This window comes from Heterocephalus glaber, unplaced genomic scaffold, assembly GCF_053883595.1.
Source record: "Heterocephalus glaber isolate CG9 unplaced genomic scaffold, H.glaber_assembly_v1.0 deba00001509, whole genome shotgun sequence".
Lineage (NCBI taxonomy): Eukaryota > Metazoa > Chordata > Mammalia > Rodentia > Bathyergidae > Heterocephalus > Heterocephalus glaber.
The window spans coordinates 29,942,221-30,014,309 of NW_028258325.1; the positions used below are offsets into that span (position 1 = coordinate 29,942,221).

General features: G+C 35.4%; 1 long non-coding RNA gene across 3 annotated transcripts; it reads left to right on the forward strand.

The window, feature by feature from the left end:
* The first annotated feature begins 1,401 nt into the window (after positions 1-1,401).
* On the forward strand, positions 1,402-30,744 carry LOC110346287 (uncharacterized). 3 transcript variants are annotated; one of them, XR_015441330.1, is made up of 5 exons: positions 1,402-2,084; positions 10,807-10,993; positions 16,364-16,464; positions 25,476-25,584; positions 25,682-30,744. It is a non-coding gene; the product is annotated as an uncharacterized LOC110346287 (long non-coding RNA). The 3 variants fall into 3 exon arrangements; XR_015441329.1 differs by having other exon boundaries at positions 1,403-2,152; XR_002390224.2 differs by lacking the exons at positions 10,807-10,993; positions 16,364-16,464 and having other exon boundaries at positions 1,421-2,152; positions 25,682-30,743.
* The last annotated feature ends 41,345 nt before the right edge of the window (positions 30,745-72,089 follow it).

The window sequence follows — 72,089 nt, forward strand, 5'->3', positions numbered from 1 at the left end:
ATTCTGTGAGTCAGAAGTCTGGGCAAGGCTTACCTGGATTCTATGCTATAAGGTGAAATGTGAAATTGCAATCAGAGTGTTGGCCAGGGCTGGAAATTCAAGCAGGAAAAAGGCCTCTTGGTCTCTTACATGGATGTTGGGTGCAATCATTTATTGCAGGCACAGCATTCATATCACCTTGCTTTTTCAAAGCAAAAAAAAAAAAATGGGGAAAATGATTTCACCCAAAGAGGCACTACTGTCTTATGTAATTACATAAATTTTAGCATCTACATCCTAATGCCTTTGCCAAATTGAGTTAGTTAGAAGCATGTCACAGGCTCTGCACACACATGAGAAGAGAAGATCAGACAAAGATGTGAATACCAGAATGTAAGACCATGGTGGGCACATCTGTTGTCCATATAGCACCACAAATACTCACTTCTAATGGTTGCAATTATATTCCCAGACACTTCAAATCTGTATATATGACACTGGATCCAACCTATATATATATAAAACACAGTAAAAATGATATCTGTAAATGAGGGGAAATTGTATATAATCTGGAAAGTGAAATTAAAGCTATTATTCAAAAAAAATGTGAAACCCAGATACAGATTTTGAGACCTCTTCAGAAGCTCTGAGAGTTTATGGTCATGACAGCCCTTTAGACTTCTGTGGGAATATTATTTTATCCCTCTGGGCTTCAGTTTTTTATATAGAAAATATGGAAAATATAAACACCTACCTCAATGGGTGGTTATGAGTACTAAATTCATTAAATTATGTGCTCTCTGTAAACCATTTAAAATATTTCCAGTAGTACAGGAAGCACTGTATAAGTATTTGTTAAAATTAAATTTAATATAACTTAGAAAATAATAAACATTTACTTGTATATTAGTAAACTAGGTTAACAGTGCAAAATTCCAAGCCCTGTGGATGGAAAATGAGTGAGAACGGTACCCTTGGGGAGCTCAGGAACTGGTGCAGAAGGAGATATTAACAAAGAATCATAATAAGGTATGATAAGTGGCCAGTGCAGTGGGCTCTGGAGGAGCCTTGGAAATAGCTAATTTTGCCTGAAGAGAACAGGGAAGGACTTTCTGAGGAGATGACATTTGAGATGTTTAGAAGGACATTGCCTGGGGGAGAAAGTGGTATTCCAGTACAGAATTTATATATTCACACACAGGAAAAAACAGTCCACCAAAAGTCATTTTTACTGAGAGAATATGTAAACTTTCAAAGAAGGTATCTGAGCCATAAATGAGGGAAACATCATGTTGAAAGTTAGAAATATACTCGACTGCAATTACCAGAAAATTTCAATTGGCTAGCTTAATCTTTCTCACACCAAAATAAGTATGGAGATAGACAGTTGAGCTCTGGTGTTATGGTTCAGTGACATCAGGAAAGGCATCTGCAAGTGGTCAGACAGACCCTGCACAGTGCAAGGGGCTGCCAGTTACATTGGCAGCAAAGTAACAACAGTCTTACCCTCCATTCCTTGATGCCAGACCTTATTTTTGCATCACCATCATTATTAGCATGCAGGAAAGGATCCTCAGACTATGAGGTGGTTGCTGCATTGCCAGGAAAGAGAGCAAATGGAATAGAAAGGCAAATGCAGTAAAGTGATAGCTCCTAATATCAAAAGGATCTTGTCATTCAAAAGAGATGCCCTTCACTGGGTTTATCCAAACACCTCAGCTATAGCAGAAATTGGGGGGACGTAGGGTGGGGAGACTTAGCATTAGCTTTCCACAAGATAAAAGAGAAGGAGGGAGGAAGTGAGAGGGAGAGGGAGAGATAATGGGTTTGATTGCTGACATCTCTTGCTATACAACACTCTTTACTCATTTGGAAGAAATTGCCTAACATTTTGACTTTGCGATTTCCATTGAACATACTGTTATGAGACAGTGACCTACACCTACTTATTATATTTCCTTCTACTCACTCTGCAGTCTGGGCACCAGTCAAGTTAGACTTCCTTCTGTCTCTCGAACATTTCTGTACTTTTTTACCTCAGCATCTGTGTCTTGCTTTTCCTTCTGCCTGCAAACCTATTTTCTCTTCTTTCTCCCTTCCCTAAGGTAAGTCTTCCCCATTTAGCAGTCTCAATTTAAACATCATATCTTCAGAAGATTCTTACAATGTCCAGGTGAGTATCATTATTCATGTTGCATCTATCTAGATTTTAAGATGTATCTGTGAAGGAATTCTGCACTTTGCTTGCCTGTCAGTATTAGTAATGAAAATTTGACTTTTAGGATTTATTGCATCATTTTCAAATTCAGTATCTTTGTCTAAATGCAATCTTGTATAACCCATTCCAGTCTCTCTAACAATTTATGAATTTATTTTTTGTTCATTAGTCATGCATTACTTTTCTTTGATGTGATATTTATTTTCTGAATGTTTTTACAAATAATATTTCAATGAGGTAAAATCCACATATTAGCCTTAGAATTGCCATATGTCAGTATCTAAATATGAACTTGTCATTTCGGGAGGAAGAAATTAAGCCACTGTAACCTTCAAGAACAAATATCAATAAGTTATTAGCGTTATTATCTAAAATTTTTGTGGCATCTTATTAATTGTATATCTAATACATAATACAAAATAAAGATAAAATTTAAAGCTATTCTTATTATAAAGCTAAGAAAATGAATGGCATATGCTGTCAGTTAAGATCTTTTCTAAGTGCAAATTTTGTCTTTTACTAATTTGCTAGGTTTCATTTTATCATGACTTCCTCTGTCTTTAAAAAATCAAGATGGTTAGAATATTTCATGGAATTTTTTTTCAATGGAGAATTCTGCTCTGTGACTCTGTTCTACTTTTCAGAGATACAAAATACCCTTTATATCTTCATTGCCACAGATGTTAGCTTTGTTGTAATGCAATTAAACATGAAACAATTAAATGATGCATAAAGAACATTAATGTCAGATTAGACTCTCAAACTCATTAGCAGACAGCACAATGATTTGCCCAAGAGAGAATATTTTTGAAGAAGTAAAATAGTCAATGTACTTTCCACATTTTTCCTATCTCATTTTAGAAGCAAACAGGATAATACTTTATTTGCTTCAGTAAACATGTTTCCAGAAATCAAAGCAAAGGAATCTCATCAACACCAAGTTTTGGTCAAACTCATTAACTAATTTTAGAAGAATCTCCAAGCTTATGGTACATCATGCTGTGAAAACTAGTCAAGTGGTAAAGGAAAGCATACAATTAGGCTTGTTTCTCATTGGCCTGTACACTAGGGAATGGAGAGACATAATCACTGGTCTTAAACACCTAGGGATGTACTTGCACAGGTAAACAGCATCTTTGCATTCTATTCAAGATTATATCAAGCTAGGGACAAAAGTCAAAAGAAAAAAGTAAATAAGATTAAGAACAAGGCACTTAGGAATTTAGAATACACAACTTCTTTTAGTAGACAGTTTCTCCTTTGGGATACCCATCTAGTTTCCATTAAAATGTGGACAAAAGAATCAAACTTGAATTTCATCTTAAACTCTGCTACAATAAAATTCTGATTTCCCAAGTACTTACTGAGCCTCATTACTTCTTCTATTGATTAGGATATCTTCCCAAAGACTAACATGAAGTGTGATTGAAAAGTACCATGTGTGTTTAAATTTTAAAAAAATTATTACAATAAAAAAATTACAAAAAGGAACATTGCTATTATTAATCCCTGTGATACATTGCCCCTTGTTTCAAACATGCCTGTCTCGTTGTTCTCACCACTTTCTGAAGCAGTTCTGGAAGTCTTCTTTCATGAATGCTATTAGTTGCACTGTTACGGCTTCCTTGAAGTCTGGAATTGATTCAAAACATTAACGTTTTATAGTCATTTTTATTTTGAGGAAGGAACAGAAGTCACATGGTGCCAGATCTAGTGAATAAGGTGGATAAGGACACATTGTACCATTTTTTAGTAGCCTGCCTTTCCTTGGATGGCTCTCAGTAGCAGCCTTCACCGTATTTTGGATCACACTTCGTAAATATGTTCACACAAAAGGATTTCCATAACTGGTTCAGGAAGTGGCAAAAATGATGAAATAACTGTATTTGAAGTGAGGGAGAGTTTTTTGAGGGATATTGTTTTTTTTATTCTAATAAAGTTATTTAAACATTCACCTTAATTTCCAATCATCCCTTATACACTTTATGATTCTTCACATAATGTAAAAGCTCTTTAACAAACTTTAAAACATGTGTCTTAGTTTTTGATTACTGGTTAGATAGATCATTTTCAATACAATTTTAAATTTACGTGATTCCAGGCAAACTCCCAAATTGTATAAAAATTAGATGAATTTTAAAAATAATGTTTGCCCAATATACAGCATCTGAAATTATGAACTGGGGAGTCCCACTCTCAGCAGTATCTTCTTTGCCTTGTATATAACTATTATATTTGTGTCTCCATTCTGATGATGAGAAAACAATTAAAATTAAGTCAAAAGTGTTGCCTTTTACTTTCTATCTCAGAATTGTATGTAAGTGATTTTTTCCCCATTAAGTCTATTGGTACAATTTAGGTATAAAATACATTTACATCCATTGTTGGGATCTTGTACCATTACCTGAGTATCTTGGTTCTTATTTTTTTCCCCTTCCCCTGCCCTCCCTTCACCCCTCCACCCTTCCCTATTTGCAAAGATTTTATTTCCATCTTTTTCCTTTTCTCTTATTTTTTCTTTTCCCTTCTTTCCTTTCTTCTACCCCTCCCACTTCCCCTGCTCCTTTAGACCTTTACTTCCTATCACATAATATCAATTATACATTTTAAAAATTAAAATATCAAGACCTAGGAGACATTACCACAGATTTTATAGAATTTAAAAGGATATAGAAAGCATATTTCAAAAATCTGTTTTGAAATAAATTTGACAACTTCAAAGAAGTACCTTGGAAGACAAATTAATGATACTAACTCTGGAGGACATATAAAATTTGAATAGCACCTATTAAAGAAAGTATATTCCTAGCATGAAAACCTACCTATATGACAACAACAGGCTCATATACATTTTAACTGATAAATTATATCAAACATTTAAAGCAGAAAAAAAAGGAACATGGGCCGGGGATTTAGCTCAGTGGTTATGCCACCTGCCTTCCAAGTGCAAGGACCCGAGTTCGATCCCTGGTACCAACACAAAAAAAAGGAACACTTCTCCCCTCATTTTAGGAAATCAACATTGTGCTAATCCTAAAACTGGATAAAGATAATAGAAGAAAAAAGTATGAACATAGATAGAAATTTCTTTAACAAAACAAACTATTAGAAGTCAGATCTGGCAGTATATAGAAAGTGGTTTTGTTATAGGGATGGTAGTGTTGGTTCACCATTAGAAGATTCACCCCCATAAGTCATCATTTTAACAGAGGAAAGGAAAAAGCCATATGATCCTGCCACTAGTTGGAGAAAAAGTATTGGACTAAATTCCACAGCTGCTCATGGTAAAATCTATCAGGAGACTAGAAGTAGAACAGAAACTTCTCAACAGATTAAAGACATGTACTCCATACTTCCAGCGAGAACACCTTACATGAATGGAGAAGATACAATGCTTTCTCATTAAGGTGGGGAACAAGGACAGATATGCATACTCTTCATCTGTCCATTAAACTTTGAAACATAGGCCCAAACCAAAATAGTCTGGCAATAAAATGACACTACTACGATAGGATTGGCAAGGCAGAAGCAAAATCTTTATATGGAGATGAAATGATCATCTACAGAGAAAATACTAAGAAATCTCTAGGAGCCCTTAGAACTTGTACTTGAATTTAGCAGGATTAGAAAACACAAGGTAGATATAAAAATTCAGGTCTATGCATACTTGCTATAAATGAAGAATTGGATATTGAAATTTAAAAGTTATGTAGGAGTACAAAGGACCTAGAAAAGTTAAAAAGAAAAAAATAGTGTTGGAAGACCTTTTGTACCTAATTTTAAGACTTCTTCTAAAGCTACAGTAATCTAGGCAGTGTTGGTGTAAGGAAAGACATATAGATCATTGGAATAAAACAGAGAATCTAGAAATAGAACCACACATATATAGTCCACTGAGTTTTGAAAGACTGTTTAACATTAGCATTTTATAGACTATAAACTCAATTCAAGAGCCGAGGAAAAGATAGTGTTTTCAGCAAATGGCACTAGAACACCTGGTATCCATATATAAAAAATTAACCTCAACCCTTTATTTCCATACTTAAAAATAACTTGAAAGGATCTATGAACCTAAATATGAAAGCCTAAAACTATAAAACTTTAAGAAGAAATTATAAGGGAAAATGTTTATGAATTTAGGGTAGGCAAGAACTACCTAGGATACAAAAAACATGATGTATAAAAGAAAAAAATTGATAAATGAGATTCCATCAAAATTTAGAACTTTAAATGATATCATTAAAATGAAAAATAGTCCTTAAACCGACCATATTTACAATGCATATAACCTATGACCAGAATATATAAAGAACTCTTACAGCTAATTAATAGGCAACCCAATTAAAAAGTAGATACAAGAAGATGATAAATAGCCAGTATAGCACAAGGAAAGGTGTGCAACTCTAGAATCAGAAAGATACTAATCAGTACAATAATAAGATTGAATTATACACTCATTAGGGAGATGAAGTTAAAAGTTTTAAAAACCTTGTCGTGACTTTTTCTTTTTGTTGGATTCTCCCCCTTTACATTTATTTTGTCACACCCGATGGATTCATTCTGCTGCGCTTCCTGGGATTGTGATCCTCATTGTCTTTTCCTAGGATATTGTCTAAAATTTTTTGGAGTGCTGGTTTGGTATTCATGAAGTTCCTAAGGTGTTCTTTATCATGAAAGTGTCTTATTTCTCCATCAATCTTGAAAGATAGTTTTGCAGGGTACATCAATCTGGGTTGGAGGCTGTTTTCCTTTAGGGCTTGAAATACATCCCTCCAAGCTCTTCTTGCCTTGAGGGTTTGCATTGAGAAGTCTGCTGGGATTCTGATGGGCTTTCCTTTGTATGTGATTTGTTTCTTTTCTCTCACTGCTTGTAGAATTTTGTTCTTCTGTTGGATTTCTGGAATCCTAGCTATTATATGCCTATGTGTAGATTTTTTTTTGATTAAGGCTAGCTGGGGTCCTATATGCCTCATTTATCTGTATATCAAGTTCTTTTCCCCTCCTTGGGAAGTTTTCTGCCATTATTTCTGTGAAGAGATTTTTTATGTCACCTTCACTCTCTCCTGTTTCTTCATTGAGCCCAATCAGTCTTATGTTATTCTTCTTTGCATCATCTAGCAGCTGCTGGATTGATTTCTCATGTTCCCTTACAATTTTGAAGCATTTTTTTATTTTCCTGGTCACTAATTGCAATCTTATCTTTTATATCTGAAATTCTGTCCTTACATTGGTTCATTCTGCTGCATAGACTTTCGATGGAGTTTTTAATCTCCTTGAAATCTGTTTGCATCTGTTTTATGGATTCCATTTGTTTCCTATGTTGGGATTCCATCATGTTTCTCAGATCCTCTATTTTTTTATCTGTGTCCTCTCTAGATTTATTAATCATGTCTTGCACTATGAGCAAAATCTTTGCTGTTATCGGAGAAATTATTTCTGATTTCATTTTTTCCCAGATCCTCTTTTGTTGGCAGTTCAAGGAGTCCATGTAGTTGCAGATCGTTTCATCTCATTTCCCTTCAGGGATACTGTAGATGATCTGGAAGTCTGTTTTTGAGGCTTGTTGACATGTCTTCTCATTTCCACCGGGGAGTAAGGGGTGCTTCTGGCGCCCACACGGTTCACCATCTCTGTCCTAGGAGCATGGAATGGAGGTGAGGGAGCCCCCTCCCAGTTGCTGGGACTGGCTCACCTTCTCTGCTCCAGGAGCATGGAATGGCAGTGGGGGAGCCTCCTCCCAGGTGCTGGGGCTGGCTTACCTTCTCTGCCCCAGGAGCGTGGGAAAGTTATTAAGATATACTGACAAGGTATCAAATTCATCATGAACCACCATTTGTACCATAGAAATTTTCTGAGATGTCTCCTTTACCCTCACAATTTCTTTTGTTGATTAATCTCTACTATTTGGAGTCTTCCTTGTGCTTATTGATCATGTGGTCTCTTCTGGCTTCGGTTCCTCACTTGAATAACACATCTGTTGGGGCTTGTTTTCTTATGAGAATGATCAAATAGAGAAAAAGAAAAATAAATAGAGGGGGAAAATTTATGGAACAATAAAGTCTTTAACTTTCAAGAAATAATATAAAATTGGAGGGGTTAGCCCTGAATGTGCAATAGTAAAAGTAACTCATAGTAGCAGAGAAGGTGTAGCACATGTGGATATATGCTGGGAAGTGGTAATCTATGGACATACTTTTCCAACTGTTTCTATTTTCTCAATGGAATAGTAAGAAAGTTCATCCATTGACCAGGAAAGTAGTGAAGTTGCTGGAAAGCAGTAGAGAAGTTAGGTTGTAAAAAAGACATTATGAAAGGTGAAAGGAGAAGTAAAATAGTTATCTAAGAGAATAAAAAAGTGAATAAACTACAGATTCCTAAGAACAGTGTTGAATATGTTTTCCAGCCACATTCAGGTTTATGGAAACAGGTATTGAGAGTTAGATTTTACCAATATCAGTGTAGTGAAACATGCACAAGGAAGCAAGAGAAAAGAAAGTTCAAGATCTAAGTAGCTACAAAGCTTAATTGCCTTAATGTGCACATATTATAGAGCTCTTACTATATATTAATTCATATGTGACTTTCTTTAATCTGTCTTCCCCTGCTAGAACTCTTTGAGAACAGGAAACAGATTTTACTCATCTTTGTAACCTTAGTATCGAGCGCAGATTTTTGCAATATATTTCTTGATTGAGTGAATGAATACAATAATCTCCCTTCTCTTTCATTGTATGTTTCTTGGCTAGAAATAAACCCTTATTATTACATTCAAATCTTTATTATCTCATCTCCAAATCACCTTTTAGTTTTTTGTTTATTTTGTAGTGCTGGAGATCAAACCCTATGCTTTGCACATACTGGGTAAACTCATTGCCACTGAGCTACAATCATACGACCAAAATCATATTGTAGTAAAAGAAAGAAAGTATCCAAATCCATCATAAGCATATTTCAGAAAACAGGAGAATTCTCCAGAAGCACATCTCCCAAAGGGCCTAATCAACTTCTGCTTTTATGCCATTGTAAGAATTCGATGACTTGGCTGCTTTGAGCTGCAATGGATGCTAGGAAAACAGTTTTTATATGTAGCTTTGAATATGTAGATCTGTGAGTCAATTCTTAATGCCTGCTTTGTTTTTCGATTCTGTACCCCGTCATCTCAGGTAACTTTATAGTGTGGTAGACATTGCATTTAAAAATTATACAGCCTTCAGGTGATAATATTTTCCTTAAAAGATGATTTATCATTGCTTAAGGGCAGGCTTTTTGCTTAAGAGTAGGCTTTAAAGTGAGTAGATCTTTTCAAATCAAACTGATTTCAAACTTGGGCTTTAGTCTCTGTGAGGTTTAATTTATTTTTGGTTTGTTCTGAATTGTTCAACTTAGCTATTCAGAGTCTCCACTGAAAACTTTGGATGTTTACAAATTTCTATTTTCTTTATTGGATATTTACGTGTAAGTTTTATCTCTCTAACCTTTGTGAGGCTTCAGAAAAACAATCCAGCTTCTCCGCTGCTCAGCTTTGACTCCTTGGGTTGTAGGCTTTTGACCTGTTCTACTTAGAGTCAGAAAATGCCTCACCAGGAAAAGCAATGCCAAATGTGGAGCTCAGTTCTCTTTATGCTTCTTCCATCTAGAATTTTTTTCCCTATACAAGTCCTGGTTGCCTTGTTACTCCTCAACTTCAAATTGATCCCCTTAAGAATGTTGCAAACATTACTAATATACTTAGACCTTTAGTTGCTTCTTTCTCCTTATCCCCTTGGACCAAACACTTAAAAATAGACAAAATTTTTCAGGGGAAATTGTGGCAAAGCATCGAGTTCATGTCAATGCTTGCTCCTTTCTTCTCAAGTCTTAGGTTCTTACATTTTGGGCTAACTAGGTAACATTACCATTCTTTCAGACATTTTTCAAAAAAAATGTATTCAGCTTTTCCAGTTGCTTTGGGCTGATTCAAACTAAAGAAAAATATCAATGAGAATCCATTATTTCACATAAATATTCTATATATAAACATTAAAATGTAGATGATACAATATGTGTATACACGCCATTTTATTCTATCACTTTATTTGCACAATGTGCTATTGCATTTTTATTTTTATTGTTATATGAAAAAAATGACTCGGGTTGACGGTAAATTTTACTAGATGTAAATGAGAGGGCGAATGTAGAACCAGTAATTATTTTCTCCCTAAATATTTGGGGTCAATGATGATAACAACTTGTTTGTAAAAGTAACATTTATTGTTTGCAATAGGTCACATGGCATCCAAGAGTTTTACAATACTTTAAAGTTTCCTGGTAACGCTACAAAACACTCTAATTAAATAGATGCCAAATGAATAGATGTAGAGACAACCATTACTTGTCAAAGTTTAGAGAACAGTTGTGAAGTAACCTTCCCAAATGGGCACAGCAAATTAAAATAATGAAATGTAATCAATGGGGCTTTACCTTTTCTGGAAATATTGTAGGGAACGAAATGAACCCTAAATCCCAGAAAAATGTGTTTCTAAAAGACAGATTTCAAGCCCTGATAAAGAAGCAAAAGTAAATATTTGGTCAAGTTGATATGATAATCCCTAAGTTTTCCCTTTTTCTAGACACAAAGAAATCACTGGGACACATGAAATGAGACGCTGAAATCCCATCCCCAGTGCCCTGGAATCACACTTGGTGTGCCACAGACAGCCACTCGGAAACATGGCGGCTCTTGGACGGGCTACTGCTTGCTCTCATGATTACCCTAACATACTTCCTCTGAAAATAACCTGTGAAACAATGTTTGAGGTAAAATTTCTAACATAAAATGGTAGGGAAAAGGATTAATAATAGGATAGATGGAAGTAAAAGGAAAACATCAGTATTTGTAACCTACAGCACTAAAATTCTAGCACTTAACTATTCTCTCAATTTTCCAAGCTCTGCTTCTATTAACAAGTATATATAGTTCCTTCCTTGAAAGTAAACCACAGCAAAAAAGTAGACAATCAAGTTGTCAATATCAATTACAAATATGATAATTCCTATGTAAAAAACCAACATCCCTAAAGACAATTTCTTAGAACTAACATGAAAGTTCAAGATGGCTAAGTACAATGTTAATGTGTAAAAGTAGTAATTTTCTTATACTCTTGTAATAGCTAATTAGTAATTGTAGCTTTAATATGTTACTAGTGGTAGCAATAAAAATAAAAAATCTGATTAATAACTAATTAGTAATTGTAGCTTTAAATATATTATTAGTGAGAGCAATAAAAATAAAAATATGATTAATAACCTAACAAAAATATGATGAATTAAATAGGAAACTTTCAAGTACATACAAGGTCCTTAGACAAATGAAAAGATACACTGCATTCATTCATGAATCAGAAGATTCAATATTATAAGAGTGGCTATTGCTCCTCAATATCAAATTAAGTTTAATGGAGTACCAGACATTATTCCAGTTATGAACAGAATTTCATGAAGCTATCCTGAATTGCTACTGTAAAGTGCTAAAAATCAGTCAATTTCAAAGAAGAAAAGGCATGTGTTCTCTGAAATATCAAGACACATTTTCAATTTACAATGATTAAACCAGCATGGCATTGCTTCAGGAGATAGTTAAAAATACTAATTTAAACAGAACAGACAGGCCCCAAATGGATCACAATTATTAAAATTGAGTGGTTGACAGAGGTACATTATTGGCAATGAAAATAGGATTCACAGTTCCAACATGATGGTAGAACAACTGGCCATGTGGATGGAAAATGATAAACTGGGAAAAATGGATGCAAACTGGTCACCCCATACACAAAATAATTCCAGAAAAATGAAAGACCTAAAGAGGTAAAGCAAAATTTCAAACGGTCCTGAAGTACACATACTACAATGGAAATTAATTTGTTAAACAATCACACAAATGATTGATAAAGCTAGCTATATTAAAGTTAAAATATTTTTAAATTAATAAGCAATCAAAAATAAACTATGAGGCATAATGAGCTCATATGAGCTCATAAACTATGAGCCATAAAACATTTTTATCATACAGAATCACAAAAAAATTAACATCTAGAACATATAAAGCACTCCTAAAAGTAAACAAAAAACAAAAACAAAACAAAATTCTATAGAACATAACAGGCTAAGAGATGTGAATTGTCATTTCACGTATGTACAAAAGTATTTCAATATACTCAAATTTATTATGGAAAATTCAAATTAAAAATCATAATACCCATTAGATTGGTAGCACATTAAAATAAATTAGATGACATTATATATAAACACATAGATACACATACAAATGTATTTCACCTTTATAAATATACACGTATATGCATACATATACATATATTTAATCTTATGCCTTCTAACAGACTTATTATAAATATACATAAGCTTTGTATGCAATTTAGGAATACCTATTAAAGTAAAATATGTAAAAAATTAAAGAGTTGTAAATATCAATTACATGTGCACTTATATGTGATTAACATATAATTACCTACATGGAAAAGTACTTATATATTCATAGAAAAATATGCAACAAATTCAGAGTATGAAAATTTCTAAACAAAGGGAAATAATTACAAAAATTTAAGTTAATATTTACCTGAATCCACAAGTTTTTTTTATTAATAAAGAGGCTACAAGTAAAAACAAAAAAAAATTTACATATATTAAGCCTGGATAGAATACACAATAGAGTTTTCTCTACTATTCTCTATATTTTACTATTTGCTTGAAATAATTTCATACATGGAAATGTATTAACTAAAACCATGGATTATAGAACACTTTTAACATACTAATGAAACATTGCATTCCTTTATCTAGCAAAAAATAGGAGGAGGAATATGTAAAAATATTAAGGAATTATACAAAAGTGACTATGTTAGGGGATAGAATTTTAAGGTGAGTTCACATCTTATAATTTATATAATATAGTTTTGGTAAATTTCTATTATAGTATATTCAAATAGCATTAACTATTTCATAGCAAAGTTAAAGAAAAAAACTCCCAAACCATAAAAATCCTCTAATGTTTAACATTATACTACTATATGTGATGCAATTAATGTAGAAGTGTAACTATGCCTGGTTGAATTCATGCAGCCAAGAAAATACTCTAAACCTAAGTTTTAGTCAGCAGGGAAGGGTTTATGACAGTCACTAGAAATAATACAGTACATCTTTGGGAGAGAGAGATAGTGGCTCCTCGGCAGTGTAGTTGGCTCTGATTTTATCTCCTGTCTCCTTCCCTTTAAAGCCCACCTTTACTTTTTCTAACAGGAAAGCCAATAAGCCTGCGTTAATTTGCACGGCCTAGGCAGACTCTAATCAATGCCTAACAAACAACATCTGACAGCTTATTAACATAGAAACCGGGAAATTAATTACCATGCTCTAATTCTGGAAATGGCCTTTAACTAATTTGGTCAATACTTTCTATTTATGAAAGAATTAATTGCTTGAAAACTGATTAATGAAGAGATCCAGCAGGTAGTAATTAAAAGCAAAGCAAATAATGATAAATTCTATGAAAATTAGATGGAAAAAAATCCTGGAAATAGCCAACAAACAGCAGCTTTTCTCCAAAGTTAGCATGTGCTGAGCTGGCCTAGTATTCTGTGTTCTACATAATAATTAAAGAAAAATTCAATGTTAGTGACTTGGTTCTGTAAATTATGTCATGACTGCCTAAGTGATAGCTTTTATTTGATTCTTTGCAAATCAAGGTTAGATGTCAATTAATCTATAATTCAACAGCAGATTTTTTAAGCACCTACAAATCATTAATGTTCTTTGGAAATAAGCCATCATCAGACATTAATTATTACAAAGCATAATTTATTGACAAACTTGGGAAAAGATTCTTACATTAGTCAATTTATTTGATCAAAGATAATTAAATTTATCACTGACCCAGCAACTTAGTTGGTCAAAATGTTAATGACTATCATAGGCTGATCATTCTATTAACTTATTTATAAGTATTCTCACACTTTTGCTGAATTTGGAAATACTCATAATGTAATAAATATGACCTTAGTCAGCAATAGGATATCTGGAATTTCTACCTCTGAGGGGTGGGGGAGCTGAAATTCCTTTGGGAATAGAGGCTAGAATATTTGCCTTAAGGTATTATTTGTATAAGAATTACATAATGCTTTTACAAGGATGATATATCTAGTGAAGTAGCTTGATTGAGGCTGACAGAAATTACAAAGCAGATTAATCATTTCCACTCCTTCCTCCAGTTGCCTTATATGTTGGTCTGTGATTCCACAAAATTAGATTCAAAATATTATTTTCCTTTAGGAACTAAAAATATAGTCAGTCCTGGAGGAAGCCAGTCCTAGAGGAAGACAGACTAGCTGGCCAATCATGACAAGCTTCAAGGACTTGCTGATTCTCTAGTCTGAGAATTCTCCTTTTACTACCCATTTACATAGAGTGCCAAGTTAAAAATAAAATATTCCTATGAGGCAAGTTGAGTCACTTTTGATCATGAGAACCTTTGGATTCAATTTTTAATCTGATGCTTTATTAAAACCAATAAAATGCATATGTCATCAGAAATTACTTCAACTTTAATGTATTTTAAAAATTTGTTATTTAACAAGTGGTGTGGAATGATAGAAAGCACATACTTCAGCAATATCTCCTTCAAAGAAATCAGGTTCATGAGAGAGGCATGACATATCAGTGTCAGACAATTAACTCATAATTCTGTACAGCATATGAATAAATGCCCAAATGAATAGTATTAGACTAGAATTCCACAGACTGTTCCAAGAGATATTGAAAAGGAGTTTATTTTTTAGATGTTCTGATAGTAGATATACTATAAAATTTCTCCTATTCTTAAATATTTTTTCAAATTGTTTTGTCATCTTTAATATTATCAATTATCTACTGCACTAGACAATATGCTAAGATCTTTAGATTCAGTCTGCCATTTTATTCTACAAATGATTTCATGAAATAAGCATTAGTATTATCCTAATTTTATTAGTTGAGAAGGACGAGATTTAAAGAACTAGGATCATGACTGTAGAAGATACTTAGTGCTAGGTATGTAACCAAACTGCTAGACCCCATATCATGGGCTTTAACATGAAAAGCAGGCCAGGATTCTGAAATTCCTAAATATTTTATGCAAAGTAGGCATACTTCCTATTTTTATACCACCAACATGGTTTCCTTCTGTAAAGAAATTTTCATTCTACAATTTGCATTTATTTATTTATTTATTTACTCACTTGTTTTCTATCTATCTTTCTGAACTGTGTCCTTCACAGAGTAACAACCTTTTTCTTTTTTACATATCCAGTGTTGTTCTAAGTTTTGGCGCTCAATGAATAGTTAATGGAAAAAGGAAGGAAGGGAGGGAAAGAAAGGAAGGAAGGAAGGAAGGAAGGAAGGAAGGAAGGAAGGAAGGAAGGAAGGAAAGAAGGAAGGGAGGAAAGAGGAGGGAAGGAAGGGTAGGTGAAAGGGAAGGGGGCAAGAAGGAAAGGAGAGGAAAAAAAGAACTGTAAAGCAAAATTGCACCAGACAGTAAAACAGGTGAGGAAGACTTTAATCAAGGCTATTGCAGTAGGGGAGAAAGGCCAGAATTCACCATGAGTTCAGTTCCACTGTAATAAAATAAAGAGCTAGAGAGGATTTAAAAGCTAGGGTGGGGGAAACATAGGTCATGTCTTCTCAAATTGGCTTTATTGAAAGTAAAAGTAAACTTTATCGTCATGACCTGGATAATTTGACAACTTGGATCAAGGTACCCACTAAAATTGGGCTTCTACCACCTCTATGAGACTGAAAGGTAGGAACATTACCTTCCTTGATAATCACATTTCAAAGAATGTTTCCCAGGTCTCAAGGAAAGACATTCTTGGAGTTTAAAAATGGAAAACACTCTTTAAATAGCTAATATCTGCAAGGGACAGAGAAGGAATTTGCAATTAAAAGTGTTCTACAGAAAATACAATAAGAAAAGGAAAGTCCAGAGCCTAGAATCAGGAAGAAGCATGTCTGAAGTTTAATCAAGCTAAAGGGAACTGACTTTTTTTGAGGTCAGAAAGAAGAAGGACAAAGCAGGAAACGAGGTAGGGGAGAAAGAGAGTGTGGTGCTCAGGAAGTTTTGCTCTTCTCATCTCCTTTCAGAGAACCTGCTGCAGTGAGGATGGCTGGATGTCAACCTCCAACTGGGTTGGGCCGGCAGCATTGTTCCTACACAGAGGCCAGCCCTTCTGCTGTGCCCAACAGTAAGTGAGCAGGTGGGGACATGAGCACTGGGCTATTAGGGAAAAAGCCCCCAAAAGATTTTGATCTTGGTGAGCACAAAAAGGTGCAGGTTAGCATAGGTGGCTACTCAAGTAGACTAAGTTACTCAGGGCTTTGCTTTAAAAAGAATGAGAAATCTGAATAAAGTATTGAGGAGAACAAAAGCAAAAGACACATTAATCTTCAAGAGGCAAATGCCCTCGCAGCTGTCTGACCCATTCCTACAATGAGTGATCAAAGACAATGTGAAAGGGAACAGAGAAAAAATAAAAGAATTTTCTTCAAAAAGAGGTCCTACCTCCTGGCTAACTTCCCAACAAATATAACCAGATTGTGGGGATTATTGTTTTCCAGGTTCTTGGTATACTGAACAAAGAGTTTTATTAGACAGAGGGAAAAGGTAGCAGGGATGTACATGTATGGGAGCTATGAAAGAAGTAGGCTCTACAGGACAAGAGCAGGCTGGTGAACAGACAGCAGCCTGGAGGATAAGGGAAAGGAGATTTTTGTAACCAGAATTTCTGGATTGACTTCTCCCTCATGCAAATAAAACACAAGGATAGATGTCTGATCAAAACCTCACTAAGCCTGGCACCAGATTTAAATCTCTGTGGAAAGACTTACTTGGCCTCCTGCCAGATGTAAATGAAGAACTGAAAATAGCACTTTTCTAATTGGTTCAGTGTATAATGCTCAGGAGCCAGAGTGAGTCTGGATCTTGTGCTCTTCTCGTGTCTCCTGGGTCTCCATGAATTTGACACATTCTGCTCAGTTGCATGACTGGTCTGCCCCCGTCCTAATCTCCTGCCTCACTGCTACCAGTTGCTGCTCTTCCTGACTAAGTCAAAGGCCCTCCCTCCCACCCTCTCCTTCTCCTTCTCCATTATATTCTTCACAGTTTTCTCCTAAAGGAATTTCTTACACACCAAATTTTATCTCCTTAGAATATAAAAACTGGCACAGAAAAAAAATGAATAGGGTCACAAAGAAGGGGAAGGAAAAGGAAACAATGGAAGGAGAAAAGGGAAAAGAAGCAGCAAGAAATGGAAAATGAGAAAATGAGCAACAGTAAGAAAAAGTGAAGAAATGGTATGAAAGCATGTGAGGCCCTGTATTCTACAGGCAGAGTTGGTTGCAGTTTTGGATTCGAAGGTCAGAATTTTGCATTGGCCTCAACTGTTCTTACTATCAGAGACAGTGGAGATACTTTTAAGAGAGAAACACCAAATACACCAATTATAGGTGAACTTTTTGCTTTCTCAGAAATGGGCCTCCATATGTCTGTCTCCAGCAGCCTTGGGAATAACTGAAGCTCAACTCAGTTCCACATAAAAAGACTTGCAAGGCATTTCTCTATGGCAGAGACCTGGTCTCGCAACTCTGTTTTGGACTCTGAGATAGAATTAAAGTTCACCACTTCCAGTTCACCTCACAGTTCAACCTGGTATTTGGCAATGGAAACAAACACTTCTTTTATGGGAACCCCTCCTTTGCACACAGGTGTGTTCTGACTTTCCTGAACCAAGCCAGTGCATCCTAAGAGTACCCTGATGGGAGGAAGGATGGTTTATTCAACTTGATATAAGCACATGGTCAGGACACTTGCATCACAGACCAGAGAGTCTAGGTATTTATTTCACAATTTTTCTACACTAAGAGATACAACAAAAAAAAGTATCTGGCAATACATCCTTCCTAAACACCCATAGCCATACAATTATTTGTGAGGAAGCCACTGAATACAAAATATATCCCTCTCCAAACTACTAAGAAGTATTTTCTGGAAGAATTTAGTTAAAATCAATATTTAGAAGAATATTTTATCTATTGCTACAAATATATAGGTCTATGAAAGTGTCATCCAATTTGTGTTACAAGACACTTGTCTCATTGTTCTTGGTCATAGTCTCATAATATTCTTCAAATTTAACAAATGAATTTTTTTAAGTTTTGAAATTTCAGGAAATTTTAATTAATATTTTCAATGAAAAATTACCTAATCTAATGATTAAGTCTTCTTTTTTTAACTCTGGAGTCAAAAACACTGCAACTGAAATAAGATTTTTTCAAATTTCAGAAGTCCTATTTTAAATCTCGTTTACAAAGAGAGGTCAGAATGCAGTCCCATAATTTTTAATTTTTAAAAATTTGCAAGGTCTAAAGCACACATAAACTCAGGCAGAACAAAATAAACCAGGGTATATAGCTAAGGAGAAGCAGCAACATCATTAGTAACTGTGGAGGTTGGCAAAGCCTTAGGAGGTCTTTGCAGGCTGAGAACATGAACTACAAAGTAACACCAAAGCAGTTAAAGCAAAACACTTTGCAAGAAAAAAGAAAATGAGATGGGAGTGGTGGTGTGCACCTGTGATTCCAGTACTCTGAGAGGCTGAGGCAGAAGGATTGGAAATTTAAGGCTCCAGGGACTTAGCAAGACCTTGCCTTGAAATTAAAAGTTAAAAACAAAATTGAGGGTGTAGCTTAGGATGAAAGCCTTGGATTCAGAAGACAATAGAAGGAAGAACATGAGATGAAGAACAGAGCACATAATTTAACACAAGTACTACAGACATAAAAGTAGAAACTGGAATGTATTTGCCTTTCAGAAATACTTATTAAGAGCCTGCAGTGTTGCAGGGGCTGCTCTAAGCACTTGGCATGCACCTGCAGACAAAAGGTAACAGTGAATCCCACACTGAGTAGTTTTACATGGGGAGGGTGAAACAGGGAGACAAATATTTTTTAAAAAAGAAAAAAGAACAAAGCAAGGAGGCTTCAGTCAAGGTAAAGGACTTGTGACCAGCATGCATGGTAAGTTCATGGTCAACACTTGTAGAGAAGAAATTAGGGAAATTTTTCCAAAACACTAAGGACTGTGGTTTCCAAACTGCAATACCTTGTGGTTTTAAAATGCACCACAATTCCTACATAATGAAATATTTGAATTATCCTTAAAGAGTTGTTTTAAAAAATATTTATCTAATTCATCACCCTCTGGAGTAGGATAAGTGAAATTTAGCAAACAAATATTTAATTAATAAGCATTGTAAAATAGAAAAAGTATTATGTTTATCATTGTGTCTAGGCGGAATACAACTCATTCTCTCCAAACTCTCTTACCATCGTAAAGTCCTGAGACTAATCTTCCTCTAAGTATTGAGGCATCATTAGCATTTGATAGCCACACTGGATACCTTGATTATTATATTCAAGATTTGTGGCTTCATATCACATATATACACATGCAGAAAAAGTCCATTTTGCAAACTCTTAGCAAGATTATTTCTGCTTGGGTTTTGTATCTTACATTTCCAGTTTCATTTCCTTCGCTCTATTTGTAGATTAATGTGTAAGGATCTTTTCCCAGATCATAGCCCATCACTCAAAACAGGGAAATAACAAAGCTGTGATACTTCTAATTTTGGGTCACCTCAGAAGGTAATTAAGTTAGTTTGCAATAATTGTTTAAAGAAGTGAAAATCTGCCACAAATCTCTTCAACAGATAACAGTAACATAGGCTCTGAGTTGGATATTACCTGGACTCATATGTCAGTCACTGTGATCCTAGTCAAGGAAAACTTTAAGAGAGGATTGTTTGTGGAGGCGCAGGGAGAGAGGATATCCTGCCTGCACTTTATAACTTCTGTACCCTTAGTGCTGCCAGTTCCTGGTTCTCCTATATGTTTGTTTTCTTTTAACCTTTCTTCCAATCTTTTTTATTACTTTTTGAATTTTTATTAGTACATATTTGCAGTACATGATTACATTTCTCATGGGAGTTGATACATAAATTTTAAGGATTAAATTTCATCCACATAGACCAATCTGAGAACTAATTCCAACAACATGATTTATTAGCTGTATTTTGGGAGACCCAGTAATATTTCCTTTCCCAGCATCATTTCTCTCATCTGTAAAATGGGCATAATGATACTGGATAATATGGTTATTGTTTTGCTTTATTTTGTACAAATTAACGGATGAAATTAGTTATAATGCATCCACTCTGCTACTCATTCAATAATGATTTATTTCATTTGACCATATTCAGCATTGAATGAACATTTAATAAATCATAGTAATAACTTTTATTACTATTGTTCTAATAGAAAATCATGTTTTAATGTATACCAAGAGCTCAAAGAGCTATGCTAGGAGTAAAAAGGAACCAAAAAATTAGCAGAAGAATATCTTTATTTCAAAAGAAGTAGCCATGCTGATTCATATCTATATCAAAAACAGCGTCCCTTCTTTATGAAGAAACTAAGGCAGGAAGAAGTTGAATGAAATCCCCATGTTCCTACAGAAAATAGAAGAGGTTTTCCTGAAAGCCAGTTCAGTGATTTTTGGGAGGGGAGGTGGCAGGGATATGAAGCAAATACAAGGAAATTATAGACAATTCTAAAAAGAATTACTCAAATGACTTTAAAAATCACACCAGCATATGTGAGAGATAAAAGCCAAAGGAGAACATGTCAATCTGAAATACAGACATGTCTTCTGTACTCCAATAAACTGTTCTCATTATAAACCTAAAGAGCACCCAGCAAATTTAGGTCATTCCAAATAAGAGAAATAAGAGGGATTATTAATAATGTCTGATCAGCTATCGGATTCTGCTCTGCAATCATGCTTGATTTTGTAACCAGAAATTAGTTTACAAAAAGAACCTACCCTATTTTTCTTACTAGAGGAAAGTTTTGCTAAACTTTATCATCTATGTGACTTTATTATAATCTACATCCATAAAAATTATGATAAAATCATTCTGTGTGCATTTTCAAGGAATTACATTATTTCTGTTATCCTTTTTCCAAAAAATGTTGTCTTTCTTATAGAAAAAAATTTCACCTCCTTATCTCTTTCACAAAATGGTCATGGTGAGTCACTAATTCAATGCATCTGTAGTACATCACAGAAATGAAATTTAATCTGAAAAGGTCAGTGAAATCTCTTGTGATGAAAACTTGTCAAAAAGCTATGGATTTGTTTCTGAGACAAAAAACAGACAGCATGGATTTTGCCACTGTGTTAGATGGGTGTTGTGCGTATGATGAGAGGTTGTAAGCTAAGATTTGAGGAGAGACTTCACAGAAAGAGAACAAGATAATTATGTAGAAAATAGGTAGAAGGGGTCAATAATAAAAATATGCAACAATAATATTGAATGCTACCATTTATTGTGAGCTCCCTCATTTCTAAGAACTATATATTATGATTAATGAGTCCAAACCCCATATTGTTAACCACGCTTCTGTAAATCTTGTCACTAATTTTGAACATTAATTATGATATATCAGGTTGGCTGGATTTAGAGACTCCTGGCAGTCCAACAAATCATGGTTCTGAGGGTTTCTATAGGGGTTTCCAGAAATGATTGCCATGTTGGGTAGCAAACTCTAGTGGGGAGATCCACCCTGATTGTGGGTGGCACCATCCAATATGCTTGTAACCCTAATGGAATGAAAGGAAGATATCTGCCTGGGTTTGAAAAGCTCCATCTTACTTCAGCAAGTGAGTGTTTTGTTATTGCCATAGTCTTCTTATATCAGACTTCAGTTTCTTCAGACTTTGAATATGCAGCCACACCAGTGAGATTCCAGTGAGATTCCAGGCTCTCAGTCTCTGATTGGCACTGCAACCTTCATCCTTCTTATTCCATGGCTTCCAGATTCTTCTTTTTCTCCTTCCACTCCTTCTCCTCCTCCACCTCCTTCTTTCTCTCTTTCTCCTCCTTCTCATCTCCCTTCTCTTCCTTTTCCTCATTTTTTTTCTTCCTTCTTTTTAAGGTACTGAAGATTAAACCCAGAGTCTTTGCACTGAGCTACATTCTCAGCTTTTTATTTTTTATTTTGAAATGGGTGCTCATGGGTCATTAAGTTGCCCAGGCTGGGTTTGAGCTAGTGATCATCTGCCTAAGCCTCCTAGAGTGCTGGGATTAAAGTGTATAACACCACACCTGGCTAGATTCTAGCTTTTGGATGGAGAAGTCACTGGATGCTCTGCCTCTCAAGTGCACAAACAGCTGTTGTGGACGCACAGCTCTGATCCTGTTACCCTACCTAATAAATCCCCTTGCATAGATGTGAAGCTAATTTTTCTCCTGAAATCTGTTTTCCACATAGTTTAGACATTCAATAGCCTGGAGATCCACAGGCCAAATAGGAATAGAGTGAGCAGCAGAGATGTTCTGAGAAAGCAGATTAATAGCAGAGACCTGAGGCACTGAATCCACTCCATCTACACAGTCCATTGCTTTGAAGAAACTATATCCAAAACAGCATGGATTTAGCTTAAATTCCCACTAGCTAATTAAATACATATTTAGCAGAAGAGATAAAATTCAACTAAATAAGAACTTGCTTCAGAAAATTTTTCCTATCTTTTCTTTGTTCAAGAACCTCTGTTTCTAAAATGACTTTACCAAGTATCTGAAATCAACTAATATTTATGATAATTCCTTTCATTAAATAATTTCTAGGCCTTATGTTCACCAGCTTTGTGATACTTCTTTTTTCTCCACCCAGACAACTTTCTAGGTTGCTTGTTCCTTGAAAATAACTCTACAGAGATTACAAATAGCTAATTGAACTTTATTATCTTCTGCCTTGGAGTGTGAAAAAAATGCAGTTTATCTGTGATTCAAGGCAATTTTAACCCAACCCAACATATACTTCATTCTATTGGCAGGAAAAGAAAGGACACTCTATAAACTACATTTTTAAAAATTCATTTATCTTTAAATGAAAGACTGTACATTTCTAAAAGTAAAATAATATGCATCTGGGTATTAGCACCAAGTAGAATTTATTTCACTCACCTCACTAATCAAATTTATCACCCATCTCCGGAGGGGAGAACCCCTGATGAAGGGCCTGGAATATTTCTCCACTGTGCTCTCTGCTGGAAATAGAATGGAAGCAGTCTCCCTCTAGAAATGGATGCAACACAATAACCTGTCCTCCCTAACAAGAAGTCCTGGAGTAGGGTGTTTATGTTGTCAAGCAGGCTGTTTGCCATTTCCTGCATGAGATGTTTTCATTTGTATTTCTAATAATCTTTTGCAAATACCATTGCTTGATTAGAATCCTTCCCTCTTTCACCAAAACAAATTTCCCTGTGTCTCTATTTACTCAGAGGGATTTTCATTATTTGGCTCATCAAATGTTGAACCATTGAAATATTACTAATTTAAATTTGTTGGGAAGGCAGATACACAAATTCAAATAGCTGCTGCCCTAGAGATGGAATAGAACCCTTAAGCAGCCAGGTGATCAAAGTCACCATGTCTTCATTCTACAGACAGATTTCAAGGCAATCATAATAACTTATTCAGTCTCCCAGGAAAAAAAAATTATACTCCACCAAAACACCAATGCAGGTATTTTTTTTATAGTTTCTCATTTGTTTTATTCTTTGTTTTTAGAAAAAAATGCAGGTAGATGGATTACTTTAAATTTTTCAGTAATAAAATTCTTGGTTGATGTGTGTAATCAATTATGCTGAAATTTTAAAAAGTGAGGCTTTAAAATAGTTTAATTCCAGGGTTTAATTTTATAAACAGTGCTTTGAAAATTGAATATTTCCTTAGCTGTGGACCAGGAGTGATTCTATTTATATCCCGCTTCATATGAATAATGCTGCAATAAACGTGAGAGTGTGGCTATCTTTATGAGATGTTTACCTCATTTCCTTTGGGCATATGCTCAACAGTAGTGTTGCTGCATAAAACAATATTTCTATTTTTAAGGATCATCTACACTATTTTTCATAGTGGCTGTAAAAATTTGCATTTCCACCAAGAGTGTACAAGATTTCTCTTTTCCCTTTTCTCCTCTCTAACACTTACTATGTATTGTTTTTGACCCTGATTTTTGATGATTGAGTCATTTCCACAGGTGAGAAATGACACTTTATTATGCTTTTAATTTGTATTTCCCTGATGATTAATAACATTATAGACTATTTTCTTATGCTTCTTGGCCATGTGAATGCTTTCTTTTGAAAAATGTCTGTTCAATCCCTTTGTACATTATTAGTCAACTATATGTTTTCATAATGCATTATATCCTTGAAAATTGCTGAAAGTAGATCTCACATGTCCTCATATAAAAACATGGTAAGTATGTGGGGTGGTAGATATGTAATTATATTGGTTCTGTCATCTCACAATATGTACATGTATTAAAACATCACTTTGAAAATAATAAATATATGCAACTTTTATTTATCCTCTCTACCTCAATAGAGTTGAAAAAGTTGTAGACCAACTGTCAGCAAACCCTTTTCTTGAGGGACCAGATAGTAAATATTGCAGACTTTGAGTATCATTAGTCCCCAGTGGGGCTGCTCACCTCTGCTCTGCTGTTTGAGTGACAAAGTAAATACTGACGATGTAATTTTTATATTGCATCTCCTTTAATTTTTGGTTTCCCAAACTTCCCTCTTTAATATATTTCAGTATTTCTATTATTAATAAGAACTCTTTTCAACTTCTGAAGGTTTCATATCACTTACGCAAGCAAAAAGTTTAGTTTTCCACAAAGTAAACTTTTTCTTTCCCCTTGATCATTAGTTAATCATGATTATTTTCAATCTATTTAACATAAAATATATGAACCAAATTTTACTTCATAAAGACATCATACAGATTTAAACAATCAACAGAATATTAGATTTTGCATTAGGATATATTAAATAAAATTTGTTTGGTGAGTTAGGAAGAACCTGAAATTGTGAAGAAGCTCTGTCAAGAGAGAAAACTCTTGTGCTTTAATTTGATAGAGATGAGAAGTATTGGTTTTATACTCATTTTTATTTTAAAATGCTTATTCTATAAATCTTCTTAAAATGATAGTGAAGCAAGTGGAGAGAAAGCTAATCATACAGTAATTATTAATATGTTAATATTATATGTTGTATGTTAATATTCGTTACCACAGTATTAAATTAATATGCTAATTATTGATTTATAATATTATTTTTCAAAAGACTGGAATAGGGACATATGCATTCTCTGGAGAGTGGAGAAACCACCTGAGATCTTGTGATTGGAAAGAAACTTTTGTTGGAAAATAGAAATGCTAATTTGCATTCAAAGGTAAATTCAAAACATTTATTTCTGCTTCTACAGACATTTTTCTCACTATAATCCAGGATTAAATAGTAATTTTTCTTTGTCTCACTTCTTTCCCTAGTGAATCATGCTGCAAACAGAGGAAGCAATATGTGGACAGAAGCTGCATCCATATTGCCATTTCTCCTCCAGAGGTTTTCTCCTAATGCTCATTAATTTATGTCATCTATTGTCTTCAGATATTGAAAAGGGCTCTCCAGCACTTGAATGTGACTATATTAAGAAATTTACCAAGAAGATCAGGAATAATTCAGACACTGCTGAGACTTCCTGTTAACATGGAAGACTGGAGAAGGGGAGAAGAGGTCCCTCCAAGAGGAACTCACAGCTCGGGGAGAAAACCTAGCATACAGATATTCAAGATGGGATATGGAGAGGCAACTGCTCAGGAGGGCAGGGCTTTGAACAACTTCCAGTAACTGTTAAAAACTGTCTCTCAAAATGTGGCCCTCTTGCAATGCCCTTTTAAAAAAAATCATCTCTAGATGAATTTTATGCATGTAAAAGCTTGATAGACAGTGAATCTGTGGGTCTTGCTGTAGAATTTCCTACTGACCTCTCTGTCAAGAGAGATTTGAAATAATAATACAAGGGTCTTGGGAGGGTTTTGTACTTACCTGAAAAACAGCTTCTCAAAGTCCATTTGTACAAAAGCAGAGATCTTTTATTATTTTGAAGTTGTTGAACTTAGAAGATCAAGAATTCCCTAAATTATATATAAATATGGAGTGCTTGTGTATTTTTCTAAGTGAGAGATCTTTAGATTTCATCAGATTTTCAAATGGCTCACTATTTCCCTTTCAAATCTAAGAATCACTGGACTAAAGAAATTGAGCTCATCTAATTGCAGCTGATTAATTCTATTGGAGACTTCAACCACCATGGTCAGGAAAGCAGGTCATTTTCTTGGTAACAAGAAAAATTAGTCGTTAAAATGTTTGCCTACCTTTTCAACCATAAGTTTTTCATCTTTTAAATTATTACTTTCCTCTTAAAGAAAATGCTATGTACATTCATGCACATTCATCAGCAAACTAATATGTGAATTCTGGTTCTAAATATTCCATCAACTAAATGCAAAATCCATATCAGGAATGCAAAATGGCTAAACTTTGACCACAAAGTATGCCTGGTATTTCATATCTATCACCTGTCCATCACAGCTTCTTTTTCTATAGAAAGGAAGAGCCTATGAAGCCACAATCACACACAGTATTCTTGGGCAATATCTCACTGATAATGTAGTTCTACTTCATTGTATAGGTGGTCTTTGCACAAGGAGGTCAGCTGTAACAAGAGAAAGAAGGTAAGAGAAAGTGACTAAGGTAGATTCCTTTTCATGCCTCTGTGATTTGGAGTTAGTGACAAAAGTCTGTGTTTATCTCCTGGTTAATAATATTGTATCAAGAAAGAAAGCCTCTAGTACTAAAAAAAGAAACAAAAGGAAGGAAACGGGGCGGAGGATAAAGAAGAGAGGCAGAGGGAAGGGAAAGGAAGTAAAGGGAAGGGAAGAAAATATCTATAATGTGAATCTGACAAAAGACAAAGATTTTCAGTTAATCTATGCCTAACATGAAAATGTGAGGTTGGAAACAAATATTCTTGGACTATAGAGTGTCAAAATTCATTTAGTTATGGCCTAATAGTAACAGGCAGAAATGAAGTACACAATTCTCTTTAAATACAGATGGGATAAAGCATCATGCTCAACAAACCTGCCTCAGAAAGAAATCCTAGGCCCAGGTTACTCGCAAAGATGCCAAACTACTAACACTAGTATTTTTGCTTCTGTTTGACACTATCTTGCTCATATTTTTATTGTCTGGCAGTCTCTGACACAGAAAATATTTAATAAATATTGTTTAATAGATGCATGAATGAAAGATAATAAACTAAAAGATGCATTAGAGATTCCAGTTATATTAATTAAAATACACATAAGATCTATATGAAAAAATTGTCAATGTCCCAATGCTTTATATTTAGTTCACAGATATGAGAATGACATGTTCTGTTCCACAGAATACTTTGGGGATCCAGTCTAGGAGAAGTTCTGGAATCTTCTGGTAACATCTAGATAAGAGGAAGAAAAAAGAGAGCATTAAAAAAAACTTGAGACACACATATTGGTGAAGCATTCCATATTTTAAAAAATCAAAAAAAAATTACTTGAGAGCTTTGAATGGCCCAGGCCTGGCCATGGCAGGCATAACTTGCACCTATATTTTGTTAGATCTCCATCTTATGCCCCTACTTTACCAAGGAGACTAGTACAAGTGCCCTGGTTGTGGACAGAGGAAGAAAAAATAACAATTGATTATATCAGAGTTAGAGACAAGTCTATGAGAACTTATATAAATGATACCCACCAAATCATAGCCAGCTCTAAGGTGGCTTACACACATTGTGGTCTCTTCAGTGGATTTGTTTTTCACTGCCTGAGTAACAAAAGCAAGCTAGTGTAATCTTAATCAAGTGAAAGGACCACTAATCTAAAAGAACAAGAGGGACTCTCCCAAAATTTGTTACGATTCTTGGCATTTTCAACTGCTTGATTAACTCTTTGTTTTTAGTCCTCTCTTAGTGAGATTGCCCTTGTAGCTCCTCCTAAAGTTTCACAGACATTCATTCTAACACAAGCCCCCAGAAGTCTGCTCTCCTGCCCATAAGTATTAATTAAGCAATGGACCCTCTTATTCAGAGGGCTTGACAGGCACAATATATGAAAAGCAAAGTGAACTAATGGAGTTAGTGTTTCAATCTCTTAAGTATTCACCTCTTTGACCCTTTGGGAACATTTCTTAATGAGATTATGAGCTGTACATACCAATAAGATTGGGATTTATCCAATTATCTCTTAAATCTTTCATTAGCAAACTGCCTTTTCTGCAATTAAATGCGATAACCATTTAGGTAAGAAGAGTTTTCATTGTTTACTTGTTTTTTCTTTTAAGTGGGTCATAATAATATGTCTGTGTTCACCATATTTATTATTTGTTATAACCAAGGTTTTTTATGTTTAAATAAGATATTAAAATTCACTTTTGAATTAATTCTAAAGTATTTCCTATTTGCTCCTGTCTTCCTCCTCCTATTGTTTCTTACCTTTCTCCTGTGTTTTTCTACTACTGCAGTGAATAAAATAGGTTCCCACTCTCAATACTTGTTAACAAACCTAAAGACATGATCTTTCTTTAATTTAAGGAAGAACCACTTCTGGAAACCCACATACATAGGATCCTAATCCTGTTCTCAATGTTGGGAGGTGGGTAGGGAACCTAACTTGAGTGATATTCATATGTTTGAGACAATGCTTGTCAACTTTGCTCAGTGGGAGGTGAACTAATATATTAGTATGTAGTGTCAAGACACATGTTATGATTAAAGAGTTTTGATGAATAATAAAGCATGAAATAGACCTTGCTATTGAAATTTTATTCATAGGAATAACCATTTCAAGGTATGAGGCTTTTGGAACGTGTTTTGCAGGAAACTTTTTTAAATGCTTTGCTTCTTCCATTTCTGCCTGTTTCAACATTTACTGCTTTTTTATCTCCTCAGTAATATCCAGTTCCTCAGAATATTTTAGACTGTAACACATTATTAGGTCAAACCAGGATGATAACTAACATATAATGGGATATTTCTATTCTTCCTCAAAACCCCTACCTTGACAAAATGCCTAAAATAATAATAACCAAAAAAGTTCTGGGTTGCAGTTTCTTAAAGTTCTTTCTAAGGAGAGGTTTTGTATTTCTCACCTCTGAATTCGTCCTTATTTACCTTTGAAGAAAGGGAATAACAGCATGAACTTTTATCGATGTTGTCGAATGAAAGTCCAACAAAAACATTTTCAGTCTCACAAATGTTTCATTCTAAAGAATTTACTAATTGCAGAAAATTGTGATGATTGTTGTCCAAAGGGATCTAATGTTGCCATCTCAAGACAGCGCCAATAAGAACAGTCTTCAGAATTGAGCCGATAAATCAAGCAGAAAGGAAACAGAAGATAGATTGTGGAAGGCCAGAGAATAAGCAAACTCTGAAATACCAAGCATCAAAGATGTCTCTGCACTGACTTAATATTACCAGCAAAAAGAATAAGAACTTATTTTGTATTAACCACTGAGAATTCTTGTATGTTTATAATAGACTTCTAATAACATTTTATACTTAGGCTTTTGAAAATAAACTATATGTTTGAATATAAACTGTACCTCCACTCTTCCAGGCACTGAGCACAAGGTAAATAATTAACTTTATTTCCACTTACTATTGACAAAATCTACCAGTGGTAAATGTAAATGGAACAATTTAAGGACAGAAGGACAGAATGTACTTATGAATTTGACAATGCCAATTAGACAAGAAAATATCCAGGCCTTTCCTAGGCAAGCTTATATTTCCTAATGGGATAATCAGCTTTGATCTAGTGACTCTGTAAGCAAATATATTTAAGATGCTATTCACGCACCTGCTACTCCTGTTTCTTATTAGGAGCAATTTCTCTCCCAAAAAAGTACTTTAGTCATACATACATCCTCTTAAAATCTTCCAGAAAATAGGAGTATGAGTTCAAGAGACCAGCTGCTTCTTATTCTCAGGAACAACATTCATATTTTCCATAAACCTTCTTAAATTGATGTCTCTATGATTCAGAGGATAATTTTACTGGCTTCTTGCATTAGCTTTGTCACCATGTTCTCTTTTCCAGTTTACTTTCATTATATTGACTCCATAGTCAGTGTAAGAGGCATGGGAGAATGGGTAAGATTTAGGTTCATTCTGTTCCTGTGATTAATCATTAAATCAAACTAGAAACTGATCTTAGAAGAAAATCATAAGAGAATTATCTAAAACATAAGACTCTATCCCCAAGTAAATATATTTCTTATTCCTTGAAGAGAATGAAGATTTAATTCCTAAAGAGTTTTACCTTAGGAAAAAGAAATAAATTTTCATTAAACTTCTTAAAGTAGTGCATTTCAACAATCTACTGCATTATCAAATTTGGTTAAAGGGCATAAATATGTCATTCTTTGGCTGATTAAATATATGTATTAGGAAAAATGAATAATCCAAAAGCTCTAATATAACCTTCTACATCATATACTTTCTTCAGCAGCACATATACTATAAACTTCTACATCATTTAACTAATTTTAATGGAATTTGTAGATTGTTTTCTTCAAAATTGTGTCACATTGTACACTAAAATTATTGCAGAGATCAATTTTTACAATAAAATATTCCATTTGCTACATTAATGATTCTGCAATTTCTAGGGAGTTAGGTCCTTTATGGTATTCTGACATCTGGATTGCTTTAGAGCAACCCTTCATTGGAAATTATTTGATGATGTAAAACCTTTTATGGGTAATTCTTTGATGTGGAATTTACTGGATGTCTTCTTTTTCTATTTTTTGATTTATGAACTATAGCTTACCAACATACCATAGTAGAATTCTATGACAATTATGGTTCATAATCATTACATATTCTCACATTTGCACAATTTGAGTGAAAGTGGAAATCATAATTTTTGAGATTGTAATTATTAATCTATGGTTTAATATATGTATCTAAGTTATCTAATATTTTATTGATGATCACACTTACAATTATATATTTCAAATTAATAAGTTTTTCACTAGTTGTCTATATGTATGTATTCATGAGTGTGTATATGGAAGTATGTGTGTTTGCAATTTTAATGATTCTGTATAACAGATGGAAGTCATTTGTCACTTACAGAAATACTTTTCATTATTGCCAGTGATATGTATCTTTCAAGTAAGATTTTTTTCTGTATGTTAATGCAGTAATTTTTCAAAATGCACTACTTGAAGAAGTAGCATGTGTGAGGTCCTGGGTCAGAGAGAGAGAGGGAGAGATAAATACAAAGAAAGAAAGAAGGGGAGAGAAATGGATCTAGATGCAGACATATCATGTTTTATAAAATTAAGTCAAAATCAAACATGGGCTTAAATGTAAAATGAAAACTTACATGATTTCTAGAACAAAAAATAGGAGAAAATCTAGGTGAACTTGTGTTTGATGATTTTTGGTGAGTTTTAATAAAAAGTCAAAAGTACAATCCATGAAAAAAATCAGTCATTTGGGTTTAATAAAATTTAAAGTATCTACCCTGTGAAAGACAATCCTAAATAAATGAAAAGAGACAACACAGGCTTAGAGAATATACTTGGGAAAATATAGCTTATATAGTATTTAATTCAAAATATACAAAGAACACTTACACTCAACAATAAGAAAACAAACCAATGAGAAAATTTTTTTAAAAATCTGAACTTTCAATTCAGTAAAGAAGATATACAAGTGTCAATTAAACATATGAGGAGATAATCATTATCATAGGTTATTAAGAAATCACGAATTAAAAGAATGAGATAATATTATTTAAATATTAGAATGACTACAACTGGAAAACCTAACCATTCCAAATATTGATACAGAACAACAGCAGCCTTTGTTCATTGCTAGCAGGGGTTCAAAATTCTACAGTTAGTTTGAAAGACAGCTTAGCAATTTCTTACAAAGTTAAATGTAATCTTACTATAGGATCTAGCAACCATTCTTCTAGGTATTTTGATGTTTGAGTTGAAGATTTAATGTCTATACAAAAGTATATATACAAGTCCTTAGGGTAGCTTTATTCATAACCACCCAAATCTGGGAACAACCAAGATGTCCTCTAATAGGTCAGTGGATAAACAAACTCTGGTTGACATTCCTAAAGTGATCACTGGTTATCCAGGGTTTGATGGGTCAGATGGAAGGAGGACAGGTGAAATACAGGATATTTTAGGACGGTTAAATGATTCTGTTTGATATTGAAATGGTGAATTTCTGATCTTATGAGTTTGTTAAAAGTCACAAAATTGAAACACATAAAAATAACCTTCAGTGTAGACTGTGGACTTTAGTTAACAATAATGCATCTACATTTGGTCTATTAATTGTAACATAAGTTCCACAATAGTGCAAGAACATATTAATGTAAGTGTATGAAAGGAGAAGCTGCATAGTAGTCTCTGTATTATTTCTTTAATTTTTTTCCTTTAAATCACATAATGGCTCCATCCAAAACTAGAAAAAGAAATTTACATCAATTATATAAGGACATCCTAAAAATAAAGATGAGAAAACAGATTATTTAAAATAAAAATATTCAAAGATTGCAAATATGCATTCATAAAGGGGGATTCCAAAGAATTTTTTAAAAATTAAAGATGCCTCATTTTGCAACTAGTAAGAGGAATAAAAATGAAAATGACAAGGAAATGATTTTGTATATTGTTTAGGTGGAGAAAAATTAGGAAATCAGATAACATCAAGTTTTAAGTCATTAAGGAAACAAGAATTGTAACAATGCATTTATGTAAATTATCTAGACTCAAAAATATGTTACCCAACATTTTATATATTTAAAGATGCATAGATATACAGGTACATATAATACACACATTAGGTGGATGTCTGTAGGGGGGAAGAAATGAGAGACAGAAAAAAAAATTTGACTGAGCAATATTATAAATTCAATTCCATAGGGCTGGGGTTTTAGCTCAGTGGTTCAGGTGCCTGCCTCGAAATTGCAAGGTCCCAAGTTCAATTCCCTGTACCAAAAAAAGAAAAGAAAAAGAGTACAATTCCATGCCTAAAATCCAAACATTAATTTTTTTATTTTTTACTTTTTATTAGTATATGTTTGTCATACATAATGATTACAATTATCATGAGGAGTTGGTACATGTACATAATATATCTTGATTCTCTTTCCTCTCTTTTTTAATCCCCAGCTCTTCCCCTCCCTCCTTGCTCCTTCCAGCCAGAAACTCTTTAAAGAAAATTAGATATTGAGATAAATTATGTGCTACGTTCAAAGTTGCAGCTGAGCTATTTCTAAATGTCCTGACACAAACTGTCTCCGAGACAGTTGGGAGAGGTGTTGGAATCAGGAGAGAGAAGCAAGTGACTTGATATGATATCAAGGTGTGAAATGGTAGAGTCAATGCCAGGAGACTAGGTATCTTATGGAAGTGGTGAAAAAAGAAAAAGAAGAAGAAAAAATATAAAAGTGTGAATGTTTAAATGAGGCAAAAATGCATAATAAAAATGTAAAATGACTGGAGTCTGCTTTTTAATTAGAAATGTCCAGGGTTAGAGAATTATGGTAGGAAAAGGATTCCAAGAAGTGAATTTTAAAAGTTGGAATTGTCTTCATAAAGTTAGTAAAGACAAAATATGCAGGGATATAATAAAAAAAAGTATAGTAATAAACAAAATAGATGATCATATAAAGTAGATACAGAAATTGTACAAATAATTAAAATCTAAAATAACCTATAAACCACATGAGAGAAAATTCAAGGGCAATATTGTGTAGTGGTTATGACTAAGACTTGGATGTTAGAAAACTGAGACGTGAATCTAAATTTACCTTCCCTACTACCTATGACCTAGAATGGCTTTCAGCAAATACTGTACCAACTCTGTACTCAAATGAACTGAAACAAATAAATCGATGGTACATGGAGTCATTGTCAGTAACATTTTAATTATTTTGGTTATATCCGCAATGCCTAGCAGAGAATTGTGTGAACATTTAAATATCCAAGAGTGAGAAAATTAATAAAATATTAAAGATGGATAGACAAGAAGTAATGTATATTAAAGAGTTCTTTAAAGAAAATAAGAGTGTCAATGAGGTTAGTTCTTAGTGACTGAGAAATGAAAAGTAAAGGAAGTATTGAGAGAAAGCTGTTAATTCCAAATAGTTTTCCAATCAAATTCTAACTTAATAGGGGAGTGCCAAGTATGTATAAACCACAGCCTTATAATATGGATCACATTACCTTCAGATTTTATATAAAAATATTGAAGACTAGAAAGGAATATAAAATTTTCCCAGACACACACATCTTACTGACAGATCAAGGGTTATTCATTTCTAAGTTGAGAGTTCTTTCAACTACATAAAATGCATATCACTACTAAGTGCTACCACTTCAATTTGTCCTTTGTGAACATTTGGTAGGATGAAGCCTCTGAAATGCTAGCAGAGAAATGCTCCACGAGGTAGACGTTTGCCAGGAGCCACAAGATTATTCACATTTGGATGTGTGGGTGGGAGAATGCAAGCCACAGCTGCTGCCCCTCCATGGTCCAGTGCACAGAACTATAAAAATCCAAAATGTTCTTTTTTTTTTAATGAACAACTAGTCCCAAAGGCATCACTGAAGAGAGAAAGAAGACTTTAAACTGAACCACAAAATCATTTCAGAGCTACTTAGAAGCTACAAATGTGGAAAAGAAAATTTGATTTTGCAGTGTTTTTAGAGCGAGGAAAGAAGGAACTGGGTGACTGTTCTATCCAGAGCCAAACCATTTTACCCAGCCCAGCAATGTTCTCCCATCTCTCTACTCTTTGTTTGACTAGCATGACGTGCAGTGCACTTGTGAAGTTACTCAAGGAAAGAGAATAATTGTCCACCTAAACATTGTAAAATGTTCCTTTGGCCTAGAGCACTGATAGAGAACTTTTTAGAGACCAAGTGCCAAACTATAACCCACAAGCCACTTATTCATCACTAAATACCAATACTGCAGTTACAGCTGAATACTGAGGTTTAATTTAGAAAAAATAACTCATATGTTAACATCTTTTGTCTTAAAAAGCAAAACAGAATAACACACATGCCATAAGTTTGCCACCACTGGCCTAGACAGTCACTATGTGAAGAATTTTACCCCAAAGATGGAACAGGAGGTAAGATCATAGCAGCCTCAGCCAAAATCACACCCAGGATCTCTGCAGGACAGAGGAAGAAAAGGGGAAAATAAAAACAACTCTGAGGCATCACAACTCCAACACAGATGGGAGTGATATATCGCATATGTGAGAGTTGCTCTCTACCATGCTGCTAAAGTCCAAGTCCAAAGCCATCTGAAACATCTATGGGAAATATTCTCAGAGCATTGAGGATTCTTTTTTTTGCTTAAATTCTTTTATTGGTACATTTTAGGTATACGATAAGTTTACATTTATCATTGGGTGCTTGTACTTGTACATGATGTGTCTTAGTTCTCATTTTTTCCCCATTCCCTGTGCTCCCTATACCTGCTCCACCCTTCCCTATTTACAAAGACTTTGTTTCCATTTTTTCCTTTTCTCATAATTTTTCCTCTCCTTTTTCCTTTCTCCTCCCCTCCCACTTCCCCTACACTTTTGAACCTTTTCTTCCTATTTCAAATTATCAATTATTCATTTTAATCATTTTAATCATTATTTACACATTCAGATTCTCACACCAGAGAAACTATTCAGTATTTACACATGTGTGTCCTGTTTATTTCACTTAAGAGTATGGCCTCAATATGCATTCATTTAGCTTTAAATGTCTCTAGGTTCTCATTATTTATGGCTGAGTAGTACTCCATTTCATAAAAAAAAACATCTTCTTTATCCAGCTTCCAGTTGATGGGCACTTGGGCTGTTTCCAAGCTTTAGCTATTACAAACTGTGCCGCGATAAACATGGGTGCACATATATCTCTGTGGAATGATTCTTTTAATTCTCCTGGGAAGATACCCAGCAGGGGATTAGCTGGGTCAAATGGGACCTATAGTCCTAGTTCTTTGAGGTATCTCCTTACTGATTTCCACAGTGGTTGCACCAGTCAGTACTCCCACCAAAAATGGATAAGGGCTCCTTTCTCCCCATACCCGCGCCAACATTTGTTATTGGTTGATTTCTAGATAGCCATTCTTTCTGGGGTGAGGTGGAATCTCAGTGCTGTTATCATCTGCATCTCTTGAACGACCAGTGATGTTTAACATTTTTTCATATGATTATTTGCTGCTTTTACTTCTTTGCCTGAGAAATGTCTGTTCATTTCAGATGCCCATTTTTGAACTGGGTCTTTGAATTTGGGAGGTCTGATGTTTTTCAGTTCCTTATATATTCTAGGTAGTAGTCCTTTGTCTGAGGTACAGCTGCTAACAAATTTTTCCCACATTGTAGGTTGTCTCTTAGCTCTGTTGGTGTTTTCTCTTGCAATGCAGAAGCTTTATAATAAGATAAGATCCCAGTTGTTGATTCTTTGTGCTAGTCCCCATGCTACTGAGGTTTTGTTCATAAAGTCTTTTCCTATTGCAATGTCTTCAAGAGTTCTACCTAACTTATCTTCCAGCAAGTTTAGTGTTTCTGTTTTAATATTTAGATTTTAATCCACTTTGATCTTAGTTTAGTGCATAGTGATAGATATGGGTCTAGTTTTAATCTTTGGCAGGTTGAAATCCAGTTTTTCCAACACCATTTATTAAATAGGCTATCTTTCCTCCAATGAAAGTGGTTGGCTCCTTTGTCAAAGATGAGGAGGGTGAGCAAGTCTGGAGTTGTTTCTGTATCTTCTAATCTATTCCACTGATCTTCAGGTCAGTTTCTTTACCAGTAACATGATTTTTTTGGTAAGTTGTTTTATTTATTTTTTTATTTTTTTTTATTTTTGTACCAGAGATTGAACTCAGGTCCTTGGCCTTGCAAGGAAGGCAGCAGAAACACTGAGCTAAATCACCGGCCCAGTATCATGCTGTTTTTATCACAGTAGCTTCATAGTAGTTTCAATTCGGGGATTATGATATCCCCTGCCACTTATCTGTTGCCTAGAATTGCTTTTGCTCTTCTGGGTCTCTTCTGGTTCCAAATGAATTTTTGGAATTTTTTCTCTAGTTCTGTGAAATATACTGTTGGGATTTCACTCAGCATTGCATTAAATCTATATAGCAGTTTTGGAAGTATGGCCATTTCTCTATATTGATTCTTCTTACCCAGGAACAAAGGATGTCCTTCCATTTTCTTATATCCTCTTCAATTTCTTTTTTCAGAGTGCTGTAGTTCTCAATGTAGAGGTCTTTTTCTTCCTTCATTAGATTGATTCCTAGATATTTCGTTTTTTTAGGTGATATTGTGAAAGGGATTGTTTCCCTAATTTCTCTTTCAGTGAGTCTGTTTTTTGTGTATGAGAAGGCTATTGATTGTTGAGTGTTGACCTTGTATCCAGCTACTCTACTGAATCTATCAACTAAGTTTAGAAGTCTTTTGGTGGAGTTTTTAAGGTCTTCTGTGTAGAATATCATATCATCAGCAAATAATGACAGTTTAACTTCTTCCTTTCCTATCTTTATTCCTTTTATTTCTTTCTCTTGTCTAATTGTTGTGGCTATTGTTTCCAAAACTATATTGAACAGGAGTGATGACAGTGGACATCCTTCTCTTGTTCCTGATTTTAGTGTGAAGGATCATAGATGCCTTTTTTCAGATTGAGGTAAAAACTGTCCATTCTAATATTTGTAGGGTTTTTATCATAAATGCATGTTGGATTTTGTTGAATGCTTTTTCTGCGTCTATTGAGATGATCATATGTTTTTTGTCCTTGGCTCTATTGATATAGTGTATTACATTGATTGATTTGCATATGTTGAACCATCCTTTCATCCCTGGGATAAATCTGACTTGGTTGAGATGTATGATCTTCTTGATGACCGCTTGTATTCTGTTTGCCAGTATCTTGTTGAGGATTTTTACATCTATGTTCATTAGGGAGATTGGTCTGTAGTTCTCTTTTTGGGCTGGGCCTTTCCCTGGTTTTGGAATCAAAGTAACACTTGCTTCCAGGAATGAATTTGGAAGTATTGCTTCCCTTTCAATTTCCTTGATGAGTTTAAAGAGTAATGACAATAGTTCTTAAATGTCTTGTAGAATTCAGCAGCGAGGCCATCAGGACCTGGGCTTTTCTTTGTTGGTAACTTTTTATTAAATTCTCAATTTCACTCATTGTAATTGAGGTGTTTAGAATTTCTATACCTTCTTCATTTAACTTTGGCAATTTATATGTATCTAGGAATCTGTCCATTTCTTCTGTGATTTCCATTTTTATTAGAGTACAGGTTCTCAAAGTAGGTATTAATGATGCTCTGGATTTCTGCTGGGTCTGTTGTGACTTCATCTTTTTTGTTCTTAATTGCATGGATTTGAGCCTTTTCTTTCCTTTTTTGATAAGGTTGGCTAAAGGTTTATCAATTTTATTTATTCTTTTGAAAAACCAACTCTTTGATTGATTTTTTGTAGCGTTCTCTTAGTCTCCATTGCATTGATTTCTGCTCTGATCTTTATAATTTCTTCTCTTGTATGAGCTTTGGATTTGTTATGCTCTTCTTTTTCTAGAAGCTTGAGGTTCTGCATTAAGTTGTTTACTTGAGTTCTCTCTGTTATCCTAATATGGGCATTCACTGCTATGAATTTTCTTGATAGAACTGCTTTCATTGTGTCCCATAGATTCCTGGATGTTGTACTAGCCTTATAACTTGTAGAAACTGTCTAATTTCTTCTTTAATTTTCTCTATGACCCAATGGTTGTTCAAGAGGGTGTTGTTCAATTTCCATATGTTTGTGGGGGTTTTGCGGTTTTTTTATGTTATTGTTCTCCAATTTTATTGCACTATGATCTGATAATATATAGGGGGTAACTTCAATTTTTTTACATTTACTTAGGCATATCTTATGAGCTAGGATGTTATCTATTTTGGAGAATGACCTATGTGCAGCCGAAAAGAATGTGTATTCTAATTTTGTGGGGAGCACTCTGTAAACATCTATTAGGTCCATTTGCTCAATAGCTTGCTTCAGTTCTAGAATTTCATTGTTGACTTTTTGTCTATATGATCTGTCTATTTGTGATAGTGGGATATTGAGGCTCCCCACTACAATTGTATTAGTGCTTATTTGGTTTTTCATGTCCATTAATATTTGTTTTGTATAGTTGGTGGCATTCGTATTTCTTGCATATATATTTATGATGTCTTCTCTTCCTCTTGGATTGTTCCCTTCACAAGGATGTAGTGACCATCTTTGTCTCTCTTAATTACTTTTGGTTTGAAATCTACTTTGTCTACAAAACAGATCTCTACCTCTGCTTTTTTCCAGGTTCTTGTCACATGGAGAACTGTTTTTCATCCTTTTACTTTCTGTCTATGAATTTCTTTTTGAGTTAGGTGTGTTTCTTATATACAGCATATTGTTGGACTTTGCTTCTTAATCTGTTCTGCCAGTCTATTTCTTTTGATTGGTGAATTAAGGCCATTAACATTGATGGTTATAATTGATAGATATGGACTCATCCTTGTCATGATGTTTTACTTTTGTTGGCTCTTTTTTTTTTCCCCCTTTCCCTTTAGTTTCTTGTCTTGCCTGTTGGCTTCCTTCTGTTAGGTCTCATAAAGTTGTGACCTTCATTGTCTTTTCCTGGAATATTGTTTAGAATTGTTTGGAGTGCTGGTTTGGTGTTCATGAAATTTCTCAGGTGTTCTTTGTCATGGAAGTATCTAATTTCCCCATCCAGAGTCTAGGTTGGAAGTTATTTTCTTTTAGGGCTTGAAATACTTCACTCCTCCTTGACTTGAGGATTTGTGTTGAGAAGTCTGATCTGATTCAGATGGGCTTTCCTTTGTAGGTGATTTGTCTCTTTTCTCCAACTGCTTGTAGGATTATGTTGTGTTTCAGGGATCTTGACTATTATATGTCTAGGTGTAGATTTTTTTTTATCATGGCTAGTTGGAGTTCTATATGCCTCACTTATCTGTATGTCCAGTTCTCTACCTCTGTCTGGGAGGTTTTCTACTATTACTTCTGTGAACAGTTGTTTTTATGTCAATTGTAGCTTCTCCTGTTTTTTCATGGACTCCTGTCAGTCTTATGTTATTCTTCTTTGCATCACCTAGCAGCTGCTGGACTGATTTCTCATGGTCCCTTAATATTTTGAAAAAATCTCTGTTTTCATGGTCATTAACCACAATCCTGTCTTCTATATCTGATATTCTATCTTCACAGTCCATTAATCTGCTGTGCCTACTTTCAATTGAGTTTTTAATCTCCTGGATATCTGCTTGAATCTGTTTCATGGATTCCATTTCTTTCTTATGCTGAGCAATCATGCTATCCATTTCTTACTTATGCTGGGCATTCATGGCTTCCAGCATGTTTACGAGCTTATCTATTTTTTTTATCTGTTTCTGTTCTAGAGCCTCTAATCATGTCCTTCACTCTGCTCACCATATCTGTAGTTATCTGGGAAATTATTTCTGTTTTGAATTTTTCTATGGCCTCCTTCATCTTTTTTGTTGCTTCATGTGCTATCAGTTCAAGATGTCCAGGTGGTTGATTATCAGACTTTCCCACCTCTTTTCCCCCAGAATTTACCTTTGGTGGGGTGGAAGTCTGAGTTTATGCCTTGCTTAAATGTCTTCTCATTTTTGTTTTTGGTACTGCTCTTGGTTTAATTCCTGGCGTGATACTTCGAAATTGCTTATATAAGTATCTTTGTTGTTTGTATTTAGAATCCTTATGGAATGAATGCTTCCCAGAGGTGTCTTCCAGATATGGCTAGTCTTTAGGTTTTGAGTCTCTAATGACTCTGAGGCTGTCTCATTTTCATTATACCAGGAATGACAACTGATTAGATCAATCACAACATCTTAGCCAAGTGATATAATCAACAGCACTATAGCATCAAACACAGCTTAGAAAATGACAATTTGTGGTAGTTATTAATCTATCACCTTTCACTGGGTGAATTAAATCAAAATTGAGGACCAACCCAACATATGTTTATGGTGAATAAACTCTTCAATATAGCAAATTTAGCCTTCCGGATAGGGAGTTAGAAAGAGTTGGGGAGGGAGGGATAGGTAGGTAGAAGGATGGGGGAAGGTTAGCAGTGAAGTCAGAGGACACAGGTGATAGAAGGAAAAAGAGAAGAAAAGAAAAATAAAGAAGAAATCTGAATTAGGTCCAGAACAGGAACAAAAGGGAGATGAAGAACAATGTGGGATAGCATGAGAGCAAGTAAGAGAGAGTGAGAAAGGAAAGGAAAAGAAAGAAAAAAGAAGAGAAAAATGAAAATTTGAAAAGAATAGCAAAAAAAAGTAAAAATTAAAAATAAGAGCAAAAAAATAATAATAATTTTGAAAATAACAAATAAATCATAAAAATGAAGGGCCTCCTTCAGGTTATGTCTCTGCTGTCACAATAGACAATGTGGGCAGCAGTGTGGAGATACAAGTCAATGAGTCTCAGCCACCCAGTCACACACCCATAAGATTCAGGCAGATTTCTGGCTGCAAGTCCCAAGTTGAGCTCCCTGTCCTCCTGCAGGGTTCAACTCTGCAAGGCTCTACTGCAGGTTCCAGCTGTCCTTCCCATGAATATAGTCCTTGTTCCAATGGGAGGTGACGATCCTTCCAACTTACCAAGTATGGTGGTCTGCTGTGCCTTTATTGCAGAGATTCTCTTCACTTTTCCAGTGGGCTTCAGTTTTCATCAAAGAGCCTGAGAGAGGCCTTCTATCTGTTCTTCACTTCTGTTCTATCTTCTGGAGCTCAGGACAATGGGCTTTATCCCCCCGTGTGCCTTAGTAGAGTGCAATCAGGTAGCAGCACAGCCAGGAGGCCAGAGGCATTGGGGGGTGGGGCAGGCTGCAGGCACCCACGTGGCTAAGCTGGGTGCCATGAGCATGGCAAGTAGCAAGGGGTTGTCACCATCGGGCTGGTTGCTGGTGGGTGTGGCATGGGTTGGTTGGAGCCAGGCTCCAGGCAGACAGGGACCTCTCTCTCTCTCTGCCCACCTGGCTAAGCTGGTCACTAAGCTGGTAGCTGTGGGCATAGCAAGTCACACTGAGGATTTTTAAAACCACAAAACCTACAGTGGTGAGGCGTCTTCCCACAAATTTTGCTTCCATGCCCTAGCTCTTACTCCTGAATGCCTAACCTTGAAATATCCTCTAAACCTAAACTCAAACTCACATCAATGTAGAAGAGAAAGGTAGCAATATTTTTTAAGGAAATAAGTAACTACAACCCAACCATCTGCAAGCTAGGAAGTGTCCTCATTAAAAACTAACCCTGCCAGATCTTGATCTGAGATTTATACCTACCAAAACTGGGAGAAAATGTGGTACTGTTGTTTAAGCCACCCAGTGTACAGTACTTAGTTAGGGCAGCCCAGGCTAATACACAAGGTGCATATTCAATGTATTTCTCAAGATGAGTTTTTATATGTGTGATTAAACTAAGGCTTAGACTATATTAGACACTATATAAACATCTGTGCCAACCATTCTTCATTGCATATCCTTCCAAATGTTAGACCTTTTTACATAACATCAAAAATTTTAAACTTAAAATTTATGGTTGTGGGGCTATGTTGCCGCCCCACAAAAGATCAGAAATATCAAATGGGCAAAGATGTTGGAAGGTCTTTTGAAGGCTACTAACCAAACAGAAATGGAGAGAGGTGATGGTTTTCTGTTGAACTGGGTGGCTAGAGATGGATTATCACTAGAAAAGTGAGAAGTATTTATTCTGGGACATCCACAAAAACAAAAATTATCTTGAGTTATTATCTGTTGAAGCAAGCAAGTTATCAAGCACATATTTAAAAATCTAATTATAAGAGATATATTTAAATGTTGCAACTGTTGATATTTTAGAGGTGTTAGTTCAATTGGAATTTCATTGTAGAGTATACCTTATCCTCTGAAGAAGTTGTCAAAATGAAGCATATACATGTAGTTCTAAAGTAGTCCTTTGTTACTTTAGGTTTTGAGTTCTCAGGATGTTAATTTGTTGCTTTAATTTTTCCAACTTTTCTTATTAAAGAGTAGGGCTTTGGGGAAAAGTGAAATGAATTAATTGTGTCTATGTGCTTAGATGTACAAGACCAGAAAGGACTTTCAAAGGTCAAACATTCTGGAGTCCTCCCCACTGATCCCATTGCTCCCTCCCTGTAACTCAGATACTTCTTCCTAGTCTGTTAGTCATATCTTTCTATGTTCTTCCTCCAGGCCAACCTAAAACCAGTCAAAGGATCCATGCTGTTTCCTTACTATCTCAAGCATGTCTCATTTTATTTTTCCATCACCTATAATAATCACCTGTTAATAAGATTATTTCTTTCACTAATTACTATCTCTTTGAAGCTAAATCAATATCCTAATTGTCCATATAAATCGAATGCAGCACAGAACTCAGCACAAGTTGGGTTAGTTGCCATTAAATGTTTATGATTTAAAGCAAAAATGAAATGAGCTTTTGCCTTTAGCAACAATTTCCTTCAAACTATCCACAAAAAATTAGAATGTAGCCTATTTTGAAGGTAAGACATCATCAGGTTTATGTTACATCATCTGAACAGTTAAAAGCTATGTATGTGAATGATCAAAATCTAAATAAACCACAATGGTCTTCCCAAAGCTTTTCATGGAGCTATAAGTATCTGATCCCATGAAAGTTTCCTGTCAGAAATTTTAGAAAAACCTTTGTGACTTTTGAACTATGAAAGGCCTGATTATATTCTAAAGAATTTCAGAAGTTTCCCCCTTTTTATCCTTTTTGTTGAGTTTTTTTTAGACTTCAGAAGGAATAATGAGATATTCAACTTTTGATTTCAGCTTGGCATGAAAAGTAATATTAATTTTTATAAAGATATTTACTAGTTATTCCATCATCAAGATATTTCTCCTCAAAAATATTTAAATTATAGAATCAATTCTGCTCTTCCCTTTAAAAACCCCAGTATTCTACAGTCCAGTCTATTCTTTTTGTTTGATTTTGAAGACTGTGATGATGATTTTGAAGACTGTGATGCTCCTATACTGGCTTATTAGCTTTAAAATTTCTTTCATAGGATCATGGGAGTTTCTGCAATCATGTCATCTGTGAATAAAAATGGTTCTATTGGTACCTTTCCTATTCTGTATTCATTTTATTTCTTTTTCTTATTGTATTGAAATAGCTTAGATTTCCAGTATGATGCTAACTAGTGCTGTTGAAAAAGAACATCATTCTCTTCTTCCTGTTCTTATAGAGAACACATCTAGTTTGTTACCATTGAGTATAATGTGACTATTAAATGTTTTGTAGATGTTTATTATCAGGCTGATGCCCCTCCCTTCTTTCCCACCATGCTGAGAATTTTCATCATAAATAAGGCAAATTTTGTTGTGTATTTTTTTTTTACATTAATTGTATGAACATAATATTTTTCTTCTTTAGAGTGTTAATATGTTGAATTGACTTATTTTTAATGTGGAAACCTTTCATAACCACAATAAATTCTTCTTTATTATAGTATGAAATATTGTTTTTATCCATTGTTGGATTCAATTTAGTAAAGTTTTAAGAATTTTTTAAATTTAACTTTATAATGCTCAATATTATTTGTTACTCCATTTTATTTCACATGATTTTTTTTCTGTTTCAGTTTATTTTCTAATTCTTTCTGGTATTCCATTTATGTATATGTTATATGTTTTGAAGTCCTCCCTCAGCAAGTTTTGCATGTTTTGTGATGTTTCATCTTCGATACTGTACATTTCAGTTGGGAAAGTATCTATTAACCTATTTTCAAACTCCATCATCCCTTTCTTTTGCTCTATCAAGTCAACTAATGAACCCATCAAAGGAGTTTTTCATTTAGAGTGTTTTCAACTTTTCTTATTTCCTTCTTTTTATTTTAATGTACTGCATGTACACATAATAAAGAAAATATTACAAAGGATGATTTTTCTATGAAGAAAAACAAAATTTCATAACAAAATAATTAGAGCATTACAATAGTTAATACACTGTGTAGCATAATCTTAAAAGAATGAGCAAAATGTTATTCAGAGTACAAGCCATAAATAAAGACTCTCCTTCATATTATTTCTTAGTTTCCATCTGTCTGTATACATAAATCTTATATTCTTACATGTTATATGTTTTTATGAACACAGTATATTAGTCATAACTATTTTATATTTTCTGTCTCATAATTTCAAAATCCATATGAAATCTGAGTTTGGGGCTACCCACTTTCTGGTCCCCCTTCTGTCTCTCTTAGACAGAAGCTTTCTTTCTCTCCATAAATTTTTCCTACTCTTAACCTTCATTGTTCCTGGAATTCATTCTTCAGTTCTAGAGAACACAAATTCGCATTTCAGATATCTAATAGGTATGGGATCTATCTCTTCCCCCTATATCATTTTGGGGTTTTCCACCAAGATTACTGGTTGGAGGTAAGAGTTTTCTTTCATAGGTTCTAACTTTGGTCTTTGTGCTTCATAGATTGTTACTTTTCATTTCATAGGCTCTGGCTATTTGTTTCATAGATTCTGGTTTTTGTTTCAAATAAATTCTAGCCTTTGTTGCAGCTTTTGTTTCAAAAGTGTCTTAATTTTAAGTTGTGAGGTTTTAAATGTTTGCAAATTCCTTATTTTCCTTATGCACTTTCTTTAGTTCAAATTACATTTTACTCTTATTTTTTATGTGTTGCATTTGGACTTAGTTGCTTAAAAATTTTGTAAAATGGGTCTCTTTATAAAATTGTCTCAGATAAAAACAGTTCAGGCTTTTATCTGTCCCTTATACAATGCCAAACAGTGGTTACTCTGCCAGGTAGTAATTGCCTTTAGAGCAGCTGCCACTCTCAAAGCAGAGGACAGGTTTCTCCAGTTTCACTCTGGTGAATCCCTATTCCCTTTGATGCCAATGGTGGATAGAATGTTGACCAGATAGGCAATTAGGTTCCTTTCAGAGACAGATCTTTGATTGCATGGAACAAGCAGAAACTGAGGGGTCATGGCCAGGGCCACTCTCTGTCAGATACCCAAAGTTCCCTCAGAAGAAACTAGCTCTTGACAGCTCACAGGGCAATCAATAGAAAATCTCCATATCTTCTCCTTATCTGGCCTCCTCAGGGAGGTGAAAATGGAATTCTGTCAGTGATCACCAGATTCTTGGAGAGATCTCAAATGATGTTCTCAGAGCCCTTTCTTAAGCCTCCATTAAGACTTGAGCTATAGAGCCTTTCAGGTCACCATACTGCAGCCTGAGTGCTGAGGAGCAGAGCCACACCCAGTGCTGAGGAGCTGAGCCTTTTAGTTGCCATACCAGCACCCCCGGTGCACAGGAGCAGAGGCCACCAGCACTGAGTAGTTTAAACTTTTGGGCTGCTGTACCACAGCCCCCAGGACAGAGGAGCAGAGCCCCACACACCTCTGAGGAGGTGAGTCTTTCAGGCCACCATACCACTGCCCCTAGCACAGAGGAGCAAAGGCCACCAGCACCTAGCACCTGAGAATTTTAGGCCCCTGCACAATCATGCCAGTGCCAAGGACAAGAGCCCCCCCCCCCAACAGCAAGGAGATGACCCACACAGGTGCCAGTAGCACAACCCTCTCTTCCCCCTCCCCCCCACTGAAATGAGAAGACACATAAACAAGTCTCAAAACCAGCCTTCCAGATCACCTAAAGCAACCCCAAAGGGAAAAGAGATGGAACAACCTGACACTCAACCACATGGACTCCATGAATTGGCAACAAAGGAGGATCTGGAAAAAATGAAATCAGAAATAATTTCTCAGAAAACAGCAGAGATTGTGGACATAGTGCAAGATATGATTAATAAGTTTAGAGAGGATACAGATTAAAAAAATAGAGGAGTTGAGGAACAAGATGGAATACCAACATAGGAAACAAATGGAATCCATAAAACAGATGCAAACAGATTTCCAGGAGTTTAAAATTCCATTGAAAGTCTACACAGCAGAATGGGCCAATGTGAGGACAGAATTTCAGATGTAGAAAATAAGATTGCAATGACTGACCAGGAAAAGATAAATTTCTCAAAAATAGTAAGGGATTATGAGAAATCAATGCAACAACTGCTAGATGAAGCAAAAAAGAATAACATAAGACTGATCAGAGTCAATGAAGAAACAGGAGAGAGTTCAGATAACATAAAAATAACTGTTCACAGAATTGAGGGCAGAAAACTTCCCAAGCAGGGGGAAAGAACTTGACATACAGATAAGTGAGGCATATAGGACTCCAACTAGCTTTGATCAAAAAAAATCTTCACATAGGCATATAATTGGATTCCAGAAACCCAACAGAAGAAGAAAATTCTACAAGCAGTTAGAGAAAAGAAACAAATCACATACAAAGGAAAGTCCATCAGAATCACAGCAGACTTCTCAGTGCGAACCCTCAAGGAAAGAAGAGCTTGAAGTGATGTATTCCAAGCCCTAAAGGAAAAGACCCTCCAACCCAGCTTGATATACCATGCAAAACTATCTTTCAAAATTGATGGAGAAATAAGATACTTTCATGACAAAAAGCACCTGAGGAACTTCATGAATAACAAACCAACAGTCCAAAAAATTTTAGACAGTATCCTGTGAAAAGACATTGAGGATCACAAACCCAGGAACCCCAGCAGAATAAATCCACTGGGCACGACAAAAGTTAAACTCAAAGGGGGAGAATGCAACAAAAAGAAAAAGTCATGACAATGATAAGACAATATGTATCAGTTATAACCATCAATGTTAATGTTCTCAATTCACCAATCATAAGAAATGAACTGGCAGAATGGGTGAAGAAGCAAGATACAGCAATATGCTGCATATAAGAAACACACTTCATTCAAAAAGAAAATTAAAGATTGAAAGTTAAAGGGTGGAAAACAATACTCCATGTGACAGGAACCCAAGAAAAAGCAGGAATAGCTATCCTCTTCACAGATCATGTAGATTTCAAACCAACACTGATTAAGAGACACAAAGAAGGGCACTACATCCTTGTAAAGGGAATAATCCAAGAGGAAGAGATGACAATCATAAATATCTATGTACAAAACACTAGTGTGCCAACTATATAAAACAAATACTAATGGACATGAAAAATCAAATAAGCATTAATACAAAACTAGTGGGGGACCTCAATGCTCACTGTCACAAATAGATACATCAACTAGGCAAAAAATAAGTAATGAAGTACTAGAACTCAATTGAACTCTTGAACAAATGAACTTAACAAATGTTTACAGAGTGTTCCAGCTCACAAAATCGGAATACATATCCTTTTCAGCTGCACATGGTTGTTCTCCAAAATAGACCATATACTTGCTCATAGGACATGATTAAGTAAGTGCAAAAGAATTGAAGTTATCCTCTGTATATTGTCAGACCATAGTGTGATGAAATTGGACATCACTAGCAAAGGAAACCTCAAGAATTCATAAACACATGGAAATTGAACAGCACACTTCTGAACAACAAATGAGTCACAGAGGAAATTAAAGAAGAAATCAGACAGTTCCTACATTTAAATGACAATGACAATATAACATATTAGAACCAATGGGCCACAATGAAAGCAGTCTTACCAGGGAAATTCATAGTGGTGAATACTCATATTAGGAAAACAGAGGGAGCCCTATTAAACAACCTGAAGCTGAACCTCATGCTTCTAGATAAAAAGAGCAGGACAAACCCAAAGCTCACACAAGAGAGGAAATTATACAGATTAGAGCAGAAATCAATGCAATAGAGGCTAAGAGAATGATACAAAAAAATCAATGAAGCAAAGAGTTGGTTCTGTGACAGAATAAAGCAAATTCACAAACCCTTACCCAAACTTACCAAAAAAAGGAAAGAAAAGGCCCAAATCCAGGCAATTAGGAATAGAAAGGGTGAAATTACAATGGACCCAGCAGAAATCCAGAGGATCATCAATACCTACTTCCAGAACCTATATGCCAAAAAGAAGGAAAATACAGAAGAAATGGACAGATTCCTAGATATGTATGAATTACCAATGTTGAATGAAGAAGACCTAAAAATTCTAAACAATCCAATGTCAATCAATGAAATTGAAAACTTAATTTAAAACTTACCAACTAAGGAAAGGCTGAGTCCTGATGGCTTCACTGCTGAATTCTACAAGATATTTAGAGAGGAACTACTGCCACTACTGTTTAAACTCTTCAATGAAATTGAAAGGGAAGCAATACTCCTGAATTCCTTCCTGAAAGGAAGCATCAGCATGATCCCCAAAGCAAAGAAAGACCCAACCAAAAAAGAGAAGTATAGGCCAATCTCACTAATGAACATAGATGCAAAAATCCTCAATAAGATACTGGCAAACAGAATGCAGAAGATCATCAAAATGATCATATTCACTGAACAAGTGGGATTCATCCCAAGGATGCAGGGATGGTTAAATATATGTACATCAATCAATGTAATACACTGTATCAATAGAGCCAAGGACAAAAACCATATGATCATCTCAATAGGTGCAGAAAAAGAATTCGACAAAATCCAACATGCACTTATGATAAAAACCCTACAAAAAATTAGAATAGACAGTCTCTACCTCAATCTGATAAAAGCCATATATGAAAAAACAACAGCCAATATCATACTAATGGTCAAAAACGGAAATCCTTTTCACTAAAATCAGGACCAAGACAAGGATGTCCACTATCGCCACTCCTGTTCAATATAGTCTTGAAAACATTAGCCACAGCAATTAGACAAGAGAAAGAAATAAAAAGAATAAAGATAGGAAATGAAGAAGTCAAATTGTCATTATTGGCAGATGACATGATACTCTATATAGAAGACCCCAAAAACTCCACCAAAAGTCTTCTAGACCTAATAGTCAAATTCAGTACAGTAGCTGGATAAAAGGTTAACACACAAAAATCAATAGTTTTTCTCTACATGAACAACAGACTCACTGAGATAGAAATAGGGCAAAAAGTTCCTTTCACAATAGCATCCAAAAAACTGAAATACTTAGGAATCAACCTAATGAAAGAAATCAAAGACCTCTTCTCTGAAAACTATAGCACTCTGAAAAGAGAAATTGAAGATGATATCAGAAAATGGAAAGACATCCCTTGCTTCTGGGTAGGAGGAATCAACATAGTGAAAATGGCCATACTTCCAAAACTGCTATATAGATTCAATGCAATCCCAATTGAAATTCCATCAACATACTTCATGGACTTTCAGAAAACAATCCAAAAATTCATTTGGAACCAGAAAAGACCTAGCAATTCTAGGCAACAGAGACATGACAGTGGGTATCACAATCCCCAACTTGAAACTATACTACAAAACTACTGTGATAAAAGCAGCATGTTACTGGCAACGAAACTGACCTGAGGACCAGTGGAACAGATTAGAAGATGCACTCAGCCACCTCATCTTCAACAAAGGATCCAAACACCCTCACTGGAGGAAAGCTAGCCTCTTTAATAAATGGTGCTGGAAAACTTCGGTTTCAACTTGCCAAAGATTAAAACTATATCTCTCACCATGAACTACACTAAAATCAAATGAGTTAAAAATCTAGATATTTAAACAGAAACTGTGAATTGACAGAAACAGAGGTTATGTAGAACTCTTGAAGTCTTTGGTGTAGGAAAAGATTTTATAAACAAAACCTCAGTTGCCCGTGAACTAGCACAAACAATCAACAAGTGGGATCACTTATTAAAAAGCTTCTGCACAGCAAGAGAAACCCAAACAGTGTGAAGAGACAACCCACAAAGTGGGAAAATTTTTTCACCCACTGTTCCTCAGAAAAAGGTCTACTATCTAGAATCTATAAAGAACTTTAAAAAAATCAGACCTCCCAAATCTAAAGACCCAATCTAAAAATGGACTTCTGAAATGAACAGATATTTCTCAGAAAAAGAAGTAGAAATAACAAATAAACATATGAAAAAATGTTCAACAACATTGGTCATTCAAGAGATGCAAATGACAGCAACACTGAGATTCCACCCCACCCCAGAAAGAGTGGCTGCTGTCATAAAATCAACCAATAACAAATGCTATTGGGGCTGTGGGGAAAGAGGAACCCTACTCCACTCCTGGTGGGAGTGTAGACTGTTGGAACCACTGTAGAAATCAGTATGGAGATACCTCAAAGAACTAGGATTAGAGGTCTCACTTGACCCACCTATTCCCCTGCTGACTATCTTCCCTAAATAATTCAAAGAATCATACCATTGTGATATATGTTCAAGCATGTTCATAGCAGCACAGTTTGTAATAGCTAAAACTTGGAAGCAGACCAAATGCCCATCAACTGGAGACTGGCTAAAGAAGATGTGTGATTTTTTTAATAAAAAAATCCATAAAAATGAGAAATTAGAGACATTTATAGCTAAATGGATGCACATTGAGGCGATACTCTTAAGTGATATAAATAGGACACAAGTGTAAATACCGAATAGTTTCTCTAGTGTGAGAAACTGAAAGCATAAATAAGAACTAAAAGGTGTAATAGAGAATGTGAAATAGGAAGAAAAGGGGCAAAGGGGAAGGGGAAGTGGGAGGGAAAGGGGAAAGGAAAGAAGGGAATGGAATTAATATGAGAAAATGAAAAATGGAAACCAAGTCTTTATAAATAGGGAGGAATGGAGGGATTGAAGGGAGGGCAGGGGGATGGGGAAAAAATAAGTACCAACAGAGCTTATGTAATAGTGCAAATTTCCAATGATGAATGTCATTATATTGTACACCTAAAATGTACCAATAAAATTAATTTTTAAAAGATTTGAGCTATTGATCTGGACTGCTTTCTCTATTAGTAAGATAGTATCCTATGTCAACCATAAAAAAACAAATCTTTGATAGATTAAAAACTATCTGAACCTGCTCTCCCCCTAGGCATGGTCTTCATTTCTGTGTGTAGGGGAGAAAAATATATTTGCTGATTGGATGTGGACTTTGGAACTGTGACTGTGGACCTATAGAGCTCTACATGGTGACTTTTTGGATGTTTAACCAGACTGAGCTTTATTTGGGCTTTTGCTCTCTGCTAGTGTGTTAAAAACTCCCCTTAAACTTTTTTCCCCCCCCTTAAACTTTTCTCCACTTATTGCGAGTTCATTTGAGCATCCCTAATAGTCAGACTTCTCCTCCTTCTAGGCAGTCAGACTAAGGCAACTCGTAACAACTGTTTTGTCTTAGACTAGAGAAAATAGCAATTGGCAACTTGCATTTGTGTTCTTACATGCTAACTAGAATATGGGACTATTTTAGCCAGTCTTTCTCTCCATTCCTGCATGCATAGGAAGTTGATAAGTGTGCCTTTACTGTGTAGATTGTGGCTGCTAAAAGGACCTATGAGTTTCAAATACTTCCTGAATTTAAAGTGGATCTTAAAGGAGTAGCCTTGTCTTGCTGCTAATTTTAGTTGCCTAAATGACTGGATAGACAACAGAAATTTCTCAGAGCTTTCTCTGCTCTAGGGACTAGGGCAGAATCTCTGACTTACCATCTTTGGAGGTGATCTCTTTTGCAGGAAAAGTGCCCTAATTTGACTGTTGACTTATTTTCCTCTCTCTTTCAAGGAACTAGAAAGCAGTGGTTTAAATCTCTTGGTTTGCTAGCAATACTTCCTTCACTAAACATGATTGTTATGGTTGAAGTCAATTGTAACCTGTGCTTTGAGAGTAACAATTACAGTAAGGATATGAGTTACCTGAGGAAGATAAGAGCACCTGCTGATAAAGAGTGGATAGTCCAGTCCAGTTTTATTTTCTGGGTCTCTCTCCAGATGGTAGCTAACTAATGTGGAGTGGAATAAACATTGGGGGATGCCCTGGGGAAACCCTAAGAGGCACAGGAATCAAGCAGAGACTTATGGGACACCATATTTGTTTCTCTTGTTTCAGATTAGTAATTCCATATTTGAACCTCATATTCCTTTGGAATGTATTATTTTCTACACTTGCCTGTGGTGTGTCTACCTCCTAAAGCCAAGTACAAAGAGGAAAGTACCATGATGCTATCTCACCATTACAATTATACTCTAAAAGAGAGAAAATGGTCAAAATCGTCTTATGTTGAGATTTTCTTTACATTAAGAAGTAGTTCTTCTTTGTGTGTGAATGCAAATGTGGGACATAGAAAAATGAGAGACACCTCACCCTTAAGACATTCAGTACCTCTAAGCCTGAGGCTACTCCTTGCCCATTAGAACCTGAGAACAAAGTTTCCAAGACAACTTTAAACCTTGGCCACCAGGTGCTGAGGGTGGAATTTCTAGGCCAGCCATAATTAACCTCTATGAGGCTATATCCATCCTTAGCTGAGTTGTTCAGGTCCCTCAAAGACATCTCTTGCAGGAAGTAAATGTCAAATATGGGACTACCTCTGTTCATATGTCTTTTTCTCTCAGTGATCAAAAACAGATCAAAAGAGACCTAGAAAAGTTTTCTGATGATCCAGATATGTACATTGAGGTCTTTGGAGAACTCACTCAGACCTGTGGACTAGATTAGAAAGATGTAATGTTGCTCTTAAATCAAACATTGATTTCTAATGAGAGACAAGTAGTGTTACAAGCTGCTACTAGATGTAGAGAAATATTATCTTAATTTTGAAAGCTCAAAAGACAGGCAGCCAGGAAAACAACTGGTTTCTACTACAACACAAGCAGTTCCTATACAAGACCCCCACTGGCCTGCCTATCAAATAAGAGATTAAAATAAAAGACATTTTCAGGCAAGTATTCTTCCAGGCCTAAGAAACATGAGAACTCAAGCCACTCGATTATTTTATTTTATTTTATTTGTCTATTTTGGTACCAGGGATCAAAGTCGGGTCCTTGTGCTTGCAAGGCAGGTGGCGGAACAACTGAGTTAAATCCCTGGCATTTCAACTATTTTAAATTGTCAACTATTTATTGGAAAAAATATGAGGACGTCCCTAGATCCTAATGGATCTAGGAATTACTATAGTTTTTCCCAAGTCACAATCTTTCAATATGTAGATAGTATAGTGTTATGTGTCCCCTGAGAAGAGCTTTCTAGCCAAGACACCTGTGCTCTGCTAAATTTTCTAGCAGAGAGAGGTAATAATATTTCTAGTTCTAAGGCATAACTTTACAGCCTTGAGGTAAAATAGGCCTTATTATATCTAAGGGAACACAAAGACTGAGGGAAGAAAGAACTAAACCAATTCTTTCTTTTCCACAGCTCAAGACTCTAAAGCAGCTAAGGAGGTTTCTAGAAATTACAGGCTTTTGTCACCTTTAGATAGCAGGATATAGTAAGATTGTGTGACTCCCTCAATTGGCTTATAGAAAAATCCAAAAGAGAGCCATATTTTAACCTGGGAAACTGATTCCCACACCACATCCCAGAAGCTCCATCAAGAGCTTCCAAGTGCCTATCTGCATACAGGACACCATTTCAGTTTGTATGTTAATAAAAGGTGAGACATTTGGGAGTGTTTATATAACATCAGGAAGCTGCTCAACAGCCTGTAGGGTATTTAAGTCATAAATTAGATATTATAGATTCAAAGTAATTCATTAAAAGGGTATGACCTAAACAATATAGTTAGAACACTTTCATTCTCTTTTGAGAGGCAAAAAGCAGCCATTCTGGTTCTTTGATTATTGCTTTGATTTTCTGCTTGGCAGTGCAATGGGAGTCAATCATAGCTTTTGTCTCTGGAGACAGGTTTTGGTAAGGATCACAGATCCACTCTGGAAAAGCTTCTGATCTTAATTATCCTTCTACACCTGAGATGGTTAAGATTTAGTTTTTGTGCCATACTTAAAGGCACTATTCTGTTCCTTCTCCACTGCCCTGCCCCTGAGAAATAATCCAGTTTGATTCAAGGCACCTCCATCTTCTATGACTACTGGTCTTCAAGACAAAGCTTCCAGAATGGTGAGTTTCCCCTCCCCAGAACCCTTCCAGAGTAAAGCTGACCTTTGCTTACTTCTGGGTCATATAGAAAACTAGTCTATGCTAATCCTGAAACTCTTGAAGGCTATATGTAAAAGTTTTAGTTCAAATTTATCTGTCTTTCAGCCCTCAGGCAGAATTAGAGAATGGTAAGAACAGCTAACCTGGCTCTGGAGACCTCTTTAGACCTCTAGTCTGCCACCACTGGCACTGGAGAAGATAAAGTCTAAGGGACACCTTACATTGGGCGCAGGACAAGAAGGATAGATGGGAATACTTTATTTTCCTTTGTTTGTTTGTTTTTTCTAAATGGGAAAAACTATCATAGGTAGACATCTGCACCACAGCAGGTTGAAGTCTTGGCAGGCCTTCATCCTTCACTGCTTGCAACTCATACTTAGCTCCAAAGAGTGTCACTTAGTTTTTTCTACATGCAAACTTGACCTGAGAAGACCCCACTGGAGATAGTTAAAATTACTTTTAACAATCTGTCCCTTTAGAGGGAACAATTACATGTGGCTATCGAACAACTGTGGTTATCAAAGAAATAATGAGAAGCCTGTATAGCTGGGTATTCCAGTGAGATAAACCATCAGCTTAGGGCCCATTTTAAAATGGCCTTTGCTTTCACAGTTGTGGAATATTTTTATTCCTTTTGATTCTTATTACAAGAGATCACTGTTAATTGATCTACAAAGTTCTGACTAGTATTTTTTTATAGTTATAAACCTAAAAATTATGAAAGTTATTATAATTCAACTTGGCCAAATACATCTGAGTGCACTCAGGTTTATAAACAAGTTGTCTTATGTGGCTGTGTGTGTGTCTGTCTGTTCAATTTGTTACAACATATACAGCTGTTATGTTTAAGCTTTTTTCTTTAGGCATTTTGGATTTTTTAAGATATATAATATCTCGGGAATCTTTCATTCGTCAAAAATAATGTGTTAATCATTATGATATGGCTCTCATAGGTCATCTAAAAACTTGTTAAGATAATTAAGTAAAGACTCTTGGGCTTAGGAAAACTATTGGACAGGACTCCCCTTGGTAAATAAAGGAGCAGCTGCCTGGAAAATTTTATTCCAGCCTTTGTTCACCAAGAGGACCCCAATAATTTCCATAGCCTTGTGGGAAATACATTGCTAAACATTATTATTATGATATGTATACATTGGTCATGTCAAACTGCTGTTTTCTGTGGGAAAACAGTAAGGTTTTATTTAAAATGTTCTCAGAGGTCTGGGGACTTAGCTTAGTGGTTCTGCCACCTGCCTCACCAGGGCAAGCCAAGTTTGACTCCCAGTACCAAAAAATTAAATTATAAAGATTAAAAAAAATAAGCTGCGGATTTAGCTCAGTGGTTTCTCCGCCTGCTGAGCAAGAGCAAGGACCAAAGTTTGATCCCTGGTACCAAAAAAAAAAAAAAGATTAAAAAAATGCTCTTGGCACAAAGCAAAATTAAGGGACAAAGTTTTCATGTAACTGATACTAATTGTTATTTCATGCTGTACTAAATATCATTCATGACTTCTGGGTATACAGGTCTTCTAAGATATTGTTTATGGTAATGATCTTTTTTGACTCAGGTATCTGCCTTTCTCTTGCACTCGAGCTACTGGTGATAAGAGGTACATGTCAAGCCAGCATGAGATAACCACTCAAATAATAGTTTTCTTAAAATCTCGTGTGATGTATATTATATGTGTCACCACACAGGGATATTCAGTCACCAAACAGTTGAAACAATGTCACACACTAAAATTAGAGGCTAGACATTATGTATTCCTAAGGTACATTTATAGGCCAATATGTATGTTCTCTTTAGATAGCATCCTACTAAAGGATAACAAATAAGGGTTTTCTTTATGTCATTTAATGTCTTGTGATCAGATGGCGGTGTTTGAATAAAAGATTATTCCATACTAAGATGGATATGTAAGTGTTACAAAGAAAATATCATCATGATTGTCATGCTAAAATACTATGTGTAGCTCTTGATCTTAAGTTTCTGTATAATATATAACTGTTGTCTGTTGACATTCTGCAGGGATTGAACTACTAAAACAACCATGGTTGGTAAGAAACAATGGCCCTCTAACTGCTTTATATTTCAAAAGTGCTTCATGTTTCAACTATTACAATAGTTAAGCTCACTGCTCCTACTGAAATGCTTATGTCACTGATCTTTTCTGGGTGTTCAACAACTAAAGTTTGGAGACCAAAACTAGAAAGGTAACTGGGCTATGAGAACAGACATTATTTTGACCCTGGCCCTTCAAGGTCAACAAACATCCAGGACACAAAGAATCCTTTCCTACAGGATCCTACATCTTTGGTAATTCGCTCAATCTCCTGAGCAGGGAGATTGCTGGGCACCAGAGGACAAATGTACTGTGTGCCAAAAGCGGGTCACAAAGAGGGAAAAATCTCCCATGCTTTCACTGAAAGTAACATGGCCAAGCAAGGCCGTGACCCATCCTGACAGCTGACACTGACAGAGGAATGGAGAAGCTGTATGCATGGTTCCAAAGTAATGCCTGAAGAGAGTTAACTGACCTTGATAGATAGCAAGAGGCTCATACTGATTGACACAGGTCTCACTTTAACTTGATCTTAAATACCCAGCAGAAAAGAATAACCAAAAGAGGTATAAAATAATGCCATAGTAATAAATCTAGATTTAAACAGGGGCTCCAGTTCCTGACACCTTCTGGCAATTTCTAGCTGCACCAGTTGCTGACCACAGTGATGGATCATTAGGAAAAATCTATGGTAAAATTTATAAGTGCTCAGGTAGAGATTTAAATTTCTTAAGCAAGATTTGTTTGATTGTCTTCTTACAGCTGAAACTAGAGAGATTTATGACAAAGTATAAGCCTTATACATAACCTTTATCAATGAAAGAATCTAAGAGCCAGCAGGTTTCAATCACCATTTCAATTTCTCCATGTGATTTCTCCCCAACCTGCCCTTTCATTCTAGTGTGCTCATGCTTAGATTATGCATGCTCTAATTTCTTAAAAATGTTGTTTATTCTTGCCTGGAGGCTGCCAAACTCCAAGCAGTCATACAAATGGTACCAATGACAAATGTGCTAGAATTCTTTTACCCAGATCCACCAGATCGACCTTGTAAACAGCTCATAACTGCTAACCTATACAATATGACTTCTATATTGGATTTTGAAGTCCACTGGAACTTCTTGTCCTTTTTGTGGGAGGCTATTACTAGTATCTCCCAGTGGAAACCCTTGTTGGCTATATTCATAGCAATCCTGCTGACCTTATAATTTGCCCCATGTATTCTTAACTGTTTCTTTGGCTTTGTCTCCCCCAGACTCAAAGCTGTACAGCTACCAAGATGACAATGCCTGGTGCCTATCAAGGGCTTTTAGAGAGACCCTCTGTAGAGTAACTCTGACTGCTGATCACAACTATGACCCTCTTTAGCCAGAAGTAGTCAGAATGATCTTCACCCTTTGCCCTCTGACAGCAATTAGGGGTGCTTCTTCAGAGTGGGGAATATTGCAGATAGGTAAGTTAATTAGATATCTTGTAGGCAGATAGACAGGGCCAGCCTACAAGGACTCAACATGGAGGACAGTGAAGACACATTCACTGAAGACCAGCACTGTAGAAGGAGAGAAGCTACCACACCCATGTAGGATGAATAGAGGTGATTGATATTCTAAACAGGTATCAATCACCTGGGTGGGGGGTCAAGGTCTTAACCTAGCCTTTCTGGGAAATGTCCCTGACCCCCACCCTTACTGAAAATCCTTGTAAGTATGCTATGTGACTTGCTGCCCCATTTGACCCCATTTAATCAATGTTACCTGGGTGACTCTACTTGTAATCTTATTGGTTGGTCATGGTTTTGTCCCACTTCATGTCCACCTTGTAAATTTCCATTGGGTCTTATATTTTTGTCCCACTTTTTATCCACCTCACCACATGACTTTGCTGTACAAAACATCTTTGAAAAGTGGGGTGGGTGAGCAACTCACTTTCTGGTCTCCCTTCTGTCTCTCTTAGACAGGAGCTTTCTTTCTCTTAATAAATTTTTCCTACTCTTAAATAAAAAGAAAAACAAAGAAAAAAAAGAAATCTGAGTTTGATTCTGAAGTATTTATTGTCTTTCAGACTCTATTTCTCCTGTCTTTGGGTTATCATGCATTTATTTCTTTATTGAAAGCCAGACAGATAGTAGGAACTGAGATAAATGGTCCTTCTATTTGAGGATTTATGTCAACTTAATAGGAGTTGAGCTCTGTTTAATATTGCAGTAGCTATTTGTGCTGAAGGCAGAAAGTTTTGTTAGGGTTCTATTTTTCTATACACTTATGACTGATTATCTTAACTTCTCCACACAGAGAGGCTACATCTTGTAACTCTTTGCTATGGTATATGCACAGTTAAGTGGACTAGTATGATTTAATAAGGTGTAGGGGATGGGAAGAATCCCACAATTGTTTCTATGCAAGTGTTTATATAATGATATAATTTATTCACCCTGCCTCCTGCTTTCTTTCTGTCTACTGTATTTCCAATATATTTCCATGAATCTCAATCCTCTTGACAGTTCATCCCCCTTAGGTGAAATAGGAAAAGAAGAAGGGCAAGAGTTAAAGAGATGTCTTTCCCTAGATGAAACAAAACTCTGGGAAAGTCCTTTCCCTAAAGAGTAGGTCTTTGTTAGGGGGAGACTTGAAATAGTTCACAAAATTACCCTGTCCACCTGTCAGAGCCCTGGGGAACTAATTCTGGGGTCTTCTGCATGAGAACTGTGGTGCATCCCTATGAGTTAAAGCCTGCATATATGTGTCTCCTCCCCCCACCACATCCATGAATTAAACCCCCAGGAATTTCTTCTTAGCCTCATCCTTTCTCATCAACTGTAAACTTTGCCATTTACCTCTGTCTACCAGTTAACAGATCCAGCACTCTCTGTTCTGGATAAGCAGATCTTGGTTGTGACTCTGGATGCACCTGTCTCTCCGAATTTCAGTGTGGCACTTTGCCATGTGACCTCAATTTTCTAATGTGTCTAAGAAGACATTGATTTCAAGTATCCATAGCAGTTTCTTCTTATAAGATAAAGCGCCATGATTTTCCATGTTCTTTATATGTATGAGCTGTAACTGGACCTTACTTTTAATTTAATTTCCCTCTGCAATGCTGGCTGATTTTATAATGACAGAAGAATTAAATGCAAGGGATTTCTTGCCAGCCTCTGGAGAACACACTAGAGCCATGGCTAAGATTTACTCAAGAATAGAATTTCAGTTGAAATACAAGATAGTAAAAGAATCACACGCAATACTTTTGATGGAATACAGATGTGAACTGTGCTATGAAAATTAGGAACCCTCCTGAAAAAGAACTGAGTTTGATGCAGAGACCTATCTAATATAGAACCTTGATGTAGCAATCCACATACTTATAAAATTTAAACCAGAAGTGATGCTTAAAATTTAATTTTACTAAACTTTTTCTACTAATTTTATCAATGCTATTAAAACCAAACCATTGTTTTTAACTAAAATAAATACTCTAGCCATGAAAAAATTGTTAATGTATAGGAAGGTTACTATATCTGACATATTTGACAAAGAAAACAAGAGAGAAGTTATTCTATTCTTCAACTCTTATTTCCCCAATCAGCAAATAAAAATGTGCATAGATATACATGAACCACTAATCAGAAATGATCTGTTCCTATTGAAAAGGAAAGAAATATTTAACATAATTCTTTCCTTTTTTGGTAGGTCAAGGTAACCTTGTCCTAAAATTTTTATCAGCCATAACTCTACTGCGTCTCCACTAACTTCATCTATATCTTAAATGAAAACTGAAAATCAGAAACACAGCCCTTGCTTGCCGGGTTGGTTTCAGTGATGATTGTGAGAGACTTTGCTAAGGACTGATTGTCCACAATTCTCTAACGACAGAAGTCTCTACTTTTGGCAAATAAATTCCCTAGATTCATTTTTATATTCATTTCAAGCATTTAAAAAAGAATGTGTTCCATATTATAGGGCTATTTAAAAAATGTTCTTTCAATGTACAACACTGGCTTTATTATAATGTCAACGTTTATTATATAGCGATACTTGTTGTATATCATTATTAATTATAATTATAGTTTTAAAATTTAGCAAAAAGTTCATAATATCTAGTTAAATTTGAATTCTCTATGAACAACATATGTTTAGATAGATCTCAAACATTTCCTGGAACATAGTTATGTAAAAAATTATTTAGTGATTGAATGAAATTCAAATTTAACCGAGTTTCCCATATTTTACCTGGCAGTCCTATTTGTATATTATTACTTATTTCCATGTTCCAGAAGACAGAATTGAGGTGAAAATTGTCACACAGCTATTAAAAGAAAAGTCATGTGCATTAGGGGGTTAACATTGGTTCTATTTGTCAGACAGTTGAAACTACAGTCATGGAGAGCTTACACAATGCTACTCCTCTGGTTGTTTCAACTTTATGAAGATAAAATGGCTGGAACTCCACAGCCTCCTGTCTGAGTTTGTTTGCAGATAACAGTTACCTACCACCCATATTTATGCTCTCTGCCTTGCTTTGTGTCCAAGGATTCTCCAGCACCTCAGAGTTTGCCAGCCTGCACTCAGGACCAATCTAGAAGTATTGGGGAGGTGATGCCCCCAGGATTCTCAGCTAGTGAAAAAGAGAAAAGGGGAGACAGATGCCTGGCCTCCCCATCCTTCTAGAAGGTCACCAGCAGAGCATAGCCCAATGGTTCATGATGACAGCCTGAGCATTAGTGTTCTCCGTTCTCCCCTATTTTACTCTCCCCTACTTCCTCACCTGTGCATTTGCCAATGCCCTTGTTCAAATCCTTGTCCCAAGGAATGCATTTACTGAAACTCAAACTATGCCCTTGTTCTGGTGAATAAGATAGTGAGAAAGAACCAAGAAGGTTATATGCCAATTCTACTTCAGAGAGAACTTGAGGAACTGAAGAATTTTCACTGCTCTCTTTATTTAAAAAAATGTGGCTTCTAGCAAACCAGCTTCAGATTGACCAGAGACAGCAATAGCACTGACCTTCATGAAATAGAATATTAGGAGTTCAAGTTCACAGTAATGGTAGTTGATAGAAAATAAGGGTCATTCCGTGCAGTCTTCTTTGCCCTCACTCTTTGTGCTTTTATTATCACTTTCTTCCCCAGGCCACAAAGACTTACTGCCCTATCTCCTGTCCTGTTTCCTTTATTATAACAGATTCAGTCTTTAGTCTCAATGAAATATTGATGTGCTCTCTGAGAAGGGCAGTGCAAACTTTCGTACTTTCATTGAATTATGTGGCTGTTTTCTGCAGGTCACCACCGCGCTGCAGCTCTCATAGAATGACCTCTTCTGCACTTCCTCAGGAAAGCAGTTAATGTGCCTTCCAATTTCATGGGGCTGTTAGTTTTATTGACATTTATCCTGGAAGCCATAGAAAGTTACATGATCTCACTAATGACCAACTCACCCCGTGAGATCATTCAGGACATAAATATTCATTAGAAGTACAGCTTGTGTCTTTCTGAAAGTTGACTAGATAAGGTCAGTATGAAATCATGTTGGAAATATGTTCATCTGAACTAAATAATGAATCTATTTATCATAATGACTAACATGGAGAGAGCAAAGTAAAGTGACAGAAATGTTTTATTTCTATCAAACTTTTATTTGCTTATAATTTTTTCTACCAATCAACCTCATAAGTCATTTGTACAATAATTACCAAACATGTATAATTTTATACATAAGAAACTCTACATTTTCATAATTTACAATCCATTAAGCTTTTGGATCAAGCCATTATTTATCAGATGGAAATCCCCATTTTCTTACAAGTGACTAAAGGAGAGTTGTTACCTTTATTTGAAATTTTCCAGTTCCTAAGATGCTAAGGAGTTTATAGTGTTATTAATATTTCACCAGGAGAAAAATGATACTAAGATGCCTTGTTCAGAATATTTCCATAGCATTACAATATCTAATTAATAAACCAGTATTGAAAACTGGGTATTTTTAATAAAATAAATGTAGGCCTTTTTATATTTCTGCTATAACATTTTTCAACAATTTTAAAGTCTAAAGTCTTTAAATTTCTTAGATATCTCTAAGTACATGTTTAACAGTGTTCTTTCTCAAAATATGCATCTGAAATTAATACTAATCATGCCACTGCAAAATGCTTCCATATTTTTTGCTATAAGGTGTTTATCTAGTCATAACCAGTTTTGAGAATCTGAAATAATTGTTAAAGCTATTTGAGGCAGACTTTGCTTCAAGAAAAAAGTAAGCAGTTAGGACAAGGAAAGATGCCAGCTAATTTTAAAGAGGGCTATGATATCCATGCTTACAGCTATCATCTGCAGAACCAAATGGAAATTGTGGAAATAGGAAGACTTCCTAAATGAGAGATATTTATTATATAAATTGTGGCCCCAGAGTTTTCCTCTATTTTCATTTTATAGTATCTGCATTTAATTATCCCTCCAGGGAACTCTAGGGTAAATTCTCATCCCCATTTTTTGCAGACTATGTGAATAATTCTCTAGAAGAGAATCAATAGAGCTAATTTCAGCCTCCTTTACCTCCAACTACATCTACTAACTATTGTTCAATCCCCATAATATCTACTGGAAAGTGAAAACCTTGATATTAATGATAGAAAACTCAATTGTTTTTTCTGCAGTCTACAGTATATAAGGTGCTTGCAACATATATTAAAATCTATATTAGTTACTCTCTCAATCACATAGTATTCATGACACTGTAAGGGCTGTTTGATTTTCTTCCCCCATTCCACTCAGTGAATCAGGGAGATATTCTTAGTCTGGGTAGACACCACCATTACATTGTTACAGCAGGGAATATTGCCCTTTCTTCCAAGTCATTAGCAGTCTGACCTCCACTCACTGTTACTTGTACCACAGAGCCATAATTAGACTGGCTCCAATTAGCCACCTGACAGCTAAATTACACATTATCCCTAGCAGAAGACATAAGACTATGTAAGTTATTGTTTTGGGTGATGAGAAGGATTTCAATAGAACAATATGTGGATTTCCTAGGAAGACCCACTTCAAGAAATTCTGAAAAGATTTATTTTTTAACCCCATGATAAGGAAGAATTTACAGTCCATGAAAGAAAAAAAAAATCCTTGACAGTTTCTACAAAGCAAAGTAATGAATTCTCCCCTTCCTATCTCTGAAGGTGAAGAACAGAATTTTGCATCCAGTGGTGTGTTGGAACTCGTTTGTACCAGCAACAGGAAGCCAATTACATGAATCATTGGTGACCACATCATGCTGGTAGGTATAAATCAATCAGCACAATGGGAGCATCTACACCAAGCATGTCTGAGCTTCACTGAATGAAGAGAAATTGGCCACTCCTCAAATAAAACAGTTAACATATAAATAAGAAAACTTCATTTTTATATTTCAACTTATTATATTATTGAATGAAATAATATAACAAGACCAAGACTAATAATTAAAAAAGAAAACTTACATGTCTACTTAATAACTATAGACACCTGGTATCACAGGCACACATGAGTGTGGGTATACACAAGTAAGCTGAAATACCATTGTGGATAATCCTTATTTTTGTTTTTCCAATAACAGGAATTTAACCCACAGCTTCCACACTGAGCTATTAGCCAGCCCCTCATTTTAAAAAAACTTTTGAAACAATCTCACTACATTGCTAAATTGCTCAGGCTGGGCTCAAACTTCCAGTCTTCCTGCCTCACTTTCCCAGAGTGCTAAGAATACAGGCATGAAGCACTGGCCCCAACTTAATACTGGATTTTACTTACCAAACTGGACAAGCAATAAATAAACTCTGACACATACAGGTTCCCACCAAGGCACAGGGAGCAGAGCTAGCACTGTATGGTATACACACACACACACACACACACACACACACTCTCTCTCTCTCTCACACACACACACACACACACACACAGGGTTGCATCATTACCTAAGCAGCACCTTGCTCCAGCACCACAGAATTGAGTCACGTGGAATATCACTAAAATCTCCTAATAAAGTCAAAATTTAGATCTTGTGAAGTCACAAGACTCACTGTTCAGGGCCATGAGTAGGACACCCCTGGTTTACATCAGGAAAATTATAAAATACTACTGATCAGGACCTTATCTTCAGAAAAAATCCTTTCATTAAAGGATTTTTTTGATGAGTTCACTTCAGAGGCAATGTGGGCAGGATGCCCTGGCCCAGTTGTGAAGCACAGCACTCTGAGCTGACACCTTAAGCAGGTTTCACATGGGCTGGTTACTGATGATGCCACACTCATTGAGTGTAAGTTCTAATCATGCCATATTTCAGTTTTTCCAAAATTTTATTTCATTTTCAGAACTTATCTCTTCCACTATCAGTATAAATGCCAAAATTAGCCACTTGAAATGTACAGTGTCAAAGGTTAGATTTTTTTCTGAATTTATAGATAATTCATTTTTTTGACAATGTGTAGGTCAAAGTAAAATGTATTCTCACACTCATGCACACACAGATTTTTGTGATTTTGTTTAAGAGATGTTTTGCTTTTTATCTAAAATGGTTATAAAGGCCAATAATGAGTGGCAGAACTTGGGTAACTACTGCATTTGAGAAGGTTGGAGGAAATATCCCTAAATCACAAATAGACTGGCTGTCTAGAGAATGTCATTAGGTAACTTCTGTGATAACCATAATCTATCTAGTTCACTTTAGCTATGAGCTATATAAATAAGGATGACTTATTCAAAGTAAAACTCATGGTACATGATCTAAGTTATAATTGTGAGGAAAGGGGAAAGAAGTATTTCTTGAGGAAAATTTTTAGAGCACTTTTTAAGTTCATAGGAAAATTGAAGGAAAATACTGTATTCCCTCCACACACAGAGCATTCCTCACCATCAATATCCACCTTGGAATAGTACACTCAATAGTACACTCAATAGTTACACTCAATGAAACATTACTACCCAAAGTTCCTAGCATGTGTTAAGATCCCTCTTGGTGTTATACATCCTATAGGTTCTGACAAAGGTATAATGGCATGCTTCCATCATTGTATAATCATACTGAAAAGTTTCATCGCCTTTAAAGTCCTCTGTGATCTGTCTTTTCATCCTCTTTTCCTAGAAATCACTGGTAACCACTTTTTGCTGTTCCCATAGTTTAGCCTTTTCCAAAATGTCTTATGGTTGGCAGTATACAGTATGGGGTATTTCAGATTGGAATCTTTCATTTTGTAATAGGCATTCAAGTTTTTCTTTTTCTTCTTGTGGTTTTATATCTCATTTCTTTTTAGTGCCAATTAATATTCTATTGTGTAAATAAATGCACCATAGTTTTCCTATCTAGTCACCTAAAGTACATCTCAGTTGTTTCCAAGTTTTGGCAATTAAATGTAAATATTCAGTGCTGATTTTATGTTGGCATACATTTTCAATTCATTGAGAAAAATATCTTATATCAGGATAACACAGAAAACCGGAAATGTGTGGCAGCTGTACCCAAAAGGGTACATTAATGCCCTGTGAATGTATGAGACTCTACATGAACATCATCGATCTAGATCATACAAGTTCATCCTGAATAGTGTGATCTACCTTCTTATATTCAGCACAATTGCTCCAGAGAACCCTGATCTTGAAAAATTGGATTGCTCTTATTTAGTCTCTGTTAGTTTATAGGACATATCAAGTTCACATTGTAAGAAAGCTTTGGAACTTGACATTCCTTCTGTAGGAAATACTAATCTTTTGACTCTTTTCCACACTTTCAGCATCTGACTCTAGCTCTTAGCTGAAATGCACATTTCTATAGAAGCTATTCCTGACAACCTTCTAGGAAGCAGCATGCCCCCACACATTCTACTATTGTTTATAAAAGTTCCCTGCTTTCTTCTTCAGTAAAACATACTCAGAAAAAATGAATAAAATACACATGGTCCCTAATTTACAGCAATTCTACTTATGACATTTTTACTTTCCAGGCATAAGAAAGTGATAAACATGTAGTAGAAACCACACTTAAATTTTTGATTTTTGATCATTTCTCACACTTGCTGTCTTAGTTACTTTCTGGTCACTGAAGTACAATGCCAGACACCTACAACTTAAAGGAGAAGTTTATTTTGTCTCACAGTTTGTAAAGGTTTCAGTCCGTAGTCAGCTGCCTCCAAGGCAGGACAGCCTGGCAGAGGAGCATGGCAGAGGAGAATTGCTCATGGAATAACAGGAAGGAAGCAGAGACAGAGGTCAAGGGAAGAGGAAGGAGACAGATCATCCCAGCCCATGCCCCTAGAGACCCACCTCCAACAACCAGCCTTCACCTCCCAGCATCACATACAGCTATAAACTCATCAGTGGTCTAATTCCCAGTAAGTATCACACCGTTATGATCCATCACCTCCCAAAAGCCCCTATGAGGGCATGAGGCCTTGGGAGACACTTCAGATATAAAGCATAACACTAGCAACACAGGGTAAAACATTACTTTATGATTATCAGGTATGAAAGGACAAACAGTGCAGAATCTCACTTCTATGTGGAATCTGAACAAGTTGCACTCATAGAGAGTAGAATGGCAGTTACCAGTAGTTGGAGGAGGTAAAAAGAGACTTGTTGATCAAAGGGTGGAAAATTTTACCTCTATGAGGGGAACAAGCTTTACTGATCTATTTTCCAAAATGAAGACTATATCTAATAATAATGTATTGTATATTTTTTTATTGCTTCCAAATTACATGTTAAGTATTTTCACCATAGAAATTAGTAAGTATGTGAAATAAGGGACATGTTAATTAATTTGATTATTGAACAATATAATCATATAGCAAAACTTCACAACATATCCCATAGATATATACTATGGATCTTTTGCAAAAGGGGAGGGGACCAAGAGTTAGAGGGAGGAGAGAGGGAGAAGCGATAAAGAGAATAAAAAATGAATTAAGAAGTATTATTTGCATGTTCCAACTCCCCATGAGGAATGTGATCATTATGTAGTACAAACATGTACAGTATTAATAAAAATAAAAATTAAAAAATACATTTAAAAAATTTTTGATTCAAAGTGGATTAAAGATCTAAATATTAAGAAAGAAACACTAAACTTGCTGGAAAATAAGTTAGGTAGAAAGACATTAGCATAGGAGAAGACTTTATGAACAAAACCTCAGTAGCATGGGAACTAGCACAAAGAATCAACAACTGGGATCTCATCTTAGTAAAAAGGTTCTGCACTGCAAGAGAAACCACCAACAGAGCTAAGAGACAACCTACAATGTGGGAAAAAAATTTTAGTAGCTGTACCTCAAACAAGGGTCTACTATTTAGAATATATAAAGAATTGAAAAAAATCAGATCCCCTAAATTCAAAGACCCAATTCAAAAATGGGCATCTGAAATGAACAGACACTTCTCAGACAAAGAAGTAAAAGAAGCAAATAAATATATGAAAAAAAGTTCAACATCAGTGGTCATTCCAGAGATGCAGATGAAAACAACACTGAGATTCCACCTCACTCCAGAAAGAATGGCTGCTATCAAGAAATCAACCAATAAAAAATGCTGGCGGGGTTGTAGGGAGAAAGGAACCCTCTCCATTGTTGGTGGGAGTGCAGACTGGTGCAACCACTGTGGAAATCAGTATGGAGATAACTCAAAGAACTAGACTGGAAATCACATTTGACCCCGCTATTCCCCTGCTGGGTATCTTCCCCAAAGAATTAAAAGAATCATACCACACTGATATATGTGCACCCATGCTTATAACAGCACAGTTTGTAATAGCTAAAGCTTGGAAACAGCCCAAGTGCCCATCAACTGGAAGCTGGATAAAGAAGATGTGAGTTTTTTTATAAAATGGAGTACTACTCAGCCATAAAGGATGAGAAACTAGAGACATTTATAGCTAAATGGATGCACACTGAGGCCATCCTCTTAAGTGAAAGAAATAAGACACACATGTGTAAATACCAAATAGTATCTCTAGTGTGAGAAACTGAAAGTGTAAATGATTTTAAATGATTAAAATGAATAATTGATACTTTGAAATAGGAAAAGGTCCAAAGGTGTAGGGGGTGGTGGGAGGGGAAGGGGAAAGGGAAGAAAGGTAAGGAAAAATTATGAGAAAAGAAAAAAGATGGAAAAGAAATCTATGTAAATAGGGAAGGGTGGAGGGGGTGAAGGGCACACAGGTAATGGGAAAAAATAAGAACCAAGATACATCATGTACAGGTACAAGCACCCAATGATAAATGTAAATGTATTGTATACCTAAAATGTACTAATAAAAGAATTTTTAAAAGATAAATTTTAAAAAAATAATTTTTTTTTTAAATCATGGAGTTTAGTCCAGAGACAGGGTGGTAGAAGTGACTAAACAAAGAAATCTAAGTAAAATATGGTAATTAAACCTTATGTTTTAAATTGAACAAACCTTTATTCTCTATCTACTCTCTAACTGTCAACCGTCCTTAATTTAAAAATTGATTATACTGTGGTAGTTTCTCAGAACAAATGAAAAATAGATGTCTTTACATAAACTGATCTGGAAATGTTTTATTGACTTGACAACATAGTCCAGGATACAGAAAGAAAATCATTTTAATGAAAAACTTGCAAAAATAAGATCTCAAAAGTAGAAAAATGCTTTGACATCGTGGAATTTTTAACTACAAGATAGTTATAATTCAATTCTGTCAATGTAAACTGACAGTAGATTGTTAGCATTAAAATATATCAATCCCCTTGTAAATAAAGAGAACACAGTTATTAACATTAATTTTGAACATGTCCCCCAACTTGACCCTTCAATAAAGCATCTCCGTGGCAGGCAGGTAAATTAACGTTTCAACAATGGGGCCAGGGATTTAGCTCAGTGTTCCTGCTACCCGCCTCGCAAGTGCAAGGTCCCAAGTTTGATCCCCAGTACCCCCCCAAAAAAATTAATGTTTCAACTATTTTTTTCTACCCTACAATTTCCTCTTGACTCTAATGAAGCAGAGAAATAGTTGAGAGACTGCAACGCTATTAGGGAAAGGATATGGCAGACACGTTACACTCCTGGAAGGTCACCACTACAGTCCTTGCTGTATAAATTGCCTCCTATGGCCAAGGGGGTCACCTGGCCAACTTGACCAACATGGTCAACTTGGGGTCACCATCCAGTCTGGTAGGAGGAAGTGACAACAAGGACTTCCAGGTAGTGGTCCTATACATGGTTGTTCTGGAGATCGCATTTTGGTAGGGGCTCTCTGGCTTATGTTGCATAAGTATCTTCTATGCTAACTATACAAACTGACAGGGGAAACAACAGCACCAAAAATATTTCCTTTCCTATTGATGTTTTCAGTGCTTCAGCTTCCCAGCCCATGGTTCTGTCAAAGTCCAGAACCTGGGGATAAGATATTTCAAAAATGAGAAGTTTGAATTTCAGTGTTCAAATTTTAGAAGCAACAGATGAATTATCGAACAAATCAGAACAGGAAAAATGACCTCAGCAACCTCTATTATCATTCTCTTCTTCTCTGGCTAGAAAAAGAGTGAATCTTAGATCTCAAATAGTGAGAATGGCACTTAGTGTACTAGGGTTATGACAAAAAGAAAAGTCGCAGTCCCTTCCTTTTGGTAGACTTGAGGCTATTTGTAAAAGCCGGGCATAGGATCACAGCTCTTGTTTTTCTACCTTGCTTGTATGATACTGTGTTTTAATTTTTGACAGTACATTTGCCCTACCAGACAACAAATAAGAGTGGAGATCTGAACCTTTCATTTATGTCTTCCTAGTGTTTGTCACAGTGGATCATGAAAAGTAGAAACTCATTGTGTATAGTATTTGGTGAATGAATACATACAAATGAATGGCTTTGGTCAAAATGATTACAGATTGGGAGACTTCAAATTATAAAATCTTACAAGGGAGACTTCAAATTATAAAATCTTACAATTACAGTTGTGAAGGATAAGAAAGCAAAAACTATTGAGTGTTGTTGTTATACCATACTAGGAATTTGTGAAAAGCAGTCTTAGTTATGTTCATTTGTGTGTAGAATGTTGTAGGTAGCATAACAGTAATGTATGTCTATATGTATTTATAATTTTAGTATACCTTTATATCTCTACATATATTTATCTATATGGCATATATATGGCATATATATATAAAATCTATATATATCCTTGACTTATGAATTCAACTGGTTTCCAAGGGGGCTGGTTGTAACTCAAGTTGGTTGTAAGTCAGTACAGCTGAGATCTGGATATTTACCTGGGTGCACACTATAGATAACAAGAGGCGAATGAATCTTTCATTAACCAATTAACCCAAGTTGTTCATATGTCAGGCCAGTTGTAACTTGAGGGTCCACTCTATATAGATAGATATAGATGATATAGATATAGATAAAGATACAGGTATAGTTACAGATATATAGATATAGATGAATGTCTACATATAGGCATGAAAGTCATTTCAAATAGAAAGGATTTTATGTATCACATTTTTTCACAAAAAATTACATCACAGACTGTCAACAACATGCCTGTCATAAAATTTTTGTGAGCAATTATAGTATGCGTTCAAATATTAATTGTGGAACAATGTATTAAATCATGGATAGTTTTACTTCTGTAATAAGGGGTTGATTATTCATGAAAAGATTTAAGCCACCTGTCAATACAAATGTTTGTCATTAAAAATTAGCTAAAATTGTAGGAGTTCATTACACTATAAAAATAATTCACACATGCAATGCAAAAATTAATCCCTCATAACTTTAATTA